Source organism: Hippoglossus hippoglossus, chromosome 1 (genome assembly GCF_009819705.1).
Source record: "Hippoglossus hippoglossus isolate fHipHip1 chromosome 1, fHipHip1.pri, whole genome shotgun sequence".
Lineage (NCBI taxonomy): Eukaryota > Metazoa > Chordata > Actinopteri > Pleuronectiformes > Pleuronectidae > Hippoglossus > Hippoglossus hippoglossus.
The window spans coordinates 6,277,553-6,349,641 of record NC_047151.1 but is presented as its reverse complement, the minus strand read 5'-3'; the positions used below and the strand labels follow the sequence as shown (position 1 = coordinate 6,349,641).

The 72,089-nt window shown below is 40.9% G+C and overlaps 2 long non-coding RNA genes across 2 annotated transcripts; both read right to left on the bottom strand.

Moving 5' to 3' along the window:
* Window positions 1–32,031: 32,031 nt before the first annotated feature.
* Window positions 32,032–57,868, bottom strand: LOC117767326. Its single transcript, XR_004614869.1, has 3 exons — window positions 57,748–57,868; window positions 38,826–38,831; window positions 32,032–32,042 (listed from the first exon to the last, which is right to left on the bottom strand). It is a non-coding gene; the product is annotated as an uncharacterized LOC117767326 (long non-coding RNA).
* On the bottom strand, window positions 41,544–48,114 carry LOC117767323. Its single transcript, XR_004614868.1, has 3 exons — window positions 48,102–48,114; window positions 43,394–43,400; window positions 41,544–41,656 (listed from the first exon to the last, which is right to left on the bottom strand). It is a non-coding gene; the product is annotated as an uncharacterized LOC117767323 (long non-coding RNA).
* Window positions 57,869–72,089: the final 14,221 nt, after the last annotated feature.

The window sequence follows — 72,089 nt, the reverse complement described above, 5'->3', positions numbered from 1 at the left end:
AGGAAAAAGGTCATAATACATATTTCTTTAAAGAAGCCCACTGTGTAAAGACCTGTTACACGGGTCTTTGTACAAAACAGGGTCGTGACATTTATCCGATGATATCAGTTGAAAGCAGGTACTTGTACTTGTCTACCAATAGTCAAAGAGCAGTTTCATAAGGTTCAGGGTTTTAATGTACTAAATACATCTACTTTACATTATGGCCATAATGTATTATGGAAAAATCTTTTCATAGAGCAATGAAAAGGGCAATATGAGGCATCTTACAAAACAGAAAGAGAGAAAAACTGGAAACTAGTGAATCTTTAGTGTGTAGTGAAGCTTGACTCCAATGACTAAGTAAGCCCAGCATAACATCTCCCCCACCTTTATCTGAGAGGGATGCTACACCACTAGGGGATCAATTAAACCTCTCTTTTCTCCATTTTACACCTCTTCAAATCAGGAGGTATAGGATTTATTTCCCCTCGCTCACTCTCTCCTAACCCAATTAAGACCATCTTCAAAAGAGTGCGTTAACACCTTTAGTGGGGGTAAAGATATAGCTTCTTCCCTGAACTCTGGAATGATCCTCCATGCAGCCCGATTTGGAAAGCTGATGGAGAAGACGGGAAATGTTTTGTGTATTTGGAGTCAGGAAGAATGTCAGTAATGTTAAAATCCCAAATTCACGCAGAGGTCCCATCCACAGGCTAACTTTGAAGGGAAATTTAGAATTTTTTAAGTCTTTTTTTCCCAACTTTGGAAGGTGAACAGTCTTGTAACACTGCTTATAATATACATGCCAAGTTATATATGTCTCGGTAGCTGCATAGTTCTGAGGAATGTCTATTATTTTTGTAGAGTGGCATTGGGAATAATTTTGCAACCCCATCAAAATGCACACACACTACTAAATATCATTCCCCTTAACATGCCTGATTTTCTTGTCATCAGGATCCATGAATTATTCTATGAGAAATTATTGAAATGTCAAAAAAACCTGCATATTGCAATGTTAAATAAACAAATAAAAAAATACTGGATCCACTGCCGGATTTGGATTCGCACCCAAATTTAACGCTTTCTTCCCTGGCTCATAATGTATTCTTCCACCAAGTTTTGTGGAAGTATGTCAAGCAGTATTGTGTTGTCTTGCAAACAAACAAAAGGACAGGGGTGAAAACACAACCTCCTTGGCGGATCACTGTGAAAATAAAAATGCGCCATGGCCTTTTGGTGAGTATGTTGTTTTTTTTACAAAATACAGATCAAAATAATGAATATTTTTATATAAAGTGACTTCTATGTAGCGAACTATATAGTGAGCTAAGCGGCAATAGGAAAAAATGCTTTCGGATTATTCATTGTTGCAGGATTATGACATCTTTGGCCTGTGGGAGAAAATCACAGAAAATTAAAAATATAAATTCATATAAACATAATAATAATATAAACATTTACAATGTTCAAATGTAGAAATCCACTTGTATGCCTATTTTTTGCTGTGATGCTCTGCTCTGGTCTTATATATTTTACGGCCACAAGTCAGATTTGTCCTGTGCCAATCAAAAAATACTACTCAAAATACTATCGGAAATATGAGGGACGTATGTTAAAATACTGTTTTAAAATCGGTCTGAAAATGCCGCCCAATTTAAACCTGACTGTCTTCAATATTTTTAGATATTTGCATTATATTATTATAGATATTTAAATTCTCTTTATTCAGATATTTTTTCCACTTTATTCAGTGGCGTCTTACAAGTCATTCAGAAGATTAAATGATTTCTAGTCATGGATGTTGACATGAACTGTAGTTGGTAACTCGAAAATAATAATTATCAGGGTAAGCTGAGATACTCATGGGATATTTTGTTTGTAAAATGCCAACAAATTAAAAATTGTTTATGCAGGATATGGAGAAGAAGGGGGGGGGGGGGGGGGGGGGGGGGGGAACACAGCAAAACTTCAGAGACTAATGAAAGAATGATGAGAAAATACATAGTGTGACTAGGAACAGACAGCAGTGTCATGGTTTTAACTTTCAGTCTCACACATATTTGTATTCAGTCCAGTTGTTTGTGCATCCATATGATAATTGGATCTCTCCCACCCGCCTGTCTTTCCCACCAGTATCACCTGACCTGCTCCTCCTGGTCACCTGTTCCCCACTCCCTCATTAGTTCCCTATCATATATATGAGGCCATTTCCACTTGCTCTCTGCAGGATTATGTTTTGTACCATGTGTCTTATCTTTCCAGAGCTTTGTTCCTTGCCTGGCTGTTTTGATTCTGATCGTTTTGGACATTGCTTGTGCTTTCTTGGATTTTGCCTCAGCCCAAACCTTTATGCTTTTTTCACCTGCTTGGACTTTTGTGTCCATGTTTTTATGCCACTGCGTCAGACACAACCACGGCTGGAGGCATTTTGCTTTTAGGCTGTCAATCTGTTCGTGCCTTTCTCAAACACAATGTAGACAATGTGTCAGAAATGCCTGCAGGGGATTTAATTTCATCTAAAACTTCCACTTGGACTCAATAAGAAATTGGTGGTCAAATGTCAAGGTCACTATGACTTCACGAAAAGTGTTTCGACCCAAGAATCCATACACTAATTTTGGAGAAATATTTACTGAAGCTACATTCAGTCAGTTTAATGTCCATAACTTTAGATTTGATTGTGAATCTCTGAAAGCATATTTGGCCTGACACAATAAAGCACACTAAGTGCCACATCTACTTCTCTCACAGTAGTTTACTTTGGAACCAATGGAGTAATGGGTATTGACGATCTGTACAAACACATGATGTAACTTTGCACCAAAATAATTTAAATGTTCATTAAAACACATTATCTCCAAAATGCAGCCTAGAAACGTACCCTATAAAGTGTAATTTCTATTTGGCTCCGTTTTTTTCTCTCCATCCATCCTTAACTCGACTCTTTTTCTCTCTCACCACTGCCTTTGTTGAGTGTCAGAAAAACCTCTGAGGTAAATTCTCAAAGGGCCATGTAAATTACTTGCACGGTCGATGTGTGCAATGGGCCATTCACACACAAGATTTATACCTTTGGTAGTCTTAATTATGTCTTCCTTTTATTTGCTCTGTAAAGCAAGGAGCACAGGAGCCTGTAACAAGCCTGCTTTCCCTGTAGTAAATCTGCAGGGTGGGGTAGATGGTTGCATTCGTCTTCTCCATCCTTTGCCTTTCTTTTAATCTTGCTCTTTTCTTCATCACTTTAGTTGTTTATATTTTAATCCTCTATTTTTATCATCACTGTGTGGTTTGCTGTCCCTTCGTGTTCCCATCACATTTCCTTATGCTCCATGATTTCACCACCATCCCTCGACGTGCACTTCCTTATTGACTAAATAATAAAACACGTTTAGTTGGAAATATATAAGTTGATTGGTTGTGTTTCATTGAGGCTAACGTGATTACCTGACCCTTGTTAGTTCCTGTCAGGACTGGTTTAGAGATCTTCTGAGTGGCTTTTTTGCCAGAACTGAGGCAAACGGCCTGCAGGTATGAAGGAGAGTGGACAGTTTGTTTCCTGACGCTGCTTTTGGGTGAATTATGGGGACTGAACCCTTATCACCGTGTCTTCATTCAGTCGCTCTGACATCATTGGAGAAGGCTGATAAAAGTAAGACTGTGCTATTTAATTACCTTTCATGACACCATAAATATTGCCACAGCCCCTCAACGTCTCTCTCCCCCATCGCCATCATCCATCCATCCTTTCTTCTCAGAGCAACGCACATAAAGCTAAACTTGTCTTTCTCAAACAGTGAAGGTCACACTCAGTCATGTATGACTTCGACATTCACATTTTTAACATTGAACTCACACACACACACAGACAAAAACATACTGTGCGAGGAATATACTAAACTTGTGTGTTTTGGTCACTTCCTGGTTCTCTTGCTCTGTGTGTCTGTTGGTTCTGCTTCTGAATCTGTGTATTTCTCCTGATGTCTCAACAAAACTCCAGCACATCTGAGCCTCATCACACAATCACACAAACCTCCTGAGTATTAGGAACCAACCATATAACAAGACTCTACCAGATCATCTCACGACCTGCTGTCAAATGCACTTCAGCCAAACCTTACAGACGCCTGAAGCTAATCTTTTTTGTCTTTACCTGCTCCTAGTTGGATCACCTACGTCCGTAAACAACAACCAGCCACGCTTTGGGAACAGAACCTCAAACAATTTCAGCCAGATTTCAGGAAATCCCGAACCCAAAGACTCTTAAGGCCACACTGCCTGCGTAAGCAACGCACATGTTACGTCTTGCTTTTTCATTTTGGAGCCCATGATATCAGATTAGAGCTTCTGTTCTAGAGAACAGCCAAATAGGCAGTGAAAATGATCTTTCATCAGATGTAGAAATCGCAACTTCAATGTGTTTTTGTCGATTGTGTCACAACATTTATATTTGCCACACCTCCTGTAACTGTTCCAAAGTAAAAGCACTCCAGCGTTTCTGTTGACTGAATCCATTCATTTGTTTTCAAGGTTTTTCTTGTTATCACAGGACTGGAATGTGCACAGCTTCATACAGTAGTCTACTGGAATTTATTTGTGTGTATAGTTGTAACTTGATACAAGGAATCAAAGTAGTCATACCAGAAACCTCACATTGCAGCTCCTGTGAACAGCAGACAAACGCGACACGCAGCAGATCCACAATGCAGCTGTCATGCACCACTCACGCAGACAGTGTACCGCTAGACCCCTGCACCTGAATAATCCAGCCACCATCACAAAAGACACTAATGTCATTCATATTATGCCTGTTCCATCTCCATAATGCTGTATTAGTTGCTGACACTGTCCATTCTCCTCCTAGCATACATTATAGCTTTTAAATATATGTCTTTATGTTTTTAACCAAATTTGCAGCAATAAACGCCACAGTTTATGCCTGGGCATGAATGATGATGGTTAACCTTTTACTCGAGCCATAAAATCTGTTTGAGCAAATTGTTTGCTAATGGTGTAAAGTCAGTAGTGATGTGTTAATTTGCTCTACAGCCACACTGAATTTGTATTTGTCTACTTGGTTGAAGAACCCCTTTCTCCCTCCTCTCCTCTAAAAAAAACAGACTCATTATGACAGAGTCACACTAACAATGGGTGCGAGAGAGATGTTGTCATCAGTGTGTGGATGAGTAATTACCATAAAACACAAAAACTGCAATTTTCAGGGAGTGGATTCAGAGAGCTCTTCACACGAGTGAGCAAATGAATAAAAATGAAGTTGTCTTCATGAGTGACCTCTGCCAGGATGAACAAGGTAGCGCTTGGAGGGGGGTTGGGGGACTGACAGAGAAATGGAACAAGATGGAATAAAAGCTAGGGCTGAAGCACAGTTCATAAAGGGTCACAACATAATTACTCACAGAAATGCCTGCTCAACGGGTGGGCACAGAAATGCATTTAGCGGCACTTACAATTTTAATTTAGCTATGCAAGGGCCCTTTTCCTTTTTTCCTCTCTCATATGCTATTGCTACACATTAACAACCTTTATTTTGATCAAAACACAAAGGGGCTGAAATTCCCATTAGGCCTTTTATATTTTAACAAGAGGTGTTTTTTTCTCAAAGAGAGGAGCATATCAAAAGAGAAAGCACTACTTTCGTTTTATCTTTATGTTAATCAAATCGGCTCCCGGTGTATCTTATTCACTGGTTATTCTTTGATTTAACATTGTCCTTCTATCAAATTCCCTTTTTTTGTTACAGCAGCTTGTGATTTCTGCTCCCTTACAGCTCAAATACAAAGAGGTGACACGTTTTGAATGGCTGCAGGCTTGTAAAACATGCTGAAGATCGGTAAGGCATTAGTAGAACGAGTATGTTACAAGAGAGAGAGTAATTTAAGAAGAGAGACTTTGGGAGAGGAGGTAAACCTGAAAGAAAGGAGAAAAAAACGAATGAGTGTGTGTGAGTCACTGAGGTTGGTTTCATTCCCATGGTGCTGATCAGCTGGTCTGAAGCTAAGAAAAAAAAGACTTAGTTGCTTTTTAGTTTTTACACTTACTTACTCCTCCCAAACAAACCAAGAGGAACAAACATGATATCCGATGGACAAAGGCTGTTATTTTGCCAAAGAGAAAAGTTTGGAAGAAATCCTCATAAACTTGTATTGTGAACATAAACCATGTGGCAAACAACTGTGTTGAATAATGTTGTTCCATTTATTCGTGGTCACTCCACTGCATCACGTGAGTGATGATTCACAAAGCCTTGGAGTTGTCATGGAGACAAAACAATAATTCACTCTCTCAAATTACATTTTTTGAGCTTTGGATTTAGCAGAACATCATTTCCAGCCATTAGTCTTGTTTTTTTGTGGACCCTTAAAGCTGGGGTTGGTAATCCTGGAAAAGCTAGCAATAGAAGACTACCATTTGAAAAAATGCAACCGATACATCCCACTCACTCCCATCGGCCCTCTCATCAAAACTATGCCCCCAAAACACATGAATGTGCACTGACTGACAACTGCTGACTCACTCACTCACCTGTAACTGTCGTCTCTGCTTCAGTGGTGTATGTCTCTCTGGCACGGTGCGTGCAGGCAGGCAGGTCGGTTAGTGACAGACAAGTACGCCAGCCAATCATTTCCTGCTGGGGCAACAGACACCAGCTTTTTTCCTTTTTTTCAGATGTCTTTTTCTATTGTGAAAAGGACGGGACATGAAGAGGATTTCAACAAATAAGATAAAACGTGTTTCAAAATGCCAACTCTAATTGTAACACCTAACCCATTTGAACATTATGGTTTGAGCTGAACGTTAAATTGAGATATATTGTTTGTCGTCTCCTTTTGTTTGACTGGATGCATTGTGCCAAAGGCAAAAATAGATAATGGTGTTAAACCAAGAACATGAATTAGTAATTGAGCATGCCTTTCTAAACAAACAAAAGCAAAGAAACAAAAAGAAAATGTGTGCATTATTTAGTATTCTCGTGAATTGATAATTCCTCTGAATAGAAGTGTCCCCTCTTGGGCTCGATAACATTTCTTTGAGGCAGTTATGTTTTAATTGTCAATAAATATCTATATGGTGTTGAACCCAATGCAGAAATCACTAACATCACTGGTATGAGCTCTATGAACTCCTTCAATCCGCTTTCAGACCCCACCACAGCATAGAGACAGCCCTCGTCAAAATCTCCAACGGCATCCTCATCGCTGCTGACTCCGGCCACATCAGAATCCTCCTCCTCCTAGACCTCTCTGCTGCTTCGACACTGTCTCCCATACCATCCTCCTCAACCGCCTATCCAAACACCTCTGCCTTACTGGCACAGCTCTCACCTGGCTCCAATCATACCTCTCCAACAGGAAACCGTTCGTCACCATCAAAGGTTCTAGCTCCACTCCAGCCCCAGTGAACCAAGGTGTGCCGCAAGGCTCAGTGCTGGGCCCCCTTCTTTTCACCATCTGCATGCTCCCGCTTGGTCGTATCCTCCGTCAACATGGCCTTAATTTACACTACTACGCCGACGACACCCAGCTCTATCTAAGCACTCATCCATCCTCTCAGCTCCCACCCCCCCGGTCACTAGTCAATTGCCTGCATGAAATAAAAATCTGGATGTCATCAAACCTTCTCAAACTTAACAGTAACAAGACTGAGCAGCCTGGGTGTCATACTTGACTCCACCCTCTCCTTCCAATCCCTCATCAAATCCGTCACCAAATCCGCCTTCTGTCACCTCAAAAACATCTCCAGACTCTTGCTTTCACTCCTCAACTCCGTGCCAGAAACCCTCACTCATGCCTTCATCACCTCCCGCCTGGATTACTGTAATGGAGTCCTGTCTGGTGTACCAGACAACGTCCTGAACAGACTTCAATATGTGCAGAACTCTGCTGCCAGGGTTCTCACCCCCACTAAGCCCTGGCAGCACATCACCCCGACCCTCATTCACCTCCACTGACTCCTGATCAAGTAAAAACTCCTCCTTCGTGCCTATAAATCTCTGCACGCCCTAACCCCACCATATTTAACTGACCTCCTTCACCCCTACACTCCGCTCAGAAGGCTGCAGTGCTCGAACTCAAGATTTCTCTCCATCCCCAACACCAAATTGCAAACCTTTGGAGACAAAGCCTTCTATGTCGCAGACCCCACCCTCTGGAACTCTCTCCCCGCCGAAATCCGCAATGCTACATCTCTGGACAGCTTCAAAAAACTACTCAAACACCACCTGTTCACTAAGGCCTTTGGCCTCAGTTAATGCTCCACCCTGCTATTAGTGCTGTTTATTTACATCCTGTTTTGTGTTAATTACTTATTACTTATTCCTTTTACTTCTCTTTTGTCCTCACGGACATATGAAAAGTGTCCTTGGGTCTCTTGAAAGGCGCTATTTAAATTCAAGCTATTATTATTATTATTATTATTATTATTAACACCTTTCATATGGTTTCATGATCATCACTGAAGAGTTACCCGCTAGTTTTCGTTGGCAAAAAAGGACAACAATCATAGATTGTGATTATTGACCATGGATCATGATGGTGGATGGTGAATCAGGAATGGTGGCACCTGATCTTGGATCGTAAGACTACTTGATATACAATATGCCTACTCAAATATTCTACCATGACTGGCAATAAATCCTCCATTTGAATTGTCATTGCTGGTCCCTTCATCTCTACAAGACAATTTCTTATTTATAAATACTTTAAACATTGACACACCTTCCCATCATGCTAAATCAGATTTTCCACAATCAGTTTCAATGGCAAACAGAAAATTACTAGAGGTTCAATGAATAAATGTGATGCATCTACCTGCACTTAAGACCTCAGCATCTTGTCCGGGAATTGAACTCCTCCGTTGCACCGGCCATCATCTTTCACAGAGGAGGGTAATGCAGATATGCTGCCTGCAGCAGTCATGGCTGACTAACCACAGTCATATGACATCAGTGTTGTGTGTAAATGATGTTAAGCACAGTTTGACGTCAGGATTGAGCTCTTTTGGAGATTAATGAAATGAGATCCCCTTTCTACGATTATGTAACTGGCTATAAGCATGAGGGTTATAGTGATTTAAATGGTGTTCGGTGATGACTTATATTATGTATGTCGATGCACACATTACTGGAGGACATAATATTTAATTCAGCCACCAGGGGTTTCCAGTAAAATGTTCCATGGGTTAAGACTGTAGACTGTGAATAAAAATGTATGTCCAGGTCTGGAAAGTAAAGCCAATGCAGGATTGCCTTAAAAATGTATTATCTCGATGGACCAGCAGAGGGTGACTTTACTAGTTCCAAAAAGAGGTCAGTTTCCTGAACGGAAATTATCCTACCTCTGACTTGGTTTATAGAATAGGATTCAGGACATCCCTGCCAGCAGATGTCAGCCAGCCTCTTGGACCAAAACAAATGTTTCATCAAACAGACCCCCCTCTCCCTTTCTGTCCTCAGCTAGTTGTTGCAAAACCTAATGAAAGTGACCTCTAAACACACAATGGGAAGCACGAGCTCTGTGATGGGCAGGGGACAGAGGTGTGTTTGCGTCTCGTCACAGGGGCAAACATTTGGGCGTCCACAGAGGTGTCATGTTTAGATCACTGCCCATCAGAGCTAAAGCCATTTGGCTTTGTAAACGCGGGGACGACCAAATGTATCACAGGAAGGGATTCACTTGCACTGACATGAACGTGTGCCCAGAATGACTACCAGAACAAAGAACAGATAAGCTCAGATCACGACACAGACAGAGGGAGTGCAGCTTCATTATCTGCTCAGGACACCATTTCTATGTCATTATATAGAAGACACTTATTGGCTGCTTTATTAATGTTAAAATCAAATATATATCACCTTTAGGCAGACACATCATATCTAGAAGGTGGATCACAGTTTGTGATTGTAAATCCTGCGGTTTTTTTTTTGAAATAAAGCTCTGATAAAGGTGATTAATGTCTCTCGTCATTGAAGAGTTGGAGCTGATGATAAAAAGAAGAAAGTTGAATTTTTTGGTCTTATCTAGTCTTTGCTGTTTCTAAAGAAGGAGGTTAAGAACATGGCTGACTTTACCTGTGGGCCCCTTTGCAATTATTACTTGACACAGACAGTTTAAATTAAAATATGATGAACACTTTGATGTTGTTTCCTGTGCCGGCTCATTTAAAACGTGTTCATATTTTATGGTGATATTCTGCTTGTCATCACCATTATTACTTTACAGTTCCCCCTAATTAAGTCGACAGCATCCAAACTGAGACAGAACACTGTGATTTAAATCTGATATCAGACCAGCCTTAATTCAGTTAAATTTTTATTTCAAAACATTAATTTATTGGAAACCCCCCGCCTCGATGGTTTTCAGGTTTTCATCAGGGCAATCTACTACCTGTATGTGCCAAAAAATGGAAGTTTTGGAGATTCAATCAGAGATTGACCTGTTTATTGTGCAGTGCCTACAGAATTACACCTGCAAACCACACACCTGCACACATTCGCATAAACACGTGCATGTATGCAAACATGTCTTGATACACTAACAGAGCATGCATGAACACAAAGCACAGAAGTATGCAAGTGAGTGTAAACACAAACACACACACACACACACAATCTTAACAAAACAGCTGTCACCCACACCTGTTTCTGTCGCCTTTACTGCATGTGTCGGCATCATCACTTCCAAAAACATGAGTGCGCCGTCACACACACACACACACACACACACAGAATTATGTCTCCATAATGTCAGAGGGCATTACATTACATTTTGGAATTCCATTGTATTCCTTCAGAATATAAATAGAGAAATAGTTCCATAATTACTAAGTACTAACACTTAACCTAACCTTAACCTTATTTAGGTGCCCACAACATGAGTAATACCTGGACCACACACACACACACACACACACACACGAACATAGGGTTCTAGTAGGACTGCAGTGTCTGCCTGAGGTCCAGTACAGGGGTAGCTCTGCTCTAGAGAACGACGTGCCCTGTCCACAGCCCATCAATTAAACCCTCCCGGCCACTCTTCCCCCCACCCCCTCTCTTCCCTCTTTCCCACTGCTCTGTCTCCCCCTTCCTGCTTTCATCACGTCGATGTCTGTGGTAATTCCACCACTGTATTACCGATTTGTCATGCAACACCTCACCTTTGTTAATCTCCCTCCTCTTTTCCTTTCTTCGCTCTCATTGAATTCTAAACTCCCATCGCTCCACCAACCTATCCTTACCCTCTGCATATCAAAGCGGTTCTCGATATTTAACCAGCTCTAGCCTAGAACTTTAGTTCCTTTTTCCGTCTCAGCCCACAGGCTTGCTCACCCCTTAGTTTTCTCTCTTTCTCTCCCTCCCTCTCTCCTCCAGTCTGTCTTTTTGCCTCCCTCTGTCTCTTCCTCTCACTCTCCTGATTGATGCGAGCGGACAGCCTCTATCAGTGTTTTATATATAATCCAAATGAGATATGCTTGTGCGTGCATTTCTGAAAGTCCTCGCCAGCCCCTGACACGATGTGCTGACAGAGGATTCACATGATGCGGAGAAACACACACACACACACACACACACACGGTTGTGCACACACTGTCTATGCACATGCAAACATTCTCGCAGTCTTTAAGACACGCACAAAAAACACACACGGAATCGTTGAAGGATTATTGCTAAAAGTTATGGCAGACAAGACAAAACACTGCATGGGGCTGTGTGAAGTAATATATGAATGCAAATGTGTGCATGTGCCATTGTGTCTTATGTTTGTATTTATGAGAGACTGAGACAGAATATGCATTTAAATGGCTGTGTTAAGTAACGCTGACCCATCCTTTTCTCTTCTTGTTGTTTCTCCCATGCCAAAGCAGCAAAGCAGGATGCATGTAAAGCTTTATGGAGACACATAACAAATGGAATGCTCCACTCTGATCGTCTCCAACAGGCCCAATGCAAGAATGAAATAAGGATTTCCATAACAAGAATGTTGATATAAGTAAACTCTTTACCAAGGGGGGTCACCTTTATTTTCCCACACACTATAATTGCCTATCTTTCATTGGATATTGCCATCATCCAGTATAAGTGAACTGTAATATCCACTCATGCTGCTCCTGCCCCTATAGTTCTCCAGCCCAGAGAAACATGTCACCCTCAGGGATGTAAAGGTTCTCTGTGTGACTGATATGGGAAGAAAAAAAGCCTCTTCCGTCTAAGTAATGGAACTGAAAAAAAGGAGGAGTGTTTCAAGGATCATGTTAATACACGGAAATATGATATAAGGCAATGCAAGTTTGTTTGTATAGATTCTTTCAAACACTGACTCACTTCAAAGTGCTTCATCTTATGAATTATATACTGCTCCTGACAAGTCGGTGGTAGCTCATCACACTGATGCAACAATCATAAAGTCTAACTAAAGCCTCTTTCAGACATGCACAGCTTTATATTAGTCCAAAGAAAATTTAACATGCTGGTCTCATGACTCAATAAACATCCTGAGCACTTTTACGTGGATGAGTTTTATACATGTCAAAAGTTTTGAGAGGGACCTGGCTGCGGACAAGAGGGCGGACCTCCGTCATCAACCAGTGCATGTGCTTACAGACATCTCCGCACTTGACAGGAATCTGCCGTTTTCATCCCAGTGAAGTGGCACAAGTACTTTAACCCAAGACTAAAACAAATATTTTCAAAATATACACATTTTATTCGTAGAAATGCATTTCAAAAGTCAACTGACAGATTGCACTTTACATTCGGTACCCTTTCATTTATACAGTAGATAGATAGATACTTTATTGATCTGCTGAGGGAAATTAAATTGTCATATCAGCCAGGCTATTGATCTCTCTTCACAGCTATCATCTCCATATGAATGGAGATTGTGATTACTTGATTTATACCTTAGGTCGCCAGGTCATATAAACCCCATTACACAAGTCTTTTTAGACACAGTAAACAGATGACAGCAGCATGGAGGTCAGTTACTTTAACAAAAATCTTTAACTTTTTACTAAATGAATACATCTTTCACTACTTATGCCGTCTGAACATGTGCTGCTTGAGCGGAGATAATGGCCACTAAGGCATCAGAGCATTGTACAAGCAAAAGGGGTGCAGATGAACACGTCCCAACCAGGTGTCACATTTCCATCACTGCTGATCAAAGCAACATCGATTTAATCTGGGAATGACAGCTAATTGGGCGATTCTACTGTGAAGAAGAATGCCAGATGTACAACGTTGTAAATGGGGGTTCTGTCCACTGTGAAAAAAGCTCTAATAACGTTTCCACATCACTGTCTATACGACACAAGTCTCAACTGAATGTTGTCAGTTGAATGTAAAAGCGACAGAACAAGACAAGAAATGCATTTCTAACACCAACAATTGACACCACTATAGCAAATGCATTATCTCTTATTCCCATAGTAAATAGAGTGAAGCCAATACACTTTGAAACACAGAGAAAGAGACAGTATTACGTTGTTGAGGAGATTCTTCTTAAATCAAATCAGAAATGAAAACTACTTCTCTTGCTGTGCAGATGGAGCAAACCCTTCTACTGTCACAGTAATGATCTGACCAACAGTTTCTGCCTATAAACAAATACCCAGCGAAATGCTTTGCATGCACCATGTGAGCAAATTACTAACTAAATGAGAAACCCAACTTAATGTCTTGTCATTTACTTAATGTGCTTGTGCACGGTAGGGCATGAGAAAACTGACAGCAAAACTTCCTTTCTAATAGCATTAAATGATGAAATTTATGTGGAGATGTATTAGAGAATTTACTGTGAGAAGTGGTGGCAAGCGTCCCTCGCACTCACTGTGGTCGTTAATTAAGGTTTCAACCACAAAGTTTTACAATCCATTAGTGGTGCAGCCTGTGAGAGGACAGGGAAAAAAGCCTTCCTTCTAATCGGAACAATTTGAACTCACGTTCTCCATCTCTTCCTCAACCCGCACACCAGGTATAAAATAGCATGCCAACATTATAGTTCATTCTATAAATGTCCTCTGATGGCTGAGGTCGTAAGGAACTTTAATATAAAAGACATCTAGGATTTTAGGATTGATTTTTAAATTATTTGAGGTACTTTTAAAGCCAGACCTTTTTATCTCTCTACGAGACAGGACGCAGCCTGAGGTCCTCTGGTGAAGGGTTGCTAGCCATTCCAAAATGTAGGCTGAAAACCAAAGGACTCTACACTTTGGAACAATCTGCCAGAAGAGATTAGACTAGCAGAATCAGTTACCTGTTTGATCTCTCTTCTTAAGACACATCTCTATAAAAAAGGTTTTAATGTATGATGTCTATGACTGTTATTATTTGTATTGCACTTTATAATATGTTTGAATGACAAAATCGCCTCAACAATACAATTCCCCCGCTTTCGTCTGTTTATTAAACAAGGACCACAAGTAGAAGACATTAATCTCAACATGAAAAGCGATGATTTATGCCAGTGGCCAGCCGCAGCCCCTGGGCAGGAACTCACAGAACAATCAGCAGACACTGCGAACATTTATCTACATGCAACACGATTACATGCTCTAACAGATAGATGAAGCCAGCAGAGCAAAAGATTCCACATCTGAAACTGGGTTAAAACCTGATTTTGCCATTATACACTCCTGCTCGGTGATTATCAGCATTGCCCACAAAAGTCTAACTTAACCAGTGGTCCGAGAGGATGGATACCTCAGCAGGGAAAAACCTGTTTTCCCCTCTGAATAATCCTTCTTTTGAGCTTTTCTGTGGATGTAGAAACGTCTACTCCACATTTAAGGGGCTGTTGCCTGATGCCGGACTACAGAGGCTATTGTAACAGTCTTCTTATAGCGTGTTAAAGTGTGGTGAAAGCGTTTAAAGCCAGGCCTAGAAAAATAACACTTTGAAAATATGCAACCGACACATCCCACCCCCTCTCATTGGCCTTCTCGTCAAAGCTACGCCCCCAGAACACATGCACGTTCACTGACAACTGCTAGAAGACGACTTTTCTGTGACTCGCTCGCTATCTCCTGGCTATCATCTCTGCTTCAGCGGTGTATGTCTCTCCGACTGAAGACTCTAGTTATATGTTGTGAGGGGAAGGGTGTGCGCAGGCAGGCAGGTCGGTTAGTGACGGACAAGTATGTCAGCCAATCAGTTCATTCTGTCCAAATTAAATGATTGGTTGAGTTTATTACAGTCCTGCAAGGGTCACAGACACCTGCTTTTTTCAGACTTAATTTATCAATGGCTATCAGGACATGGAGAAGATATCAACAAATAGGATAATACGTGTTTCAGAAAAAACTTACCAACCCTACCTTTAACCTTTTTTTCCATAAAAAAGGGCATATTACTTTTTTTTATTTCTCCCAGTGTTAATTAATTCAAGCAGATTCAGTGAGTTCAATATTCTTATCCAAGTCTTGATGCTTTTCAGTCATAGTTGTGTATGATCAATAATCCTTACAGTCACATAAAATGGTTCTCAAGAACTTTAATTAAAAATGAACTCATACTAAAATATCATGAAATTAAATGTTAATGCTTCCATATCTAACAGCACTGGCAGTAATTAAAGAGAAACAAACTCCAGGTTTAAGCTACTGTACAGCCGCCTACACTGAGAAGGATTTCTATGAGGAATCATTGCATGAGCACAATGCGATTGAAAGTGTGTTATTGGAATCAAGTGCTGTGACAGTGGTTCAGGACAAGTGCTTGCCAAGAAAAATAGACTTCAGCTCGAGGAGCTCTCTGTTGATAGGAGGAGAAATGATAAAAGAGATTTCATTGCTGAAAGTCATTCATTTGGTAATACTCGTTACCTTAACACGAGTGTCAGGGAGACTGATGCAGAGCTGGCGATACAAAAAGAAGAAGAAAACACTGGATAAAGTGGATTATATGCAGACATGCTGCTTACACTAATTAACGGCTTGGTATTACCCTGACATGCCGGACTCCTGTGTAGTGTGAGCATGGCGGTTACCTCGCCATATCACGCACGCATGTTTTTCCTGCGAGTCAGCCGCTCTCTACATTGAGTTTGCCTTTGATGATGGCCAAGCTGTGTGGCTGCCCTAACCTGTTAAAATGGACTCAAAAATGGAAACTATTCATGCGCCACACGAGGCAGGAAGTGTGTCCCGAGCCGAAGGGATTTTCACTGAGTAATCAAGCAGTCTGGTATGCTTGCCACCACAGCCACTTGGGCTCAACATCCAGCTTAAAACACATGCTGGACTTTGATACCACAAGCGCACTGCATACACACACCCACACACACAATTTCAGTTCATTACAACATATTTTTGAAGTAAATTCTGGGCTATGACAACATTTTACTCCGCAGAGTAATTAAGTCAGATATACTTCAAAGCACTGATCATTTATAGCAGATAGTTATACAATAACAGAGATCAGAGCGGCGAGGATCCTGCTGGGGGAACTACCCCCCTCTTAAAGGAATAGCTAAACATTTTGGGAAATCCACTTATTTACTTTCTGGTGGAGAGTTAAATTAAAACATTGATTACCCCCCCCCCCCCCCCCTATACTTGTCAATCAAGTTGAAGGCTACAGCCGACAGCAAGTTAGCTTTACTTTGCACAAAGCCTGGGGAGTGAAGGAAATGTAGATTAGATTAGTAGAGCACATACCTCAGCCAAGTCCCCTTAAATTCAAACAAGCTGCACCGAATTTCACACACTCGTAGGTATTGGTGTCCTAAATGTACCAGATGTTTTCCCCTTGAGATCCATGAATTATTTTTTGGGGAAAATGGTGATAATGTTGAAAAATGCCCTATCACACAATGGAAAAGAAAGTGGAAAACATACAAACGGACAGTGAAAACATAACCTCATTGGCAGAGGTAAAAATAATAAAGTTGAGATAAACTGAACATGAACATTGAACACATTGTTTGTTAATTTTTTTTAATAAACTTTAGAATAAATGTCCGTAGTAGTTGTGTGTCTAATAGCACAAATAAACTGTAAACACAGAGAGGTAAATACTCTAATCATTAGAGACTGGAAATATTACATTAGAGTCTAATGTATAATTTCCATTCAATATCTAACAGAACTTTCCTACAGAAAGGTGGACAATCAATTAAAATCAGTTTTAATGGAAACTATCCCTCTCTGTCCCCCCCCCACACACACACACACATCTCTTTTATCTGTTATCAGTGTTGACAACAGCTTGTGCTGAATTTGATTTAGAAAGTGGATTTTATGCAGCAACACAACTTCTAAACTTACTGTGAAAAAAAAAGTGAGTCCTTTGAACCTTCAAACAGCAGCAGCAGTTACATAATAACACAAGGGCAGTGTATGTTTTTCACACCAGACTGGAGGTATTTTCAAAGTGAGTGGTGAGGTGCATATGTATGTGCACATCTGTGTGATTCAAATGAGAGGCTGTGGATGCAGGAGATGGACAGCTGCACACACACACACACACACACAGAGACACAGGCAGAGCTCATAAATCAATGTGGCCTACTCTCGCGATCCAAGCGTCACAAAACTTTGCCACAGTTTACTCCCACGTCTGCGGCATGTCAGCTTTTTCAAAACGAAGCACAGTTTGTGTCGCAGTGTTTTCGCCGAGATGATTTTGGAGGAGTCAGATTAGACTCATCAATCACACGTACACCTGAGTCACACAGAGCTGGCTGAAAAGCCCACAAACCCAAAGGGCAGGACATGTGGCCATCGGAGGATCAGTACAGTTTTAACAATATACTAATCTTCAGTATAGCAATACTACGTGACAAAACATAAAACTAGCTACTCTGCGACAATGCATTGGCTTTTCATCGGTCAAGTTCATGGGATTGCTTGTGATCAGCTGCCACTTGAATACAAATGCCTGGTAAATGTGAAGTAATCAGATATTTTCCAGCTGCTAAGTCTAAAAAGAAACCATGTCCGTCACTTTCTATTTAAATGTTCTGCTGCTGCTCTGATGTGAAAAGAAATAAAAATCAATCTGTAATGACCCCTTCAAATTCAAAATTCACAGAGTGTAAGAAACAAAAGGCTGTGCCTTTCATTACAGCAGGTGGTGTACTTCTCAAAAGTCTGACTCATTATATGCCCTGCTGCTCCAAGTAAGTTTTCTTGACAAATGCAAAATAATCAACTGTAGTGGACGGATAAAGGTCAGCTGTTTCCTGACTTTGTAAAACTGCCTCACAGGAATGTCAGCTTGTCGTACCAGGGAGGCAATAACAAATTAACCGAGCAATGTGAATTCTTCAACAATCAATACAACTTGAGGTTTTTTGGGGGCTTTTTGCTTGAGGAACTTTTTTCAAACAGAGGTTATATTATATATACTCATGAAGTGATTTGGTCAACATCACTGAACAGTAATATAATAACCCAGGAAAGTTGATGCATCAGTCAAAAAAACTTGACTGCAGCGTCTTTCTTTCTTTTTTACTGCATAACTGTTGCAGCAACAGGGGGTCAATAGAATAATAATAATGATAATTAAATGTATTCATAGAGCACTTTTCAAAACAGGCTCTGAAGTGCCTCACAATAAGCAAGAAAATAAATCAACAAAATTAACAGTTAAATAATTATATTTACAGATTAGTTCCAGTTGTTCCAGAGCCTCTGTGTCCTGACTGCACAGGCTCTTTCCCCTTTAGTTTTCAATATGGTCTCTGGACCAGTAAGAAGACCTCTGCCTGAGGATCACAAAGATCTATATTAATATCAGGAGCCAGGCCATAAAGGGACTTAAATCAATCGTAAAACTGGAATGGCACTCAGTTGAGTGCATACCTCCACCAAGCTAAGGTCCTCTTAAATTCAATCAAGCTGCACCAAATTACACACACTCACAGAAATCAGTTCCCTTAATGTGCCTGATTTTTATTTAATCAAGATCCACGCATTATTCCTTGGTGGTTGAAAGATGCCCAATCTTGCAATGTTAAAGAGTGAATAAAAAATCCTACGCACCAAAATTGAAATGGGCTCTTCCCTCACACAGACCACATCCTTCAACCAAGTTTCAGGGAAATCTGTTTGGATGTTTTTGTGTAATCTTGCTTATAAACTAACTAATCCACAAATAAATGTACTGGAGTGAAAACAACCTCTTTGGCGGAGGTGTCAAATGTGAACAAGCGAAAACAAGTGCAAATATTGCACTTTTTACACCGAGTATTCTGTCAAAATCAAACTAACTTTAACTGTGATGGACATACAGATTGGCTGATAGAAACAGAGGAAACAGATGCAGGTACAATCTCTTCTACCACTGTCCAATGTGACGTAGTGCTCGGCTGTTCGCAGCCCGACAGGAGAGATGGTCCGTGGTACTGGTATCACCCATCAATGAACAGGACGCATGCTTTTTACTTTCTGACTGTGAAAATCGTATGTTTTCACATCACAGATGACGAATAAAGTGTTGCTGTCAAAGATAAAACATGAGACAAATGCAGGCTGATACAGAGGTCGAATATGGGTGGCTGTGTGTGAACTGAATTGAAACTAACAAGGCAGTGGAATCTATGCATCAGTTAAAAGTGCCGACTCTCAGTCAACTGTAAAAATCCTGACTCAGGGACAGCACGAGTTACTCAGAGCACCCTCCTCCCCACTCCACTCCAGCAGCCCCAATCCCCTCTCCATGGAATATCCTTGGAGGAACATTCACTAAAGGAAATGTTCTACTCATGAACTGGACCCAAGCGGGTCACGGGTCCATCATGCGATACCAGTGTAGATTTGCTGGTAAACGTGGAGCATGTTTCTTGTTTACAATCATGAGACTTGAACAGTAGTGACAGCAGGTGGGTGTATAAAATCAGTCACAGGGATTTCAACTGGTTCAGCATCTTTTTAATTAAAAATAAATGAATTGAAGGTTGCCACTGGATGTCTGTCAAATCGCATAATCCTCTGTAGACTGTTCTTTCATTTATTGCAAAAACCTCAAAGTTCAGAGGGGACTTTCTAAATTCTAAGGTCAGGGGTGTAGTGACGCAGCTTTGGTCAAACCCTGCCTATACTATATTTGTCATTCTGTCACTCAGGTAAACAAGCGAGCAAGCTGTTTGAACATTTAAGACCAACTTACCCCCAGACAGGAAGCCCTTGACTTGAGCACATATTGACCAGACAATCTCCAATAGTGTGACTGACCCAGAGCAAGTGTGAGAGGCCCCTAACCACATCATTAGAACCAGATTATCTGTAACAGAAGCTATTAGTAGCCATTAGCAGGAGGAAATGACCCTGGCCCTATCATTGTACTTTTACTTCTTCTTCACTAGAAGAAGAGACTGAGGAAAAAAGATTAAGATCAACTTGAATTACACCAACTAGGCCTAGAACACAGGGGATTTTAGATAAGTATTGACACACACACACACACAGATGCACAAAAAAAACACAAAACACAAAGATGTGCACAGCTCCCTAGGGGATAGGTTAGATGCAATAAATACAGCTTCTAAATAGATAGCACTGCAACATGTGTGGCTTTTTAGATCAGCGCTGATATGATTATGCAGGATCAAGACCATAGATACGGAGCAGATAGATTGTGCTGCTGCCGTAAATACACACCGGGCTAGGCTGCAGCTCCCTTGCACTCTGCTGACATCAGCGCTTTCCTCCACTTCCAGCTTATTAAGTAAGAGCTGTGTCCTCAGATCGCCCATGTCCTCAGATAGCCAGCAGCCAGAGATACATTCGCACACACAAACATACTCGTGGCAGAGAAAAACAGTTGAGTGTGGGCAAAAATCAACCCCTCGTGCAAGCGCCACGCAACACTTGACCCTATGATGTCATGCCTCAATACTGATCAATATTTCCACACAAAGTCTGCCCTAATGTCCTCCAAGAACAAGCGCCTTGCTGGCTAGACAAATAAATCAATATCATTGAGGGCCGAAAAAAGGATGTGTGAATGTTTGATTGTGCGTCTAATTACCCAGTACTTGAGAGTGGGCAAGTGAATGAGTCAAACCCATGATTCATCTAAAATGGGCCACACAGAGCAACACAAACATAACCCAAGGGTTGTGTTTCAAAAGCACCAGCTGAAAGTGGCAACAAATCTTAATCGCATTTATTCAGATCAGATGCCTCAAAAATCACAACATGTCTTTTCCACCAAATCAGATCTGGTTTTTGAGCCAGTTCTTAGGAATTTGTGACTTGAAAAATCTTCTAATACCTTTAATATTGTGTATGACATATTTATGTTACATGTTTACCTTGTGACATGTTTAGAGATAGAAGGTGCTATCCTTTCCCTGGCATTGGGATAAGATGAGCATTCGTACTTTCTTCATTGTCAAGAAGATAATAACAATCCTGACATGACTTATAGAGACCTAGACTTGTTATCTGCTCCCTCCCATATGGCATCATACTGAGATGTTTGTGTTATACTTAAAGCTTGTGGGTGTGGCTGCCTGCGTGTGAGCTGAACCGAGAATCTGTACATATCTGTGTTATGATAAACTTATTTTTTTAAGTAAGATCAACCAAGGCCCTGTGATATGACCTGTGTTCACCAAGAAGATCAGCCATTCTCATCAAACAATTCAATACAAGTTTTTTCCCTCATTAGGTTCCATGCAGAATTCTTCATGTACTTGGTGAACCTTGATGCTTCATGATGAATCAGCCCGTTTCCACTAGTTTTGAGTGAAAGCACTGAATAAATGAAAGGATTTGTCATCACACAGATTTACAACGGAGGTAAATGCTGGCCAAATGGCAGATCACATGCCCTTTCGTGCATCACCTATTAATAATAAGAGGATGTAAAAGACGAACATGGGCAAAAGTAATATTTTTCTTTCCAATTAATAGAATGTCACACATCGACTGAGGTAGTCATGGCTTGTATTTCAAAACGAAAAGAAAAAAACTTTTATTTTTTGATTCATGCTGGGAACCAACTTTTCTGATTGGCATCTATTTATTTTATTTTTTTGCTCAAAATTATCCAAATAGTTCAAAATAAGGGAAGAAAATGAGTCCATGTTGTTGGAAAAGAGGTAACTGTGAAGTGACTGACACCTGAGCAGAGCTGTTTATTACAGTGACTGTAATTTGAGGAAAACAGGGAACTGGATCAATTCCTTAATCTTGTAATATAGAAAAACAAATTACGCTTTCACAAACAGCACACATGCAGTAATGACAGAAATTTGTTATGTCAGCTTTTTAATATCAAAATAATTTAATATAATTTACAATGCAGCAACAATAGCCGACAAACAATCCTGAGCAAGCACAAGGCCACTCAGTTGATGACCCTAATTGTTCACCAGTGTGAGGGGGAAGGGCTACAGGGGATTGTTATTTGAACTTGTACTGAGCGCTTCATTACATATAGACAGTAATGATTAAGTGCCCCCAGTATCTCTGTATTGGCTTTGCCTGGAGTCAGAAGCCTCAGGGAAACAATGATATCAGTGATATACGAGAGAAGGTTGTCTTTTTTTTTTTTACTGGGATACTCCAGACATTATACACAGAAACAAAAACATCCATAACTCCAAGACAGACTACACTGCACTCACAGTTTGTCATGCTTCTGTGGATTTGAACACAATTACATATTACAGCACTGGGTCATCAATAAAGCTGGGAATGGACGTTGAACAAAAAAACACTCACAGGATTCTGAGCCACACCAGTGCACAAGACATCCAGCAATTTAAGATGAAAAATGTTTTCGGAATTTTAGCGCAACAAAGTAAGCAAAAAAGTAAATCCAATTTTGGTTTCACAATATGCTACACAATCTAATCTAAGCATTAAAAAAGAAATGCACTACAAGTAGACCAGGGTTAAACACTGAAACAAATTTTACAACAGCAAGATGTTGGTTTAGACTTTCTGTAACTGGCCCAAACCAATAATGACTAATGGCAAATAAGTCAGCTCTGGCTAACAGGACCTGCAGGTCCCTTACATGTCCCATGTTGAAAACAATGTGAAATGTTGCATTTGTGGTTGCGTGTTACTTCAGGTTCTGGAAGACCTGAAATTCAGTCCTGCCAAAACACTGCACAGAAGTTGAGGACATTATGAGGCAACTTATCAGGCTGCAGTAATTTTATTGTTCATATTAACAATCATTTGACAGTACACAAACTAATCTATCAGGATGCATTGCACATCTGCCAAAGCACTGGGAAGCCAGGTGCAACTTTTTGCTGCAGGCAGTTTTTTTTGTGAGCCCATTGCGTTGGTAACCCTGTTTCTGAGTCGCAGGACTATGGCTTTGGAACTGGTGTGGCAAAAATGTTAATAAGCAGAGCATCCAGCAGACATGGGGCAACACTACTGTTAATTTAAATGGTGTGATGGATGTAAAGAGTTTTCATTTTATCCCTGTGTTTTCATAGGTACACCTGCTTCCTCCCTTAGCCCAAAAATGTGTACATTGAGTTAGATCAACTATTAATTGACCATAGGTGTGAATTAGTGATGCATGTATTGCAGGTATATTATACATTTCTGTTGGAATGAATGAATAGAAAGATGGATGGATGGTTACAAGCCTCAGAAAAATAGGGAAAAAAAGAAGAATATAATAAAAGAAAATAGAAAATTATAATCCACATAGAACACTTTAAGTACAGCCTGTACAGCTCTCCTCTAAATGGGCAAATAGTGGAAATGTTTCTTTCACATTATCAGGCAATTAATCATAGTTATGATGAATTTGTTGTAAATTAATAGCTGTTACAGCTGCCTAGATTTGCACATAAAGAGATTTTTGAGAGAAACAGGTGAGAAGGACATTAGGTTGTCAAAGTGGAGACATGTTTGAAGACTTTCACTTTTCATCTAGCATCTTCCTCTCTGGCAAAGTGACACACCTTTCATTTCCTCTTGCACATACTGCCTCCTTCTTGGCAGCTGACAGGTAGCTGGACTGACCTGTTCAAGTTTGATTGCCATCAACCATTTAATGACGATTGACACATGATTGACAGATTAGTAACTAGTTTGAAGGATCATTTCAGCGGCTGACTTTTCTAGTCTAACACCAATCACATCGCAAGAATTGAAGGCTGGGGGCCTATCAAGTTGTACTGAATAAGCACATTATGATATTTACCAATAACTATATAGTGACTTTAAGGGGCAGTGTCATAGACATTCCTAGAATGTACATTTTTAATAAACATTTCTGGATGTTTAGATTATTTATATAGAAATAGTTTCAGTCAGTAGGGGATTTGTGGGGAGATAAGGGTGGATGCCATCCCCTTTAAACCAAAATGTCCTCCCCCTTGATAACCTGCTAATTCTGCCAACCCCTCTCAACCATCCCCCATCCCCTTAGAGAGAGCGAGAGAGAGAGTGCTGTGGTGTAGAGCCACAGCTTATTTCTGAAAGTTGAAACCACCTGCTCGAGAGATGGCTCGAGACTACGAGATTTACGTTGGTAGGACAGCGCTCCTTGCTTCTCTCGCTGTAACAGTTAGATTGACCATTATCAGCAACAGTAGAAATCCTACCAATGTCGGTGTGCCTTGAGACATCCATAAAGACTTTACGGTCCTCAGCAGGCAGGCCAGACTCAGCATAAACTTCGTAGATACTGCCTTAACCACAGTTGTAGGAGCCCTGTTCGATTGGGTATACTTTTTTGGGATGTCAGAGGTGACTAAAATTGCAGAACATTAACACTAGATATCTTATATGGACATGCATGTTGGTATTTCTATAGTTATGACACTCACACTAACCCTACCATAACTATAATGCATTCCTCCGCCCCTCACCCTAACCTTGACCATCACAACTAGATGTATCAAGCTAACCCTAACATAACCTAACCTAACCTAAACTATTAAACTAAATATTAACCTTCAAAAAGCTCTTTGAGGACCAGTCAAAATGTTCCTTCAATTCAAAATGTCCTCAAAATGATGGTTGTGAACCAAAGTCTGTCCTCACGGCGATAGAAGGACACGCAGCTAAACACACAAACACTGCACCCACAGATATACGAATATTCAAGGTGCAGCCCACCTCATTAGATAAAGACAAACATTCAATTAGTCAGTGTAATAGGGAACATAAAGCATGTCTGTCGAAATAATGCTTACATTCCTCCTCCCCAGTCAGCAGTACTAAACAACTGGCCGGGGATTTATAAGGCAACTGGTGAATGATAATGCCCCTTTCTGAGTCACCAAAGTGTGTTTGTCTTGTTGACGCATTTGAAATTAGTGTTCATTTCAAGAACAAATGGCTCTCTATGCTTAGAACTACATTGGGCTAAAGAATGAGATCATGTTTCAAAACAAACGTCAAAACAAGTCTGTGAAGAAAGTTGCTGCAGAGCAATGTGCAAATGATTTTCACAAAACTAAGCCGAGCGTAAAAACCAGTGTAGTTGATAGACACATGGGTGAAGCTGTGACCTCTCCGATCTCTTTGCAAATCACTGGGAACATTTTTTGTTCACAACCTTTATTTCATGAGGAAAACGAGAATAAAATGAACTTATATTAAAATAAAAGTAACCTTTAATAATTTTGTAATACTGAAAACTAAGAAATATCGTGTTGCACCTGACATTTACAAAAATGTTTGCTAATGTAAAATTATTAACACCAGTCGTCCAATATCTACATCATGTTTATTCAAAACATATCATTGCTTTGTCTGACTAATATTAGTTAGGAATAAGGGCAAGTGAGCGATTATCAGCAATAGCTGTATATCTTACAACATATACATTTAATATCTAAAAATTATAAAGAAATAAAAAAATTATACTTGATTTTCACTGATGAACAACACACAGAAGAAGGTTGAGTAAAAAGAGAGAAGAAATTTGGAATGTGTTGCATGTTACAGAGTAATTATGAAAATAAGGGGCTTGGATTATAGTGTAATGAAGACACTGATTATCTTTACTTTTGAGAAGATCTCAAGGTACACATTCATTTCCCCATAGCTGGTGGCGCATGGATCGGTAACCATGGAACAGAGTCTGAAGACCTTGATATTTGGATGATTAAAATGATGTTTGTTTGAGAGCATGTGGATGTCTTGAAGCAATCATCTTTTATGCATAGTTTGTTTGCACAGGACTTTAATCTAGCCTGAATTTCAGGTGTCTTATCTTCACTGATTTTCCTTGTAAATAAACTTGACCTCAGCATCAGAACCAGAATAAGTAATCCCCTTTCCACTCTCCGCTGACTCTGTTGTCTCTGTCATTCAAAGCCTGTTGAATGAACGGCAATTGTATAAAACTAGACAGCAAATATGCTAATATTTTCTCCCCGTAACCTTGCATTACTCTTGACAGAAACAAACACTCAGAATAATGCGCACACACACATGCAGATAGATAAACACGCAGATTTTCTCGACAGTGAATTGGCTCGTCGTCAGTGGTGTCTGTTTGCAAGTCCTCACAAGCAGACGGGGAGAAAAAAAAGAAATGAGAGTGCGGGAGGAAGAACAAGAGGAGTGGGGAAATGATGAAGGACCACAACAAATCAGGTCAGGGAAGGGCGGACAGAGAGAGGGAGAGATGTGATGCATAGATGGATCTGATGACGGATAAATAAAAGTGTTTGTTCTTCTCAAAGTCAAATGGTCAGAACTAAGGGAGTGCTGTTTGTTTTCTTTTTGTTTTCCATTGGCTATACACACATTTTGTTGTATAAGTACAAAGCTGGTAATCAACCAAACAGCCATGCAGGCTGAATAGCAAAATGTACTGCAGTATTGTTGGATATTGACAGTAATATTGCTGATAAAACTTCATGATTTTAAGAAAACCTGAACCCATTGACAACATTTTGATCATAGAGGTGTAACTGGTGTGTTATGGGGAAAAATCCTTTTTGATTCTCTAAGAGCTAGAGCAGGTGACTGATACCACTCTCATCTCTGGGAATTAAGTGCGGAGATAGCAGTTAGCTTAGCATAAGGACTCAATATCCACCTACTCGCTGCTTGCAATCATCTTAATTCCACCAACTGACATGTTGCATCATAACCACAGGCAAATGATAAATGCATTAAAGAACTCTCCTGTATCCAGTATTTACTATAGATAAGTGTGAGGTTTTCTATCTAATACCTCTTGGTCCTGTGTGTTGCAGGTTAGCAGTTGTGTGCTGTTCCTCTGGCTTGAGGGGAAGAGCTTCAAAGGTAAAAGAAGAGAGTCCACTATGAATGAAATCCCTCTCAATTTACTACCTAGTTCACTACATTTATCCTCTGTGATTTTAAGATAAAAGACGAACCTTGTGTTACATAACACCTGTCAGTGACGTGTGTGGAATCTAAATATCTTTCTTCACATAGCCAAATGCCCCCAACTCATTCTCACATCAGTGTTTATGTCAGTTAAATCAGCTAAAGGATGCTAAGAGCCATTGGAAAAAAACTTTGGGCAATTTATCAAGCTCTTGAATTATTCATTGGGGAAATTTGTCCTCCACATTTTCAAATGGTTTAATTTCCCTTTCACATTTTGTCCCCCCACATGTTTTACAGAGGTGAACCGTGAGTATTAAAGCCGGGCCTTCAACTCAGGGTCCACCGATCAAACGATAACTTTTCCCTCTTCTTCACCTCTTTCAACATGAAAAACTTCTTTCAACATTAATTTAGAAAAATCAGAACCCTGACAGCTGCTTTTGCCAGCTAGCTCGATGAATACCAAAGATTGGAGGCAACCAGTCGCAAGTAATGTTGAAGTTATAATATCATTTAGTAAAATTAAAACATCAGAACAACTTACATTCTGTTATTAAAATTCTCAGTATAGTTTCTGACCTTCTTTAAGTCCCACCTTGCCATCCTCTATCATATTGCTACCTGTGCCTGAGTGAGGTCAATGATCTGTAGCTTAAACCCAAAATGAAGAAAACAGGGAGTGAGGTAGCTCTGGCCTTGAGCCTTTGGGAGTGAATCAACTAAACTTTTCTCAGTATAGACAAGAACTAAAAGAAGATCTTATCTAATTTCATGCTTTAAGGGCAGGAACACTTTCATATTTCTGAAGCAAACTAAAAAAAAACTATCGTCTTGGAATTAGAAAAATGTTTACTAAATTAAATAGATTAAATATAACATTTATAATGCTGATATGTTTGGCCTTCTTTCAAGGCCTAGATGTATTTAAATTATTAACCGATTTATGTGGTTTTGTTGGCCCACGTTTGTCTGTTTGTGAATAAATGTACAACTATACAATCTTCACAATCAGGTGATATATTATAACAGCCAATATCAGGGATTATTTTCATGTTTTCATTCACTTACTAACATGATTAAAAAAGGAAATCACTTTTTTTTTTTTTACCTTGGAGTTAGTTCGGTCAACCCCATAGCTGATCAGCAGGCAGATAGTTTTTCATCACAGCACTTAAGTGTCTGATTTAACTAACATCCAATGAATTAAACAACCAAATATTCCTGAGACTATTTTGTGTCAGTTGATCTGTGCAGTTTTTATCACTCTGCCTGCAACCCACCATTTTAAGCTACATAATGTTTTTACGTGATTGTATATGTGAGAAAGAGAAGTTCAAAAGAAATAACTTTAACAAGGTTCACAGTGCTTTATGATCAATTTCGGTATAGCACTGGCCCATTCTTTTAAATCCTTTGATGTATTCTCAAATGGGTCAACACAGATAGAAAAAAAAAACTATTTTTATATTTTTCACATATTGCCAGATTTATGAAAAAGGGGAGAGAAACGGACACCAGCAGAGAGAGATGAAGGCACCAGGGGTGAGAAAAGACCGAACACTGGCAGAGAGAAACAGACGCACAGGAGAGAAAGCAAGAAATACAACAGAGCAGAGGGGGGAGGGAGGTGGCGTATTGGACGTCACCATGGGCACATTCCTGCACGCTTAAAAACATTTTCCTCAACTTTACTTTAAAGCAACACTATACTTTCTAAAACTAAATCACAGTTTCAAAATTTGCTTAAAAGGTACATGGACTTGGAATAGGAAGAATGGTGCCTCGTTTACTCCTTCCCTGAATAATTAGGGTTAGTGTTAGGGTTCTTGGACCATGTAACTGATAGTCACAGCTTACATTTTAAGAATCTGGTCCTGCAAGTTCAAGAGTAATGGTGTTGGGTCTTAATTATTGGTCCAAATGTCACATGTTCAAAAATGAATCTGCCCTCATGTGGTGTCAATCACATTTGCAAACCGACTCTGAAACTGTCATTCACCATTGAGGTTTTGGTGATATGTTTGATTTGCTGCGTTTTTCTAATCTGTCAAAGGCATTCCAGATTTGTTTGAGCTGTTCAGGATCAATTGCATCACAGAAATTAGTTCTCTTCTTTTTATTACGCAGTCTCAGTGCTGGTAGCATATCAAGCTTGACCACTGACATCCTGGAATGGACATGGAAGCAAATATTTTGCAGCTGCTTGATCAGAAAATGAAATTGTCCTTGTTCCTGATGGCTTCTCAGGATTGGATGGACCCAATGTTTTCTTTATCTTTTTTCATGATGTGAGAGGACCACAACATCCTCCTCACTGCTCTGCTCCATTTCATCTCCCACTGTGAAGTTTGGGAACAAACACCATATTAAAATGCATCAGACTCAATGAAAGGTAACCTTGCATGACAATTTTTATTGGATGACGGATTTAAAAAATACACAGGAAAAATATGAACTTGGTGTGCAAAACCTTAATGCCAAACTTTAAGTCAGTTAAAAAGACTTAAGACGTCCTTAAAAATCAAGGTTTATCTCCAATATACAGAGAGAAAATGTTTAATATATGAAGAATTCTAAACACAGTTTGGTTTATTTGTTAGAGCGGCAGCTCTCCGGGTTCTGGTATATCAGGAATATACAATGTTTTGTTTTGTTTCAGTTCAGTGAGTGGGACTATGCAGTTAAACCTCTAATCAACACATTGATAGGCTTTGTTCTTTTTCTTCATGAAAACCATGTAATTGCTCGGACATGGAGCTCAACATAAATAATGATCCTGTGTGGCTGCAGAGGGCGCTGCTGCTCAGTTAAGCTACATAGTGTTGCTTTAATAAAGTAACAAGTAATGTCAGTGTCACACACACAAACGAAGGATGCTGCACCTCTACGGAAGGATTCATTTTCTCAGTGGCCTGCTCTATTTATGCAAACAGTGTATACAACTTCCTCTTGTCAATTTTTTTTAATATATTTTCATTGTCATTTGAAATCCAAACAATATTTGCATGGAAATCAGGAAAGCATAGTTTATAAGCACAGCGTGCTCCCTTTACGGTCTCAGTTGACAGCTGAGACTTGTACTTGCACATTACATCTAAATGTAACAATGTCATGAATAATAAGATATCACATATTAGCCTGTTAAGGAAAATGTAATGTTGTCAATAAACCATATAATTCGGGAAACATTAAAGTCCATTCTGTAATTTTGGCAAAGACTGAGCTACAAATACATACTGCCACTGTTCCATTGTGATGTGCGGGATTTGTTTGTGGAGTTGACTGGAATAAAAGGCCTATGAGTGCAACTGTAGCAGACTCAAAGACTCAAAGCTTGAGTCCTTGTAAAGAAAGTGCAATGACTGTTACCCCTGAATGAACTGAATAACCTTCATGGCAAAAACATCAATGTAAGTCAACACTCAAAGACAGAGCACAGACGTCACCGTGTCCCAGAAACCTTAAACACACGTCATTGTATATTTTGTGCCTAAAACTTTACTTTCTCAAGTTGTTCTTGTGCTGTAAAGTGTAGAAAATGAGACAGACAAAAAAGGAAATACTTGGGCAGCACTGTGGTGCAGTTGTTGGGTTCAAATGGTGGGTTTGGCCGAGGCCTTTGTGTGGAGTTCGGATGTTCTCCCTCTGCCGCGCTCTCTGACTGTCCAAAGACGGACAGATTGAGGTTAAGTTGACTGTAGGTGTGAATGTGAATGGTTGTTTGTACCCTGCCTCTTGCCCAATGTCAGCTGGGATTGGCTCCAGCCCCCCTGTGATCCTTAGAGGATAAGTGGTGCAGATAACTGATGGATCTCATCCTGTCTTTTAAAACACTGAAAATAATTCTTAAAACTGGCTCCATTTTATTATTTTATGTTGGATTGTTTGTTACAGGGCCACAAAAGTCATTTCAGGTAGAATAAGGACGAAATATAAGTTTTAGATGAACAGCAGAGTCCCATTTAGATTGTTTAGTGTTTATTCTTGTTCTAACTGATCGTATTTTTATATTGGGATGAGATTAATCTAATATTTTACCACTACTTTCATTGTAAGGCTATAGGGGTGGAGCAGTGCTGCAGGAAGTTAACATTGACTATGTTTGCATGAACACCAATACAACTACTGTTGTCCATTATTATGTTCAGGGTGTTTAAATGAGTTGTTGAGAGAATATTCAAGTGATATTGAGATAACTGATTGTTACTCATGCCAACATTATGTCCTAGTTCTTGTTTACACTCGAACTCAGGGCATGCGTAGTCACAAAACGCTGTGAAATCTCCAGTAGGATGTTATGATGTGATTAGGATGTATCCATGTCTACATTAAGGTCGGAATACCCAACATGTCTTGATTTTATTATTGCTTATTCTGAGTATGACCTTATTTGGATTAAGGTAATCATAAAATGCTGTGTACATGGCAGTGCCTTATTTAGAGTATTGTCTTTAATGGGTTTATATCAGTATATTGGTATTACTGACACATGCAAAGCGTCCTTGCGTCTCTTGAAAGGAGCTATATCAATTGAAGTTATTATTATTATTATGTAAACGTGACTAGTGTCTCCTCCCAAGTGTTGGGTCAAACCATCCAGTGCTCAGATGCTTTACATTCCTCCCACAGTCCAAACACATGCAGGATTGATGAACTCTATTCAGCTCCTAGCTGTGCATGTGTTTGTCTTTGCTTTCTGTCCGTAATACCAGTGCATGCTGGGATAGAGTCTGGACTGCTACTACAACATGAGAGGATATAATTAAGGAATGGATGGATTGATTGGATGGTTTACCAGCCTAATGCTGCATTCACAAACCATAATGCGTTCCCCTAATTGAGGAACCATGTTGAAAGGACCACGGAGCAAACAGTAAACACTTTAGGTACAGCAGTAGAATATAATTGTATCAAATCCAAAAGCTCTGCTAGCAATTCTATTTTGATCAAGTTTTCATTTGCAGTTTTTGTTGACTCTGTCAGAAATGTTATCCACCTCATTTACATTTGGGGGATTTTAGAAAACCCTTTCAGAATAATTCACTCCACCTCCACCCACTACGACCTCAGCAGTAAACAAAGTTAAATTATCACCTTTCTGACAGTGTCAACAAACAATATGAAAATGTATAATCACTGAAAAATAGAATTCACGGCAGAGCAGTTGTATTGGATTGTATTTATTTTACTGGTGTATTTACACCAGTAAAGTTTTAGTCTTTTGGTCAGGGAGTATATGAAGAGTACCGACTGAATCCAGTCTTGTCCTATATTTAGAACCTTTTGCAGGTCATTTTGCTTGACCACAGACCATAAATGAAGACAGACTATCACCTCAAAAAAAGAAGAAACCAAAGTACAAGGATGTGCCAGTGAACGGAGTGAGTCTTAAAAAGAAGCTGCCTCTCTGGAACATTATCCAGCATCACTGCCAGATGGGCAACAAGTCAAAATCTATCTGTAACTGCCCTTCAGAAAGACTCATGAAGCATTTTCTGAGTTGACTCTCAGTCGGCAGGTCAACATAGTTTGTCAGTGCTTAATCTCTTTAAACAGATTCGGCATGTGGCTATGCAGAATCTCTAGGTGAGGGACACGATTTTGGGGCATAAGCCTTCTGGTTCCTGTTTCTAGTTTGACCAATTATGTTTGAGCAGGCTTTAGTTGCCTGCAGGTAAACAGTCCCTGTTGAGCAAAAGAGGTGGAACGCTTGGACCGAAATGCATGGGGCTATCTGCTGTTTGATTTATCTGCATTCATATGCTGATAGCTGATAGATAACATTTGGACCTGAAAACACCCACAAAAAGTATCACTGTAGAGTTTTGTGTGAATAAATGTTGGAATTGTGTGATGAAGGAAAGAAATCGGCCCAGATTTCGTCTGTCTACCCCGGATGCCCCAAAATTTTGGCCTTTGCCCTTAGAGGCTAATTTGTAGTCACACGATAGTTGATGGACTCTGAGATTGATCTGTTGTGTCTCCAATCTGACATTCGACTGGTTAAGCGCTGATCAGGTCTTGGCACTAAGTTATCTAGGTTAAGGTTAGGGACACATTGTGGTTTGGGTTCTGTAAAGGTTAGAAGACCTTTCTGAACCAGAAAGTCAAAACAATGAGCTGAAAAAAGCTTTGACGCAATAAAGCTCTGTGTTCCAGAGAAGATCTGCAGAGTCCAGTGTTTATCTGCAAGCTCATTACTAAGAGTGACCCCTTTCACATAACTTACTATTGACTGAGGAACAATTGTGGTCATAATAAAAATAAACCACCGTTGACTGACAATAGGAAGTGGTCTCCTGTGTTAAGTTTGTTGTTTTCTTGACCGATCCATCTACCATGATCGCCATCTTCTGTGGCAGGATAATAAGAGTTAAACGTCATCAACGTTAATTATTTGTATTCCTTTGTATGGTAATACTGATATAACAACAATTTTGATAAGTTTCATATGGCACAGACATGTTATAGAGTCAACACACTCACTTTTTATTTTATTTTCGTGAATCACCCTATCCTAGTGTCAGTATGTCTTTAAGTAAGTCCGTTTATTTTGGTGTAGTGCGGCAGGTAGAGCATATCCCCTCACTATAAAAACATTGTCCGTACTCCTTGTCCTTCCATCTAACAGTGGTTCATCTGATAAGCTACTGTTCCTGTGGAGCCCTGACCTCAAATACCCTTGTATATCCTTGACGTGGTAAAGATCTCACCAGCCATTTCCACCGATAAACCCTATTATCAAATGGTCCAGTCAGATAAGATACAGATCTCTGACGAATGCTGTTGTTGGTAATTACAGCAGAATTGATTGCTGAAGCACTGGGATGGGTCAGGGCAGGATGGCGGTCCCCGAATTTTCGTCCTTCATCTGTTCCATATACCCTGTTTACAGTATGACAAATCTGCTTATTTACCTTCTGCATTTCCATCAATGTCTGTATTATACAGTATTGAAGTGTATAATTGTCACCAGTAGACTGCGCAGACTGCTGCATTCCCAACCACCACGTTACAGATCATGTAAAGACTGTAAATAAAGATGGACAACGTGACAGCTACCAAAAAAGTGAGGCTGAAGCGTCTTGATTGCAGCCTGGTGAAGGTCATAAACTCGGCCTCCTCCAAGATAGCAGATGGGACACGCACCAAACTAAAAAGTCAAAATACACATCAAATACATTTCTATCAAAGATGGTTTCCGTCATTTTAGGTAGATGTGTTAAGTGTTGTTTTTTTCTGGTAAGGTTGGTTTTGATTAGTTGGTTATGAGTTGCTAAAATTAAACTGGGTCATGATTGACATTTGATACTGACTTGCAATTGGTTGAGTGCAAGTATGCACGGGACGTTGATACCATGGCTCTGGCTCCAAATGCACAAGATGGCAGTGTTCATATCCTGGATATTTTGGCTTCATTTCTGGATGTGGGAGGAATTGGAGATGAGTTGTCCCTGATTTTATACAGTGGTATAAACTAGCAAACATAAATCAACATAAGTTAAGATCATTTATAATTTAACATATTCCAGTTTATATCTGCAAAAGCTTTAAGACACTTGTGGTACGTTATTGTAACCCTAACCCTTATTTTGTGTTACATTATTTTCTCTCCTCTGTTATCACCACCTTCTACATTTGAATCAGAACCAGCTTAATTTGCCATGTATGTGTACACATGCTAGGAATTTGACTTTAGTCAAAGTACTTACACAAACACAAAACAGACTACAAACAGTCAAAACAGACTACAAAACAAGCTAACGAAATAAGCGCACTTTGTACGTCATTACGGTTGTTTTATGATAAATTCATTCATTATTTTTATTTCTTTGCATGATGCCCTTATACTTGTATCCTGGATTTATAATTATCCCAGTTCTTCCTCTTTTTAAAGCATTTTTAGCATGAAGCAAAGTCCTTTTCCACTTTGACCTAGTTACACATTTCCCCTAGTTTTTATCCATTTACCTTCAAAGGAAAGCATCTGTTTAACCCATTTATCATCGACCAGCTCACCACCGCTACAGATAAATCCCCTCTTACTTTTTTAACTGTGCCGCTTATTGCTTTCCCGAGCTGTAGTCACAGCAGATAAATCACAAAGACAAATCTACATGTCGGCAGAGGTCACTGCTCCAGATATGCATGAATTTTAAACCTGTCTCATTGTATTAATAATTAGTGCACAGCTCCGCTGGTGTGTTCTTTGATGTGGTTTCTGCAGTTGTAGGTGAGAGAAGGCAGAATTCCTTTGAGTTAGACACTGCAGCAGCCCTGAGATGAAATCATAAAATCCTGTCCAAGTAAATTAGATGCAATGCCTGACTTGTGTTTGTTTAAAGTCTCTAAAACAATGTCCAAGAAGCAATAAAGAAGTATAATAAGAAATGTGGAATAACATTACAAAGATGGGCGCAATGTTGAGCCGAGAGAAAAATCCAAAGGAAAGCATGTGTGGTCTTCCTAAACAACCCCAAGCCTCATTTAGTTAATTTAATGAAAGAAACAAGATCACACTGAAAACTTTAGATGAGAATTTTTGTCATTGAAAAAGAGGAAATACAAATTGTTCAAACCAAGTATGGAGGGAGCAGGTGCACCAAGTAGGGGATTTACAATGTGTTACTTCATCTCTCTGTGACTCTTCACCACAAGGCCATTCATTTCCACTAAACACATGAATCTCTGAAGGGGTCAGACATTGAAAGACATGTTTGGAGTCAAATTTGAATGTCAGGGCTCACGGACACTTGGATGACACCACGGCAGCAGTATGGAGGCATTTTCAGTTTTTTTCTGTTGTTTTTTTTAAGTTTGAAGAAGCGGTCCCCCATTTACTTCAATTGGCATTAACTTCACCCACCCCTCCATCGGCATGGTGGTAAGTAGATAATGAGTGAATTTGTATTTTTCTGTGAACTATCCCTTTAAGTATGTTGGGGTTTCTTTCTGAAGAAATCTGAAATTTAAATGATTGTACATTATTTTTCAACATCTAGTTAATAATCCTAGTCAGCCACAAGTTGGGTCATTGTGAAAGCCTATGACACCACCTTTGACCACTTCACCTCTGCACAAATAAATGTCATTACAGACAGCGAACGAACCAGAACAATGAAATGATCACATGAAGACAATATGGCCAAAAGTTCTCAACGGCTTTGCTGCTCATTAAAAGAGTCACAGCTCGACCACCAAAACAGGAGGACAAGGACGCTATATCTCCTTTGATGTGTGTGACTGTGTGTGTAGCATGTGTGTTTCATCAGTGGTGAAATGTCAGTGTTCATATATTACCCGTCTGGTCCAGATTTGATTTGTAGATAGTTACAGGAAATAGGTTGGTGCTTCTGCTGAACTTTGCGGTTGAAGTCGGATGCAGGTTTGCAAAAAGAAGAGGCAATTTAATCAGAGTGGTGTAAAGCAGCATCACCCGGTGCTGTTTCACTGCTGTGTTTTTACGTTGTTTTGGAGCAATTACAAAACTAAATAAATCTAACACTACATATTTTTTAACAGTATGGCAATTTGGCAACTTTAAATTTTAATGACGTTAATTGATTTTGTGAGAGACGATTAGAAAGTTTTGTAATAAGTTGCTCAGAAAAGAAAAACGTTTATAATTGAAATGGAAAAATTGGTATCTCCTTCAGCTACAAAATATGTCATAATAAAGCTTTAAAAAATATATTGTTTTCACAATTGAATGAATTTATAATAGCAACAACAGTTTTTGTTTTAATGTCATTTGTATCAAACCAACAGCGACAGGACTTGATATCGTCAATCGAATACCTTTACATGGAAAAATTGATATTTTTTTAACTATATGATTTTCTCTGTCTCACACTTGAAATATGTACAGTAAATATTGCACTTTTTTTAATGTTATACCTGGATGAACAACAGTAATGTATCAGAACTATGGCTTCTTGTTCTTAGAGCAGTAAAATTAAATGTATTATCACTGTTGGGCAATAAAAGGAGAGATTCAAGGAACAGAGCACCCCAAAGCTTAATCACTGGTAAGTAGCCCTGGGATTATCCGCTCGGAGCTCACTTAAATATAATCCACATCAGCGGCTGATAATGTTTCAACATGCAGCAGGGTGAAGTTTGGTCTATATTCAGATCATCCCTCCAGATTTCATAAAGGTGTTAGATAATTAAAAACAACCTTCTACTGTAACCAGTAATGTCTAATAGTACAGGAGTGGCCCTGTGAAGTGCCTCTCTGTGTGCTAAGTGAACGTACACCCAATGCTCCGGTTTCCTCTCGCCAGGAGACGCATCTTTAAAGGAATACTCATTTCCAATGACCTTGGGAAATGCACTGACTATAAAACTCCACTCGAAATAACATGTGTCTTCATTAAATGAAACTTCAGTGGACACACCACTGAGAAGCGCTGTGTGTTGTGCTGCATATTATTAATGGGATGCAGCATGTGCTGTATCTTTCCATGAATTTGCTTGGTTGGTTTTTATTTTTGCAGCCTGAATATAATGCATGGACTTTATTCTCATCATCGTCTTGTTTATATGTCATGTTCTGCATGTGCGAATCGTAATGTGCATGGGTACGTGGCTCTTCAAAGCAGCTTCACTCTACGGTCTACCTCATTTCCATTTCCTTGAGAATCTGCTGCTGAAAGACTCCAGGCTGCGCGCGCCCTGTGAACTGACCCTGTGTTTACAACATTGTTTACATAGCTCGGCAACCCAAACTTGTCAGAAACAACAAACACAAACAACCACCACCGCAGCCAGACTCGGTGGCAATTAACACTGTGTGCCCAGAGAGCATACTACCATAGCACGATAAAGAAGAAATGACATCATAAACATTCAAATTTAATTGAGCGTGTGTGTGTGAGGATGTATGTCTGCAGTTGTGTCCACATCTGAATATTTCTACTCTTTGGTTTGTGTGCGTGTGAGCGTGCGCGCGTGCAGAGTTGTGTTTTAACAACCGCAGCACAGATTGCCCTCCGTCGCACTAGCTCCGCTGAATTCCCTGGAGGGGCCTAATCAGACAAACAAGGCTTATCTCACTCCGGGTTTGTATGCTTTGATTCTTCGCTGAGCACCACAAACACAAATGTAATCACACACACACACACATATTTTAAACACATACTTGACAGACATAGATGTACCTACATGCATGCAAACCCAGAGGCGTGACTGCACATACGCTGTGAGGTCTTTTCTTAACAACCCCTGTGACATGGAAGCTTTGATTTTAGATCACACCTTGTGAGTCCATTTGCAGCTGAGAGTTTTGGGGGATACTGTATGTCATTTACAAGGCGACCATATGGCAACAAATCAACAAATACAAGTGAACAAGACCGCCCACTCTGATAAGCAGTTCTCCAGGGTCAAGTACGAGGCAGGTCAGTTGCACCAAAGGATGCACCGCCTCGCGCCATACCATCGAACCAGTCTGATGTCACGACTCCACAAACATGAGGATGCAGGTGAGCTTTCAGTCTTTAAGGAAAAATATAATGTAATATAAGTTAATCGAGCTACAGGGAAAGAGTTTTTACTATTGGACATGTTTTTAAAGCAACACAACTCTCACATGTCAATACTGGGAAATGTATATGGGAAATGGTCTGTATTTACATGGACATTTACTGGTCTTGAAGACCTCTCAAAGCGCTTCTAGTTCAGTTTTTCCATTCACCCATTCACATTTATACAGTGCATTTATGTGCAGCACTTTCTCTTTTATCACTCGTACACTGTGAGCACGGCCGTCAGGGTGCAATTTGGGTTTCAGTACCTTGTTCAAGGGCACGGAATGGGGGAGTCTGTGATCGAATCGCCAACCTTCTGATTATTGGACGACCCACTTTACCTCCTAAACCACAGCTGCCCCGCACCTAAACTACGAGCATATATTTCCCAACAAAATCGTTAACATGCAGAAATGCAGAACGAGGAAGAAAAACAGCAGATTACCATCCTGGGAAATTCGCTTTCATGTCTTATTGTACTTAATGTGGGGGGGGGGGGGGGCGGGGGTTTCCTCAGCTGCACTCTGTCAATCAGGCCTTTATGGTAAAGTGGCAGCATGAACATCACTTTGAGTAAAAGGCATATGCGACATTTAACTGACTCTAAGAGCATGAGGCAAAAGATTCCAAGGTCTGACGAGACAAAAAATGGTAAAGGGACTGCATTTTTATCACGCTCTTCTTGTAATAATGACCACTCAGATCGCTTTCCGCTGTGAGTCACATTCACCCATTCACACACAAATCCATACAGCGCTTCTATAAATAGAGCATTCCTAGATCACTCATACGGAACCATCAGGGGCAATCTGGGCTTTGGTGTCATGCCCAAGGACACTTAGACATGTGGAACTGGCAGAGCTAGGGATAACACTACCTACCCCCCTTTCCACGAACAACCCACTTACATCCTGAGGCACAGCCGCCCACAAAAAAAGAACCCTTTGGGCAGAACTGCTGACAGAGCTCCTCACCTGGCTAGCACCATCCGTACAGTGAGTCATGGTGATGGCAGCAACATGCTGTGGGGGAGTTTCTCAGCGGGAGACTGGTCAGAATTGAGGAAAAGGCCAAACATCTGTGGAGAGACCTGGAGATGTCAGTTCACAGACACTTCCCATCCAATCTGAAGGAGTTTGAGAGGATCTGCCAGCGAGAATGAGATGAACTGCCCAATCCAGGCGTGCAAAGCCTGTAGAGACTTACCCGAGACTTAAGATTGTAAATGCTGCTAAAAGAGCTTCTGCAAAATACTGTATTATGGATCTAATCTCTGTTGTAAATAGGAGTTAAGATAAATTCACTAAAATGTCTACAAATGTGTTATTACTTTGTCATTGTGTGTTATTGATAGATACAAAGTTTCAACCAGGGCCTTATTTAACATTTAGTGTTCAGATACGAGAGGGGTATCAATCTTGTCATCTAAGGCCCTGTTCAGACATGGCATTAACATCTATCCTGAGAGATCGGATCACAAGTAGGTAACTAAGTTTGTCTGTTCATAATGCAATAAAATGCATCAAGAATGTGTCTCCTGTGACCACTTATTGAATTTCACTTCACTTCTGTATATGTAGCTACACATGTTTACGTAATTTATGTCTACGTAACAGACTGCACTAAGGCTGAAGGTGTACATCTGTAAAGTTTCAATATAAAGATTCACCCTTTCAAAACTCAATTTTCAATGTTTCAGGACTTTTTTGTCTCCAACCTACGTGCACCAGTTTTCAGATAATAATTGATATGGTTTAGAACCTGTAAAACAAGCACTGGACAAACAGTGACACATTTGAAACAATGAAATTATGAAGGAGGACCACTGCAAAAATTGCTGCAATTTTTAAGAAGGAAAAGCTCAAACATCTGCAAAGATCTGCTGTGAAGAAACATTTTTTGCCGATATAAAAATACCAGTCAATGTGTGCGTGGTCAGTGTTGATATTGTGACCACAAACAAATCCAGGTACGAGCACTAAGAAGCATAACAAACACTTTTGATTCATTGTGAAACTGTAGCAGGTCGAAGGACATCAGCTAAGTAGGCGTTCCTTCAGGACGTAATTAAGTTCACACCACTTCCTTGAACACCTCTGAACATTGTCTGCGTGATCAGATCACAGGATGCATGGAAAATGCATTTACTGCACTTAGCGCTGACCACTTGTGATCGGATCACTCAAGTCGAACGTTAATACACGGCCTGTACTGTGTCGACCTCTCAGACCATTGCTTTAATAAGTCCTCATGTGTAAATTGTAATGTTTGCAAATGGACTGTTGCCTCTTACCCCATTCGGAATGTGGATTGTTTTAACCCCCTGAGCGGTGCTGAGAACAGAGGAGACAAAAGTGGAATCTGTGACAATGGCTTCTCATCATGTTAAGCTATGGGTCATTAATGGCAAAGACTGAACACGCTCAAAACTCTGGAGATGACAGTGGACTTCAGGAGGAGCCCCCCAACATGCCCCCCCCCCCCCCCCCCCCCCCCCCCCCCCCCTCACCATACTCAACAGCATTGTGTCTGCTGTGCAGTTCTTCAGGTTTCTGGGATCCACATACTCCCAGGAGCACCTCAAGTGGACGTCCAACATAGACACACTCATCAAAAAGGCCGGGCAGAGGATATACTTCCTGCGCTACTCTGCAATCATCTAGTCCGTGCTCTGCACTTCCATCACTGTCTGGTTTGGATCGGCCATCAAACAGAACAGGAACAGACTGCACCGGACTGCCGGGACTGCAGAGATTTGGAGCCAACCTGCCCTCCATCCAGGACTTATCCACGTCCAGAGTCAGGTCACTGGCAGGAAACATCACTGCAGACCCATCTCACCCTGGACACAACCTGTGCCAACTTCTCCCCTCTGGTAGGCGCTACAGAGCACTGCACTGTACGACAACCAGACACAAAAGCAGCTTCTTCCCACAGGCCATCCCTCTGATGAACACTTCACCTGTCTACAGTGTCAGGAACAATCCCAGGTCAATATACCTGTACATTAGTCATCCACCACAAATCCCATTTATTTATTATACTGTTACTCAATTCAGGTTTACGCGTACATATTTCTGACACTATAGATCTAAGCGGACTGTATATACTGTACATTATACAAATGCACTACTGTCATGAGATTTGTCTACCTGGCGTATACATACTGTACATTACATACCCCATACTTATTTTGCTAGTTTCTTGTCGTCTGTTGTTAATTGTATTTCTATCTGTGTAAGTACACTGAGCGCAATTACACTGGAGTCAAATTCCTACTACGTTTACACATGAATGGCAAATACAGCTGATTCTAAAAAAAATCTGATCCTGAAAAGTAAGTTTTTGTTCAGTGGGACAAAACCAAAAGAATCCAGGTCAGACTCTCCTCTCACTTGCTGCCCTGACTGCTCTACTTCACCCTGCCTCCCTCTCACTCCAGCACATTCTCCTTCCTAAACTCTTTTGTCTTTGCCTCTCCTCGCCCTCCTCCCCTTATCTTGATTTTGTCTGTCCGCCCCTCTACCGGTCGTCTCACTCTGTTCCATACTCTTCCCTCCCCCCTCCCCATACACTGTTTTCAACCATCCCTCATGCCCCCCCCCGTCCTTGTTTGTCTCTTACCTCCCCCTGTATCTCCCCCTCGCTCTCACCACGTCTCTTTGCTCCTGCCCCACCGCTCCTGCTTCAGACAGAAAGCCAATTGGAGCTGTCTAAACAAATGAGAGGTGTCTGAGATCATTTAAACAGCCATAAATAACATCAGGAGAGGAGGCGGACGATGAGTGGACCCCGATGCTAAATGCACATACACACACACACACACACTTAAGTGGACCCCGTTGCTAATTTGTCTGATAGCGTGTTAGTGGAAGATAAGAGTGGAGGCATGAATGTGGCCTGGCTGAGATGCATTAGCTCTCCTTGTGCTGTTTTCATCACTCAGCACAGCGTATTGTTTGCTAATTTGCCTTTTGCAGCTATTGTTTGGAATGTAAGTGGAGTTATCACAGTAGGTATTTGTGTGTGGGTGAGTTTGTGTGTGTGTGTGTGTGTGTGTGCGCGCGCACCTGAAACAGTCAGAGTTAAAAGTCTTTAGAGATTATTCCAGGTAATGGGGCTCTAAAAGACTGAATGGTGCCCTTTGTGTTGATTTAATGCTGTGCTGCTCGCTGTTGCTGCTCTTTTGTCTTAAAACCAACAAATATGAAGCCTGCACATCACAAGCTGGACAAGCGAGGGAGGAGGCTGGAGCTGGATCCTAATTCATTAAGCTTGTCCGTGTCTTGAAGAGAAGAAGACGAATGGTGATTTTGTTCCGTCAGTCCCTGGCAAGCCTCTGCCCTCCTGGTTTCTGACAGCTCTCTGCCAAGTAGGACATTAAATAATAATCATCCTGCTTCTTCTCCCTCGGCCTTTCTCTCCCTCTCGCTTACACTCACTTTCTCTCCCCCATGTCTATCTCTCTGTGTGTGTGAGTGTGTGTCTGACTTACACTGTGTCTTTCTCTGTTATAAATATTTAGCTGGGAATGAAACACTAACAGGTTTGTGTGGAGTGAAACATATGCCCGCGCACACACTCATACAGTGTCTCTCCGCCTGTACCCTCTTAAATACTACAGAGCTGGCACTTGTTATAAGCCTCTGCACATCAGGCCAAATCCATTTTCGGAGTGCCAATTTCATTCTTGGGATGTTAAGCATTTACACCGCAAGGTCAAAACATTCCAATGAAAGCCCATCTCGCAAAATTGGATGAAAATAAATGTTATTCCTTCTCTTGAAATATCCCTCCTGTTCCACTGGTTCCCACACAGTCGGATGGTATATGCTAATATATTAAGTAAATATTCATAAAGCGATGACACCACCGGTGCATGAAGTAGACATTTTCACATAATTTTAGGTTTAGCTGCCATGTTACCCAAGGAAATTGCATGTGTACAGATATGTGTGAGTGTCATGTTGACATATTCCCGTATGCGTATGCTGCTATACAAGTGTTATATTCTAGAAGGCAATGTTTCACTTTGCACATAGTAATATGTCACACTGCTAGAAGGTGCAGTGGGTGTGGGGATGTGGGTGTTTTGTTGCTTTAAGCCCTCTGATTATGCTTATGATGTGTGTGACAGGTCGCCTATGGAGGTGCTGGGGACTACAAAGGGACCCTGGAGACATGCATACTGTTACATGAATATTGTTGGGAGAGAATCGTGTTAGTTTGAAGTGAACGGCAGGAATATTCTCCATGTGAAAAAAGGCAGGGTTGTTATATGTGTGGTCTCACTGTGCCTACTTTGGTTTCCCCCCACAGTCCATGGACAAGCAGGTTAGACAGATCTACATTGTCTGTAGTTGTGAATGTGAGTATGAGTGGCCGTCTTTCTATGTATGTCAGCACTGTGACGCTAACTCAGACATGGAGTCTGGAGAATGTCTGCACAATTGGATTTGGAGTTTCTCCAGAGTTTGCCTTTCACATGTGAAGGACGCAGTAGGAGATTCTCCTCTTAGTTGGTTCACAACAACTATTGGAGATATTGGATTGTAGCAAACGAGCTACGAGGACAAAAGAACGGATAAAACATGTTTGATCTGAGATTTGATTGATTGTTTGGTGAAGTAAAGGAGTGATTGCTTTAGTGTATTTGTGTTTGATTGCCAAAGGTGGTTGTGCTTGGGTGAAAGTGGACTGGCCCTTCTTACATTTTCAAAAACCTTCAGAGCAAATTAGAGTTCACGGGCACCTGTCAAACAGGCCCATCTGTGCATCTGAGTACATACTGTAAACGTACAAATGACAGGTTGTTACTTTTTAAAGAAGCACTGGATGAACCTTTAAATACCTTGTGACTGGTAAAGCACTTTTATACAGAGGGGCAGCTAAATAAGTTGAGTATCTGAGTATCGGTCTTGCACAAACTTGTTCTCGTCCCTCAACTCCTTAATGATGACACAGCTGGTAATAAGATTGCGGACAAATAGACACTCTGCTCGGGATTAATTTAGCACAACATGAAGATTTAACTCTGGTGCTGCTGATCTTTTTCGTTGCTATTGCTTAATGATTAGGATTCTGATAAAACATCAAAACTCGCAGAGAGATGAAAGGTGGCAGAAACCCTGTGAGGAAGAATAATAGATGGATGAGTCGGCAAGGATTGAAAGAAAGAAGGCCAGTGAGTCAAGCGATGGGTAGACAAAGAGAAGTGGATCCGATAACTCTTTGAGGCCTCAGGTCTTCAGCTACCTCTCTTGTTTGGCCCACTTCTTTACGGCCTCCCCATGGTCAACCAACTGCTCTCTGTTGTTGGAACAGCGGTGCAATGTGGAGAGAGGGAAGATGAGGAGCAGTGCATGAGTTGCAATCATTTCTTCAGAGCCCTGAGGTTTTTAGCTCTCCATTCATTTTCACTTTAATGGCGCCTTCCTCTTCCTTCTGTCTGCCCCCTTTCCCTCTTCATCTCTGTCTCATTCAGTTCCTTTTTTCTCCATCCATTTCTCATCTCCCATTCTTGGGTTCTCGCGTCCTTCAGCCATGCTTAGCCATTCTGCTTTCAGTTTCTTCGCTTCCCCTTTCATTTCTGCATAGTCCTAGTCTGTTGCTTCCCCTCGTTCTCTTCAGTCTCACCCCCTTTCTTCTCTCCAGCCTGTCCTCTTAATTCTCTCTCCCCACTCATCATGGGGACAGTAAATCCCCTGGTGGTTGGGGCACACAGCCACAGAGCTCTTTGATCATTCGCGGGGAAACCGACATCCCGACTGCCGTTCTGGACAGAACTCTGTCTGCTGTCTGCTCGCTGGATGCTGAGGGAGGAGGGCTCAGTGCTCACACACAATTTTGCTGCACCAAGATGCACACATATATTTGGGCAACCGCTGTCCTGTGTGTAATTCAATTTCCTGAGAACCAAAAGATTGAGTTCATAAACCAAATATCTTAAAATGCCCTTCATTAGAACCTCACCCTCGCTCCTCTGTCTTTTCTCCCCTGCCATTCACTCTGAATGCTTTATGGAGGCCTTTATCCAAAATATGCTGTTTAATCTGGCGAAATAAGAAATTATCATCAAACAAGAAATATGGACTTATGAATACTGATTTAGCATGTGCAGTTCCCTTGCAATGGCTTGAAATGTAATGAAATGATTCCGTCGTTTATAATGCATGAGTGCACGGCTTGTAATCAAACGAAATTGTGTTGTTCACTTTCTGGGGAAAATGAAATAATGATGATGTTCTTCAAAATGAATGCTTTGTGGAATTTAAATTCAGTAAGAGTGAGTTAGGGGAACTAATCTCATTGCATGTAATACGTGATTTAGCTGCGACGTAGTGGGAAAATATATAAACTCTGCGTGTAATATAGGCGATTAAACAGCATACTGGAAAAGAAACATAACAGGCAGTGGAGGGGTCTGGTTTTATTGATTGATTACTCATGTATACTGTATAGGAAACAGTCCCACAACAGGCATGCAGCATGCTTTCATGTGCACGCCAAATGACAGGCGCACAGAGAGGCCCGTAAAGAGGCAGACAGTGCTGGTAAAAAGCTTGATGGATTTTTTTTTTTGACGGCCCAGCAGCCCAACGATTCAGCAGCGGTTTGTGCTGGTCTGGCTGATGGTCAGTACAACACTGGTATAACCTACTGGGAAGGAATCATCTCATCCACACATATATTCACACATGCATCCTATGGGAAGCCACCATGTATCACAACACACACAAATAGCACACACGGTGAATTATATGAATCTAAGCGCATGGAGAAGATGAAAAGGTTATTTGCTAAACAAAATATCTGAAGTAAAAGTTCTGTCACACGACTATATTATTTTGAATACTGGCATATTTTTTTCACCCAATAGGTGAAATGTTTCAAACAAATCAACTCTGATGTTTTGGCATTTTTTCGCCTGCGTGTTTTTCTTCTTGTCAAAAGTCTCCACAGGCAGCATTTTTGTTTGTAAGACATTCAAAGGGCGATTGGAAAAAAAATCGGAAAACCAACAGAAGCCTCTCAAATATCATTTCATTTTCTCTCCCTGATGTGAACAGCAACTCTTAAATATTAATACTACATACTTCATGTTCTGCTTACGCTAATGAGATAGAAGGAATATACAAAGGACAGAGAAATGTCTCATCTCTGTGGAGTATAAACGATCCTTTAATAACTGCTGTCAAAGGATTTGTCTAAAGAGACCAAATACCAGTTAAATAAAGCACATTCCATCTGATGTCATTATCACATTTATTCATAAATCTGTGATATTTATTGCGGGATATGAAAATCAATTTGTATTTAACACTTTGTCTCAGTTGTCAGATGTGGGGAAACTATACAAATTTTTAATAAAGGCTCCAATCCCCTTAAATCCCTCTGTTTTTATTTGACATTTTGTTCAATACGCTCATTATGGCAGAATTATACATGTGACAAGGACCCTCAAGACCCCACCACCACACACACATCCAAACAGGAGCACTGTAAGGAATGCATCTGGAAAAAACACACACACTCGCACACACCACCCGTCGTTCATTTAAGCCTGTGGAATTGATGTGCCCCTAAGCCTGCCTTTTCTATGCATTATGCCCCAAGGAGAGAGCATCTGAATGGCGGTGGCTGCCAGTCACTAGAGTATAAGCTTGGGATCAGACTGCAGAGGTAAACACACACACACACACACACTCACACAGCAAATTTAATGGCACAAATGCACAATATCGGAGAGGAAACATACATTTTTCAGGGCAACACATTCTGTTTAACACACATAAGCATTCCCTCACTCTCTCATTCTTTTTCCCTTACATACACACACACACACCCCGACACACACACACACACACAGGAATATAAACACTCACCTCTAAGCTAAGGGATGAAACCTGCACAGTGTGTCTCTGCCTCATGCTGGCTTAGCCACAGAGCTGAAGAACAGTGAGAGGATAGAAAGTGGAGATGAAGACATATGACAGAAAAGCTCTGTAAACAAGACACACACACACACACACGCATATTTACAAGCACACACAAGCACAGGCCAACAAACACACAAACAGGAGGCCCTGCTCCTGCCTGTCTCTCCCTCCCGCTCAGCCACAGTTAGGTGTGGCGCTTCGTGTCAGACTGGCTGTCACGTGCCATGTTTATGTCTCCCTCCTGTCCCGTGTTCAGCACTGCAGGGGCTGCTTGATGTCAGTTTAGTGTGAAGCAGAGAAGGCTGGCTGAAGGGCTGACTAGGCCTCTCTGTGGGAAGCTTTGACTCGTATCGTAAGATGCTGCTAAACCTTTCAGGCCTTACAGTACCTCTGTTGCACCACTTGCTGTGCTGGAAGACGCAGCAAACTGCTGACTTTAGGGTGATAATCACTGTGTGTGTGGTGGGGCGTGGCAGATCTCTCTATTTGTTGTGGCGGGTCTTTGGCGCTTGTGTTTTTACATACTGAACACATGCAACACGTTGGGAATACACCTGCACAGCAAAGTATGTAGTTTACACTCAATTTAATATGTAACACTGCTGTCTGCTGCAACAAGCACATTAACGGAAAACACGACTGCAAAAGCCACAACGCAAAACAACAACAGTCACAACACAAATTTAAAAGCCACAATACAAATCTAAAAGCCACAACACAACAAAAAAAGCCACAACAGAATGACATTGACGAGCACAGTTTCTTACTGCGGTCAAGTAGGCCGTGGTTTGTGAAAACCCAGTCAAACCAGCAGCTGCTTCAAACTTGATGCCTGTCTACTGAGGTGTTATTGTACAGTTGCTTGGAGCAAAACACATGTCTTTAAGGGCCTTGTCCAGTTGCTGTCACAAAGCTTAAGGGGTTGGTAAGATATTTCTGAAACAGTTTTTATTTTACTAGTTGAGATCCTTTTCACATCCGGATACCCATCAATAAATAAAGTTGCCTGAGACAAAAAAGCTGCAATACACACAATCATTTATTTCATTACCTCACCATACCCACATTCTCACTGCGAGTCCTCACAAACTGAAGAGACTCACACCACTGAAGCAGAGACGATAGCCAGAGGTTAGCGAGCAAGTCACAGAAAAGTCGCCTTCTAGCATTTTTCCGTGTTGTCAGTGTGCCTTCATGTGTTTTGGGGGCGTACCTTTGACGAGAGGGCTGATGGGAGTGGTTGGGACGTATCGCATGAATGGAATTTGTTGTCTTTACCAACCATTGCTTTAAAGTACACTAACGTCTAACTTGTGATTGCTTCCTATAGCTGTAGTTTCCTGCCTGACCCATACCATGAAAAACAGCCCTAGACAATACTTCCACTGAAGTACGGGGGTATCTTTAGAGCTTAAGACTTCTGTCTGTCTCACAGGTGAGTCTTACCAGCTTCCTTCCAGTGCCAGCTCACTAGTTGTTCAAGACTTAGTGGATGAAGTGGGAAAGCAGATTTTACATTGGGCCAGCTGCCATACGGTCGGGCGGGCAAATCCTTTTTTGGCAGAGCACATATATGCAATTGTTCAGTGTGTGACGCTGCAGAGATGTGTGGTCAAGCATAAAGAACCCAGTTAGAATGTGAAGGCTGTGTGAAATGCAACAAAGATTTAGGAATCAAGGAGTCTCCCTCTCTCTATCACAGACACATGCACACACACATGCACGTACGTGCACACACACACGCACATACACGTGCACACACATACAGAACAGTGGGGCTCTTCACTGACCATTACTCTTGGCATTGAGAGCTGAACAGAAAGTGCTTAGTAGAAAACAACGGGATATTTCCACTCCAACTCAAACAGCATCCATCAGCCATACTGTGTGTGTGTGTGTGTGTGTACATGTGTGAGTGTGTGTGTATGAAAGGAAGAAATAAAACAAGGAGAAATTCCTCCTGTCACTTCAGCCGTATGTGCTCTCCCAGCATCCCTTTGACCTTCATGTTCAGTTTCAGCACACTTACATCATGAGTGTGAGTGTGTGGTTGTGTGTGTGTGTGTTTGTGTGTACGAGGGGTAGAAAGAGATTGAGCAATGATAAGAACTGAATATGAGAAACACATGCGTCTCTTGTATATCTGTCTAAACGTGCATTAAGCCATCAGCAGTTTTTATTGATCTCTCAGGCCTTTTGAGCTGGAAGGCGTTTTCCTTCACCTCTTCACGGACCGTTCTTCCCTTCATTATTTACTCCTCAGGTATTTTTCTCTGTGCACAGGATTTATGTGTTTCAGCGTGTGTTCAAATAAAACAGACTTTGTCAAACTGGGTTTTGCAAAGTCGGTTCTCACTTCTTCTGGCAGATTAAAGGTTAGAGTTTGGTGCTGTGTTATGGTTAGAATTAAGTCTTAATTTACAGGATGAAGTCGGTACAATTGGAGAGGATTTTGGTACTGAGCCATTGTACTTTTACACTAAGAAGAGCCAGGGGAGGTGTGGATGATACTCATGTCTCCTGGTCACTCCTCTGTGGAGATTTTCAAGGCATGACTGACTGGGAGAACACCCTGGGATAAACCCATGATATGCAGGAGGGATTAAATCCCTCAGTGGGCCTCAGTGTACTTGAGGATACTAAGGAGTGAAGTTGGGGGGAAATTGTAAGGGAGCTATAAATCAAGGGGACTTTACTTTGCATCTACTGTACTGATAAAAAATGATAAAAGGGATTTATATACAAAATATTTAAGATGGAGGATGTGTATTCATTACCCTGAAATGAAGTCAAAATATCCGAGATGTCATCTTGCACCAATGACGCCATTTGGAGCCATAGTCCTTGCAATAGCGATCGGGGGATGGAGCCAGTGTAAAAACCACGTCATAGTTCACCCTGTAATAACATATACAAGGACACTTTATATAAATATTTAAGGATGAACCTTCTTGTACATAAAAACATTAGTCATGGTGTTACTATAGGTGCAAAAACTATAAATATATATTGCATGCCGGCTTTTTCGGGGTATGTTAAGCAATCAATACAACCTGAAGACCCAAGTATTTTTGAAGTATTCAAAATAAAAGCTCTGTTATTCAGCTTTATAGAAAGCATTGCAGCAGCAAACTAACGTTTTGCTTTTACTTCACATAGAAATTGTTAAAGAGGAAGTGATTCTATGAATGTTGCTGCCATGATAGAGATCAACCTCTGCAACACAACCGTGAACGTCTGTGTCAGTCTGTTGTGGGGAAATAAAAATAATCAGATGCACAAAATGATCTGGTGGATCAGATTAGTTACTGATGGGCAAGTTGAGCACTGCTGTAGATCATGCGAGTATTAACTCATTTATTGAGTTATTAAAAACAGTGAAGAAATCATTCAAACTCTCTGTGTGTGTGTGTGTTGCGAGAGGAGAGTAGTTGTACAACAACAGACAGACCAGCCTCTACTGTAGGAGCTTATTTCATATTCAAATACAACCGCATCACTGCCCCAAGAAGGAGCTGAGTTTGAAAACAGAGCCCAGGAGGAACACACGTAAGACGTAAAGATGAGAACGCTAAAAGGAAAGTGAAACAGGATGCATCTGAATTACATCCCTTGTCTAAGAAAGTGCAGTTACAAACTGTAGATAAAGTACTTTTTTATAAGGAACAGTAACTTAAAGGATTGTGATGGAATTCCACACTTACTTGAATTCTAAAAAGAAATCAATAAAATATACCCCAAGCTGTAATATATCCAATACTTTCTTATAGGATGTTGGCAGATTTCAGCCATGATCATATTTTAAGGTTCAGACAGTTTTGTGCTTCTGATGATGGTTCAGAGTTACAGAACAAGGGTCTGTAGAAGTTTAAATGTAGAAGCCATAATAATGAAATATTAGAGCACACTCCTAAAAAGGTAACTAAAGTGCAACAGAGGAATTTATGGAGGGGCCCGGCAAAGAGATTTATCCTCTCGCAGAGTTTAGACCTCTATAGCTGAAGATGTGAGGTGAAAGTACCGCGGCCTATATTAAAGCTGACCTTCACATTGGCAGGTTTGTTCTATCACTGCCCAAAAATTTCATCATCAGAGATCCTCTGCTTAGTGGAGTAAAATGTGGTTGAGTCAGTTTTGCCCAAGGCTTCCTCATCTTTTGTCAAAAGAATCGAGATAGCTATATTTCATGTCAGAGCTATTGATCTGTCTAAGAGGGAATCACTCCACACTCTCATACAGAATGGAGCTGATATAAATGAGAATTCACTTGCGACACTAAATATACTGATAATGTTACTGTATTTGGGGAGAAAATGAAAACATCCCTAACTCTGATCATTGACTAGTCACGTAAGTTATTTGTGAAGCCAAAATAGCAAGAAAAGACAGATTACATTGCAATCTCTTTGTTTCTTTTTTAGTTTACAATGTAAGCTAAATATGTAACACAACATGACTAATACGTTTGTAGACGTATTTTTTCCACAGCTTGTATTTTGTAATTTCAAATAAGAAGTGAAATATCGTTTTTTCTTTAAAGAAAATAATACAGAGGGCTCATGATGATAAATAATGAATCCTCACCAGAGTGTAACTTGAGTTTAACTCTGACTAATTGGCACTAAAGTATGTTTAATGTAGCCTATTTCTGTATTCATAAGGATTTTAGATTATTTTATTTAAGTTAGGCTTTCTAATTTTCGACACTTTTAGCCAATTCAGATCTCTGTCAGTTTGATTTGTAATTTATTGCATTGCCTTTTCACTTTTCTGTTCACCTCTTACTTTGCTTGTAAGATGCACTAAACAGTGTGGGATCAGCCGTCTGGCTTCTCTTTATTGAACTGTGATGCTACAGTATTCATTTGAATTCATCATCAGGTCGAATCTGAATTAATGACATTCCCATTAGCCTCAAAGGTAGTATCAGTTAAGTTCGGAGAAGCAAACACAATAAACAGAGATGGTGAAGATGGTAAATTATATACGCAGTCGCATCTAAGCATTGAGGTATGCACTATATACCCATAAGAATGCTCCAAGATTTCTGTATATTGACGTGAGAATGGCGTCATTTTGTGCCACATTTGTGTCATATTTTCTATTCAAAATATAAAGTATGTGTACAAAGAACAACATAGTTTTGTGATCAAACTTCCCCTTAGTGATTTTGTTTCACACATACATGTACCAGGTAGCGTACAACTGAACTAAAATGTTTTGCAGACGATGCTATTTCCCCCATTGACTCACAGTGCGTGTTGCAAAGTGCAGAACAAGGGGGCTTCCCATAGGATGCACGTGATGAAAGCTACTCAATGAGTTAACGACTGTGGAAGTGCTAATGTGACAGGTGTGTATGAGGCTGAAAGAGAATCCTCACATAGGACTCTACAGTGTGGCTACTGGGAACAGAAATCCCAGTGGGCTGCCACAGTGGTGCATGACAGGCAAAAACAACAAGTGACTGATTAATCAATAGTGACACAAGATGCCCCCCTGACCTGAATAATTACCTTTTGGTTGTTTGTGATTATAATTGTTAGAACATTTGGTCACATTGTTGAAACATTCTTTGTGTTTCCATTGTGACACTGTCCTGTTGAGTTGTATAATTATTTGCAATAGTGTCAAGCGACTCCTCGGAAATTACCTGTTCAGCAACAACTGCTGTCATGTACGTGTGCATATTAATCCATAGGCCTACTAAGCAGTGGCTGCATGAGAGGTCTGTGTGTCTCCAGTGCTGTAACGGTAGCTCTTGGGGGGGGTGGATGTTCTGCTGATTAAGTGAATATGTTTCACCATGAGAGGGTCAGTGATAATCAGGCTGATAGATCGGTGGTGGGTGTACACATGCATGTTTTGTATACGTGTGTGTGTTGGCTGCATCACACCGATTGGCGATTTGTTTGGATGCAGGGCAGACTGTTTCTGCTGGATTGTTTGGGGCTTTAACAGTTATAGAGCTTTAACTTACATGTTCTATTCATAACATAATATATAATACATGTTCTCTTCATGACATAATACACAATACATGTTCTCTTCATGACATAATACATAATACATGTTCTATTCATGACATAATACAATACTACTCATGACATGTACTAGAAATCCTACAGACTCACACACATCACAACACAAAGGACAGAACATCGCAGCAACTTGTTGGAGAGCCACTCCAACACACACGACACAGCTGGTATTAGAAAGACCTGGTGTCTTTCACATGCACACTTACCTTTTGACAAATTGTGAAAATGGAGCAGTCTTGATATGTATGAAAAAAGTGACAAGATATAAGATATATCACTCAAATCTGAAAGAACCAAAAAAAAAATTGCAGTATCAGAAACTCTCAATGCTCAACAAAATGTGTTGCATCATTCGATAAATAACACTAATGCCCATGAGCAGATTTTTTTTTCCTTTTTATATACAAAAGAAATTTAACTCGATACAAAAGTTTATAAAAAATACCCAGAAAAGAAATATCTAACAAAGTGATCTAACAGGGGGGAGTGGGGATTAGAGGTCTGCCACTGGAGACTATTCCAGGTGGAACAAGTGGACAACCCTATTGGAGGATTTTCAACAAAAGCAATCACCAGGTTTCTTTCATGTCTTCTGGGAGCTGTGGAGGAAGTGTGTCCGGAAGGTGTGTGGACACTGGTAATACAAGGACAGCCGGGGTGCTGTGCCTACTGCGCATTACTTTACCAGGACATTGTTGTGAATTATCGCTTGAATACACCTTGAATACAGTGAGGCTATAATGAGGAGCTGCAACAGGAGCAGCAGGACGGGAGGATGCTTTATGAAGGGTTGAGATTAAATAGAGAGAGAGGGAGAGAGAGAGAGAGCAAATACTCCTGTCTGTCGCTCTGTCTCTCGGCAGGTCCCCCCTTGTTAAGAGATTAAATGCCACACTCTCTGTTTAATAGGATTGCTTGTCAAGGGGCAATGTGTGTGTTTGTGTGTGTGTACATGCAAATGTGCGTGTGGTTGTGTTGTGGGTGGGGCTAGAGTGGGAGTTTTAACAAGATTGCCGGCACAATATTAATTATATATCCTGCTGGCACCACATTGCACTGTCTACTGGACATAGTGTCTGTTTCTGCAGCGCCCACTGATATTATACATTTCAGAGAATGAGGAGAAAATTCAAAGCTAATATTAAAGTGTAAAGGACAGCCAGCTGCCAATAAAGCCCTTGATCCCTAAAATCAAGTTCTTGTTGCTGAACATGATAAGATGAAGATGGTGTAGCAACTGACCTGATAACATCTCTATTGTACACTGATAAAAATGTCCTGCCTGATCTACTTAAAAAAATGAAGGCAACTTTTTGCATCAAAATATTATTTAGTTCAAGCAAGATCGGTCTTTGTATGAACTACTTAATTTTTTGTACACAAGATCTAAAGTTTCCAAGTAAAGTCAGTTTAATTTTCCAAGTAAAATCACCTAAACTTTGCAGGTACAGTCAACTTAAATTTACTTTCATAATTAAGCTGACTTTACTCAACAAATTACGTTACTTTACTAGCAAAATTAAGCTGACTTAACTTGACAAATTAAGTTTTTCAACTAGCAAAAATAAGCTGACTTTATTACAAAAATTGAGTTGACTTTACTTGAAAACTCAAGTTATTCAACTAGAAAGATTAAGCTGACTTTACTGGCAAAATGCTTTATACATACAAAAAATTAAGTACTTCATACAATGACCAGTCTTGCTTGATGTACATAGTAATCTGATGCAAAAAGTTGCCTTAATTCTTCTAAGTAGATCAAACACTATTTTTCAGTGAAATAGCATGGCAATTAAGTTGTTACTTTTTTAAACCATTTTTTAAAAAAGCTGACATTTTGGTCATTAAGTAATCAAAACTAACAGCGTTCAATATCTGCCTTTCAGATTTTTAGCTATTGTGTATAAGACAATATTGTGATTCATGGTGGTGTTAAAGGAAAATTCACAAAGTCATCCAAATTGACAGGGTTTATTGGCTCTATCATGTACTCAAAATCATGACAATCCCTGAACAATTACCACATCAGGTATCAAAAGTTATTTAAAACACTTAAAAGTCCTTAAAAGTTGAAAAACATTTTGGAATGCAACTTAACCCACTCCTAAACACTTGGGGCTTAAAACAGGCTCGCACAATACACGTATGAAATTATGGTATTAAATTCTTAGGGTAGCTTAGTTTCAAGGCATACATACAGGTGCATCTCAATAAATTAGAATATCATGGAAAAGTTTGTTTATTTCGATAATTAGATTCAAAAAGTGAAACTCATATTATATAGATTCATTACACACAGAGTGAAATATTTCAAACGTATATTTCTTTTAATTTTGATGATTATGGCTTACAGCTAATGAAAACCCCAAATTCAGTATCTCAGAAAATTTGAATATTGTGAAAAAGTTCAATATTGTAGACTCACGATGTCCCACTCTAATCAGCTAATTAACTCAAAACACCTGCAAAGGTTTCCTGAGCCTTTAAATGGTCTCTAAGTCTGGTTCAGTAGGATACACAATCATGGGGAAGGCTGCTGACTTGACAGTTGTCCAGAAGACAGTCACTGACACCCTCCACAAGGAGGGTAAGCCACAAAAGGTCATTGCTAAAGACGCTGGCTGTTCACGGAGTGATGTATCCAAGCATATTCATAGAAAGTTGAGTGGAAGGCAAAAGTGTGGTAGAAAAAGGTGCACAAGCAACAGGGATAACCGCAGCCTTGAGAGGATTGTGAAGCAACGGCCATTCAAGAATTTGGGGGAGATTCACAAGGAGTGGACTGAGGCTGGAGTCAGTGCATCAAGAGCCACCACGCACAGACGTATCCAGCACATGGGCTACAACTGTCGCATTTCTCGTGTCAAGCCACTCCTGAACCAGAGACAACGTGGACTGCAGGCATGGACTGTTGCTCAGTGGTCCAAAGACCTCCTTTCAGTTGAAAGTAAATTTTGCATTTCATTTGGAAATCAAGGTCCCAGAGTCTGGAAGAAGAGTGGAGAGGCACAGAATCCAAGTAGCTTGAAGTCCAGTGTGAAGTTTCCACAATCAGTGATGATTTGGGGAGCCATGTCATCTGCTGGTGGTCCACTGTGTTTTATCAAGTCCAAAGTCAACGCAGCCGTCTACCAGGACATTTTAGAGCACTTCATGCTTCCTTCCGCTGACAAGGTTTATGGAGATGCTGATTTCATTTTCCAGCAGGACTTGGCACCTGCCCACACTGCCAAAAGTACCAATACCTGGTTTAATGACCATGGTATCACTGTGCTTGATTGGCCAGCAAACCCGCCTGACCTGAACCCCATAGAGAATCTATGGGGTATTGTCAAGAGGAAGATGAGAGACACCAGACCCAACAAGGCAGACGAGCTGAAGGCCACTATCAAAGCAGCCTGGGCTTCCATAACACCCCAGCAGGGCCACAGGCTGATCGCCTCCATGCCACGCCACATTGATGCAGTAATTCATGCAAAAGGAGCCCCGACCAAGTATTGAGTGCATATATATATATATGAACATGCTTTTCAGTAGGCTGACATTTCTGTATTAAAAATCCTTTGTTTTATTGGTCTTATGTAATATTCTAATTTTCTGAGATACCGAATTTTGGGTTTTCATTAGCTGTAAGCTATAATCATCAAAATTAAAAGAAATGAAATATTTCACTCTGTGTGTAATGTAATGTTCTTTTTACCCTGTTAAAAGGTTTTTTTAGTAGTTTTTCCTTACTCTTGTTGATGGTTAAGGGCAGAGGATGTCACACCATGTTAAAGCCCTATGAGACAAATTGTGATTTGTGAATATGGGCTATACAAATAAAATTTGATTGATTGATTGATAATGAATCTATATAATATGAGTTTCACTTTTTGAATTGAATTATCGAAATAAATGAAGTTTTCAATGATATTTAATTTATTGAGATGCACCTGTAAGGCACATCAGGAAGGCACAAGCATGTGCAACACCAGAAATACAGAAAAGCACCTCTTCTCCTTCGATGGCTATTCCCGTTTGATTGTTGAGACCTTCATCCTTGGCTTTGCTGTCCACAAAGATGTTCAGTACAAACGTACTCAGGGCCTCTTGGACAGCTGCAGCATCGTCATTGTCGCAAATCTGTAAAATATACCAGAAGAACTAAAACAGGGTATCTGCAGGTATCAGTAAAAAAAATGACTTTAATGCTTTAAGACCTTTTTAATAGCACTTTAATTTTGAAGGGATAGTTCACAGAAAATGTAAAAGTCACTCATTATCTCCTGACCACTATGCCGGTTAGGCTAAAAACATGGTGTAAATGACGCCGTTTCGAGTCGAATATGAATGTCGGGGCTGGCGGACACTTGGATGACACCACACGGGCAGTATGGAGGCATGTTGTGTTTTTTCTATTGTTTTATTATGTCACAGAGGTCACAATTGACTTCAATGTATTGGATTCACTGCAACACAGTTTACCCCTGAGACTCCTGAAGTGTATTGTGGACTCAAACACGGACTGGATTGTCAAGACGGTTACTGATGAAGTTAGTCATACATTTAGTAAGGATACTATGCACACAGTGGGTTGTAAATGTAAACAGTGATTTCTTTTCCAGAGGTAAATCAGATAGAGGTTTAGCTTTTATTCCCCACAGCTTCATCATGTGAACATACTGCTAATTTCTTCAAAAAACAATATATGACAACAGAGGCTTTTTCACCTGAAATCATAGAAACTTATTGTCTGCCCCATGAGCTAACTGGAGGAATTTAACTTTTGCCCCACTTTTCCATTACAATTAACTATGTTTTTGTACATACCTTAATCCAGTGTACTTTAAAAGATGGAAGGAATTATCTAGTGAGGAAACAGTGTCATAGTTAGTAGCTGACTAACGCAAGAAAGCAAACCACAACAGATAACTATTCTTTTAAATAACATTTGCCCAACTTACTTTACTATAATTAACTTATTTACTTCAAGGTTCGTGCCTTTTCTAAAGTCAAATACAAGAACTTTTCAAGGATTTCCAAGGTGCAGTTTCAAATTTCTCCAGCACCTTACAGCTGTAGTAAATTACATATTAAGACACATTTACTCAAAATGATTATTTCTCTTCTTCATTGCAGTAAATCCAATATTATTGAGGTATAAACAACCAAAATTATGTTTCATGACAAAGATCTACGTAAGGGAGACAAATTGAATGAAAACATAACAAAGTTTCATGTTTTAAAATGTGTCACCTGTCTGTAAGTGGACTTGGCACCTAGAGCTTCAATGATTAATCAGTTAATAGATTAGTTTTACACAATTATAATAATTGCCAAGTATTTTGATTATTATTTATTTTAAGAAAAAAAATCTCAATTGTGAATGTTTTATGATTTCTGTACTCCACTATGAAAGTAAAGACATTTTAGGACATCACCTAGGGCATTGGGAAACACTCAACAACATTTCCGACAATTTTAAGGATTGATTAATCAGGAAAAAGGTTGAGAAATTAATCAATAATGAAAATAATAGTTGCTGCCCAATTGGTATCCTATACAGCCTTGCTGAGTCAATAATAGTCATTTTATTTCATTAAAAAGTATTTGACTATTTAAATGAACACAATCGTAATTTCAAGCATTTTCAAGGATTTCCAGCAGCTGTGAGACCCTGTTTGTGAGACGATGGTGGGTGGGTCTAAATAATTTGCTGTAGAAGGGATCAAGAACACAGACACCAGTCCTCTTCATTGACCTGTCCTACAGAGAGAGGAGGGGCTGCTCTTTCACGCAGCAGCTGAGTTTACAGCAGTTTGACTTATTTTAAGATTATGTCCAACCAAGAAAAACGATAGCTTTCATTTTAGCTTGTTAATAAAAATCGTTTTGCTCCGTGGTTGTGAAACTTCAACTCACTTGTTCTCCACCGCAGCTTCTCTTCGTGTCACGGTCTAGAGAGACAGACAGAGAGAGAGAGCAAGCGAGGGAGAGGGAGGGAGCACGAGGGAGGGAGAGGGCGAGAGAGAGAGAGAGCGAGAGACGCACATGTCACATGTGCGCAACAGGCAAAAAAGAAACTATCCATTTCGGACCTGTTTATGGCCATTTTCAACGTAACACCTACGTTATAACATGGTGTTGACAAGAGCAGCTCGCCTGCAGAGCCGCGGCTCAACCGAAGCCGGTGTGAATAACTGACAACCGCGCCACGAAGCCGTTTGCGGAGCAAACGCAGGCAGTGCGGCCCTGGGGTAAAGGAAACCCCGCGGCACCATGAAAACCCTGTTAGTGTCGCGAATACTTTTCTTTAAATATACTTCATGTAAAGCCACTTACCAATATTATGTTCACAAAAACCCTCCTACATTATTTTTATTTCTGCAACAATGTGAAAACTGAGAACACTGTAGTATATAACCTTACCTTGAAGTTGTCTTCCAACCGTCGATGAGAAAATGGCTTCACGATGCACAAAGTCCAATGAAACTGTTAAACAAGTCAGTGCTGATTAAAATGAAACAAGATTATGTTCTCTTGCCTTTTCAACAGATGCAGATTAAGTCGACAACTATATATTTTTTTGTAGAACTAAAAACATACATATTTATTGCTAATATCATAGATATAATTGTGTTACGTTTACATGCTCTCAGAATCACTTTTATCAGTGTAGCAAAGTGGGAAAAATAGAACACTTATTGCTGAGCTAAGATCATTTCTAGGCTTTGTACCATTACAATCTGTTAATAAGACAAACAAATGTACATTATAAAATTACTTTTAATTGTATTATATATAACCTTTACAAAAGTATGAATTGAAACAATAATCTAAGAGAAACACTGTGGCAAAGGACGTTGGCTCCGGGGTCTCCCAACAACAGCCAGAGACGAACATTTCACGTTTCAGCACGTTAATTGAAGAACAGCAAACATTAACACAACAAAACATAAGTTGTCTAGCAGTTTCTGCCTGTCGTGACAGCTCAGCTCTGGCGTGTGTCTTCTCCTGCATCTCTGTGTCTCTCTACATGTGTCAAGGGAGACTTAATTGGCCAACTAACCTCAGCTGTGCCAATTAACTCTCCCTGGTTACCCTGGAGGTGCTCTAGCGAACTACCTCCACAAATCTTTTATTGTTTTGACACAGTCTAAAAGACAACTTGTGTTGGGGAAGGATTAGGGGAGATGTCATATGAGTTGTCAGAGTAACGTTACCTCCTGGTAAAGACCTGGAGTAATTGTTTCCATTCCATCTTTGGTTTTGTCTGAGTCTTTCTGGGACACCAATGTCCACAAACTTTCAGACCTAGATTGTATTATCTCTCCCTTTCTTCTTCTCCTCCAGAGCCTGCTTGGTGTTCTTTAGAGACTCCAGGAGGTGGGACCTCTTCTCAAGCCGATGGAGTATCTCCTTGTTCTGGTCTTCCTGCACCGTCATCATCTCTTCCTTGAGGCAGCCGATTGCTTGGACCTGTTCACGGAGGATATTTGACAGTTCCTCCTCCCACTGACATTTAGATTTTTCTTGGTCATGATTAACCTGGGTCAGTGAAATTTTGATTTTGGAGGTCTCCTCCACCTGTCTGCTGAGGCATGCCTCAGCCTTCTTCCTCCTGTTGGATTGAGCAATGAGCTCTTTCTCCATTTTTTTTATTTCTAGGCCAGTATTCCATTCCAGCTTGATATGCTTGGACAGCTCACCAATACCGACGGCTCTCTCATGGTTTGCCTGGGTTACTTGACAACCCAAATGCTGTAGCTGATTCCTAAGCTCAATCTTCCGTTTCAGCAGTACAGATAAGTTTGTCTCCTTCTCACCGATCAGTTTAATGAGTTCTGGCTTGGTGAGTTGAGGGTTGGCTGGGGTTGGCACTAATGTGTTTTTAGATCTCTTTTGAAAGTTTGCATTTTTTTTCTTGGTTTTCGCTGGAGACAGTTTTTTCATTTTCCAAGAAGCCACTGAAGACAGAAAAGGCAGAGATACGTTGTTGTGTGGTTTGCCTTGGTTGTAGGCTTGATCCTGGTAATTATAGCCTGGTCCCAGGTTGTTGGCTTGATCCAGGGGATGATAGACTGGTCCCTGGTTGTCGGCTTGATTCGGGTGATAATAGACCGGTCCTTGGTTGTCGGCTTGAACCTGGTGATAATAGACTGGTCCCTGGTTGTCGGCTTGATTCGGGTGATAATAGACCGGTCCTTGGTTGTCAGCTTGATCCTGGTGATAATAGACTGGTCCCTGGTGACCACCGCCTTGATCCAGGTGATAATAGACTGGTCCCAGGTTGTCGGCTTGATTCTGGTGATAATAGACTGGTCCCTGGTTGACACATTGATCCAGGTGATAATAGACTGGTCCCAGGTTGGCGCGTTGATCCATGTTATGATGGACTGGTCCCTGGTTGTCGCTTTGATCCAGGTGATAATAGACTGGTCCCTGGTTGTCGCCTTGATACAGGTGATAATAGACTGGTCCCTGGTTTAGGGATGTCTCAGTGCTATGATGTATTTTTGATGGCTTTTTGTCTTCTTGTTTGCCTTTGTGTACAGACATTATAGTTGTAATTCTATATGTTCACTGTACAAATATACGTTGAATATTTCTTTCTTCTTCTTTCTTCGGTCTATTTGAGGGTAGCAACCAGCATCAAAGTTCACGTTTACTTCCTTTCCCAAGCCTTTACAAGCAAATATTTAAGAGATCACAGCAGCAACAAAGATCAAAGCATAAAAAGAGGACAAAACAGATCAAAGAGCTCCAAAGGACAGGAAATGATCCATCCTATGTTTATAAAGATTAAAGAACCTCAACATAAAGATTGAGATCCAGTAGATGGCGGTAATACACCTTGACATTGGTTGCCATCCGCCAATAAACAAAACAAAGGAAGAAGAAGAACAGAATTTTATTAGAATTATAAAGAAGTGCTAGCAAGTGGTTAGGAAAATAGTAAGAAAAGCAAAAAAACTAAGTTGTCAATCTTTTTGTAATAAAATAGGGAGATTAACAGCTGTGGGAGATGTTTGGAGCATGAATAGGAGCATGAGGAGAATCAGAAGGGAATGACGGTATCCAGTACTGAAGATGGGGAGGATGCAGCAGTGTCTGATGAAGAGTAGGCAGAGATGATAGCGAAAGCACTTCTTCAAATCCATAGTTCTGATAATTTCAGTGAGGATGCTAAGAGAAGACGGGCAAGGACAAGATCAGATCATTTGTACTAACAGTACAAATAGATGCTCCACTCACTTTGGTAGAAAGAAAAGCAGCGATGTTGCTTCTTGGAAAGAGGCGGTGATTGTTCCTATCAGGAAACCAGGGAGGGATCCATCAAATCCAGGGAGTGTTTTGTGTGGAGCAGTATAAAAGTAGCCAGAGACATGTCATTAAAGCTGCTTTCAGACATGCACTTTACTCCGCAGATCCTCTGTATGTGCATGTGTGAACGCAAGTGAGACGCTTCGCAATTTCTATGGACTTTATCCGCCTGATCTCCTAGTTTATAGTCCATAATAATCCAGGAGAAGTCAATGTGAGAACATGACTTCCTGGAACCTGGAGTTCATGTCTGAAAACGGCTTAAGTCAGAAAAAGTTACATCCCTACTGTACCGTTGTCAGTAACACCACCCTGGCTGTTCTCCTCAGTGTCTACGGATCTCTACTTTCTGGAAAAAGTGCTACATAAAGATTGTGGCAATATAGCAGTTTTGGTGGAAGATATATTGCAAACATTATACGAAACATTTGTTCCATTATGTACAGATGTTTCAGTATACCAGACGTTTCAGTGAACAGGAGAACCTCAGATCATTTGTCAGTTTACACGGTGGAGATGGTAGCCACTGCAGTAGCATTACAGTGGGTAGAAGAGTTACAAATCAGGAAGGTTGTTTTGTGTATAGATTTGTCTTCAGTAATAATGTCGTTAAAGTAATTTTCATCCAACAGTAGGCAAGATTTAGTTAATGAGATATTTGAAACTCTGTATAGATTTTCAAATATGAATATTGTGACTACTTTTATGTGGATACCGGCACACAGAGGAATAAAGGGCAATTTCACTTAGTAAATCAGAAGCAAAAACAATAATCATAGGAAAAATTATTAAAGAATGGCAGCATAGCTGGGATGTTGCCAACGCAGGGAGACACCTTTATGCAGTACAGTAGGAAGTGAGCACAAATAATTGAATATGTCCTAGATCAATGGTTCCCAAATGGTGTGCCGTGAGGTATATTCAGGTGTACCATAGGAATTTGAGAGAAATTTACAATATTATACAATACTACTATACTAGTACATGGCTCCAGAGTGTGATCATTTAAATTTGTGAAGTGTGACTAAAAATGTTCCTTTGTTGCACCGGTGCGCCAAACATTTATCTGGTTACTTAATCTGATCGAGTTGTGACACTTTCTCCTCTCATCTCCTCTGTGGAGACAAAGCCAGGCAAACCAGTGCAACCAATGTCTGGAGTCTGAATTTAAAAGTTATGAATAACTTTTAAATTTATTATATCAGTTATTTTTATGCATTCATTTCTCAATACAGAGGTAAATTCTTTACCCTAAAAAATCATTTAAAAAAGCCTTCGGGCCACGGTCACACCGTGTGATGACAAGTTCGTCAAAGTAAAAATGTGAATGGCCAAAATGGCAGGCTTCCTGTTGCTTTTTTCAAAGTGCACCTCTAGACTTTTTTGTTTGTCTGGTCATGATACACCTGTGTATCGATTTTTGTGAAGATCGGTCAATGTGAACGCGTTTCGGGGGGCGCTGTTGAGCCATTTTGCCACGCCCATTTAAAATTACTCCAGAATACGTAAATTTCCACCACTTTCTAATTTTCTGCAAACTTTGGTAACGATTTGAGCATGTTAAAGCCCTCAAAAAGCCAATTCATTTACTTACAATTTCAATAGGGCCTCCCACTGTCTCCTACTGTTCAGTGCTCTGTGATGATTCTGTGTTTGGTTGTTTTTGGTGTTCTCTCTCTCCCCCTCCCCTTTCTGTTCTTCCCCTGCAGGTCGTGTGTGTGGCGGGGGGTGTGGCTGGCTTCCCCGCTGCAGCTGACAAGGCACACCTGCTCTCATTCATCTCATCACCTCTCAATAAAAGCCTGGTCTTGACTCCACTACGCTGCCAGATAATTCCGTCTTGTTCGGTAGCGCATCCGCATGTATTCCCTCGGTTCTCTAGTCCTTTTGTTTGTTAATTACTAATCCGTGTTTTTCCCTCCGTGTAACGCAGACCTCCCGTGTGCCTTGCTGCTCGTCTGCGTTTTGTTTTCCCGTGCCGTGTCCTTCCCGTTCCTGGTGTTCTGTGTTCGTGTCTTCTCATGGATATTCCAGCCAGCCAGCACCCTGCCACCACAGCCTGCTTTCTCTGCCTACTTGTTCAATAAACTTTGCCTTAGTTCCGATCTGGTCTTCAGTCTCTGCTTTGGGGTCCAACTAAAAACAAACCCTAACAGAATTATCTGGCCTAAATGGACCCCGCAGATGCTGATAAAATCAGACAGGCTCTATCCACCCAAGGAGCTTGTGTGCGGCAGCACGAGAAAGCTTTACAAGAGGTTATGGAAGTTCTCCGCAACCTGTCCTCCAACGTGGCACAGATCGCAGTCGAGAGCGGGTGGGGTGAGAGAGCGCTACAAGGGTTTTTTCTCCGTGGTCTTAGGGAAGAGCTAAAGTTGCCACACCACTTACCAAGCTAACATCAGTGAAAATCCCTTTCGGGTGGTCGCCGGTAGCCGAGGCTGCTTTCTCTAAGTTGAAGTATTTGATTTCCTCTGCTCCTGTTTTGATTCACCCTGACACTTCAGCTCAGTTCGTGGTGGAGGTTGATACCTCTGACTCCGGTGTTGGGGCGGTCCTCTCCCAGCGAACCACCTCCGACCAGAAGCAGCATCCCTGTGCTTTCTTCTCCCGCCAGCTCTCCCCAGCGGAGAAGAATTATGATGTGGGGAACCGGGAGCTGCTAGCGGTCGTTCTGGCCCTTCAGGAATGGAGGCACTGGCTGGAGGGCTCCACTCACCCATTTATAGTCTGGTCTGATCATAAGAACCTATTTTACCTTCGCTCTGCTCGCAGGCTTAACTCGCACCAGGCTCGTGGGCTTTGTTCCTGGGTCGTTTCAACTTTACACTCACCTACCGACCAGGCTCAAGGAACGTCAAGCCAGATGCCTTGTCACGTCAGTTTGCCCCTCCTGTGGAGGATTCGTCAGGGAGTACCATCCTGCCATCCTCCTGTGTGGTGGGAGCAGCTGGGTGGGAGATTGAGGGAGTGGTCCAGGGGGCCCAGAAGGATCATCCAGTCCCTCAAGGGTGTCCACCCAACCGGCTGTTTGTCCCTTTGTCTGCCAGGTCTCCAGTTCTCCAGTGGGGACACGCTTCCAGGATTTCCTGCCATCCTGGGTTCCACCGGACTCTGGCTCTCCTGCAGCAACGCTTCTGGTGGCCCTCCATGTCTGCAGATACCAAGCAGTTCGTGTCCGCCTGTTCTGTCTGCGCCCGCAGTAAGGCTTCTCATTGGGCACCTGCCGGTCTGCTCTGTCCCCTGCCCATCCCTCACCGGCCTTGGTCACACATCGCTGTGGATTTCGTCACTGGCCTGCCTCCTTCGGAAGGTAACACAGTGATTCTGACCATAGTCGACCGCTTTTCTAAGGCGGTGCATTTCATCCCCCTGTCAAAACTGCCTTCCGCCATCGAGACTGCTAATCTACTTGTCCAGCATGTGTTCCGACTAGGACCTTGGGTCGGCCCTTCGCTGTGTTACATCTCGTCACACGGCTTCCTGGTCCACCCACCTCCCCTGGGTAGAATATGCCCACAACTCCCTGGTCTGCTCCACCACAGGTATGTCCCCGTTCATGGCCTCTAATGGTTTTCAACCTCCACTCTTCCCAGCCCAGGAGACAGACGTGGCAGTCTCCGTTCAAGGGCATCTCCGGCGTGCTCGTCGAGTCTGGCACGAAGCCCGGGCAGCTCTCACCCGCACCGCTGCTCGCAACCAGAGAGTGGCGGACCGCCATCGCACCCCGGCCCCGGATTACCAGCCCGGCCAAAAGGTTTGGCTATCCTCCCGTGACTTACCACTCCAGACTGAATCCCGGAAGCTGACACCCAGGTACGTTGGCCCATATGAAATTGATCGCATCATTAATCCCTGTGTGGTGAAGCTTAAGCTTCCCCCCTCGTTAAATGTCCACCCTGCTTTCCATGTGTCACTCCTCAAGCCAGTGTCCACTAGCCCTCTAAGCCCTCCAGCCGAGCCCCCTCCACCCACCCGGATCATTGACAATCACCCTGCTTATACTGTTAGACAAATATTGGATGTCCGTCGGCGAGGCCGGGGCTTCCAGTACTTGGTGGATTGGGAGGGGTATGGGCCGGAGGAGCGACAGTGGATTTCTCGCTCCCTCATCTTGGACCCCGTAATCCTCCGAGACTTTTATGCTCAGTACTTGTTCAATAAACTCTGCCTTAGTTCCGATCTGGTTTTCAGTCTCTGCTTTGGGGTCCAACTAAAAACAAACCCTAACAGCTCGTGCCCTAATAAAGTGAAAGAAGAGAAGTTGGGATAAGATGAGGAGGCAGAGCTGGAGCCGAGTGCATATGTGCAAGACATCTCACATTCACACATGAATAGAGAATGTTTTTTGCAAAATTACACAAAGTTAGCCCTGGCTATTATTAATGTATCCATCCATTCATTATATATACCGCTTGTTCTTGGATGGTTGGCTGGAGCTTATCCCAGCTGACATTGGACAAGAGGCGGGGTACGCCCTGTTCACCAATATACTGCAGACCCAACACACAGAGACAAATGACAACAATACACTGCCATGTTGTGGACTAATTAATGCATGTGCAAAAATATCTACTTAAAACCTAACAGGCACAGATCAATGTTATCGTCATTGGAAACAAGCTTCTGGGCGCCCCATACAGTTCTAGTCTAGACTGACTATGTAGAGCCAAAGCAACTCCTATTAAACCATTAGCCCCTCCCTTCTGGCTTAATATTTTTATAACATATATTAACACATTCTCTGCCCCCCATAAGGGGTCTTCCTCACAAAAAAAAACGAAATCTTCACATGACCGAAACGTATGCGAGAGCCATGTATATAAAAGAAAAAAAAAGTTCTTCCCCGGTTTTGCCAAATGCCACTTCGAGGGGGGACGATAAGATATGAGGGTGGTGACAAATAAATGTGTAAGTTTTGTTTGTGTTAATGGATGTATTAGAGTAGAGCTAGCAAGTGTGCACCCTTGGTTGCGCTACTGAAAGGGAGAGCTGAGGATGAATTATGACAATGTTTATTGCTCTCTTAGTGAGAACGGGAAGGAGTTGGGTAAGGTTTGGTTGGTGTATGCAGTGGCGTCGTAGTGGGGGGAGCAAGAGAGAGAGAGTGAGCAAGAGAGATAGAGAGAGAGAAAGATCCTATTTAAGTTTTTTACATTCACTTTTAATATAACTACAACCTTTGTGAGGTTGCTGGTGTGATCAGGGTTAGGGAGATTTCATATTGTGCAGAATTAAGCATATCAGATCATTAATACTTATAATAAATTTGGTATGTACTGTTCATTAGTGACTACCCTAACTAACACAACAGATTCATTTGTACAGTTGACTCAGTTATTTGTAGAAAAGAAAATTAAAACATGCATGAGGGACATCATGAATCAAGAGAGGAAGGGGGCTATGGCCCTGGGTGTATGTGTGTGTCTATGTGTGTGTGCGCATGTGTGCGCTACCTGCAGTCAGGGACCAAGCCGCTCTGTCACAACTACCTTGTGTAACTTTGTCCCTCTTCAGACCTGGTGTTACCATCCATCTTAGGTGATCCGATCCAACAAGGACAGCTCGGACAGCTTTCCCCATGCGTCTCTAGTGACCACTTGTAATTAGATCTCACATAACCGCTCTATATGCCAGTAAACAGGTACATCATTTCTATTCTAAAAACACCAAGTGACGTATTTAGCAGCGGGTCAGTTGTCCAGTATGTGGCTCTATTCTATATGTTTGTGTGTGTTTTCATGTGAGGGGGGGAGAGAGAGACAGAAAGAGAGCAGAGCCAGGGGGGGATTACTGAATCAATATTCACAGCTCTACAGACAATTTGAATAAAAGTAGCAGATCCACATATGGCAGTCAGTGTTAATAACATAGCTGTGGCCACGAATAAATAAATGGATGGGAAACACTGAGAAGTGTTCAAAATGATTGTTATGAAACTCAGAGGATATCAGCTCAGAGTAGACAGGCCTTCATATGTGGCCAAGACACATTTGCGTTCACACGGCGAAAAGTATAGTGTGGCCACATGTATCACACACCAGGCTTGGGCTGCATTTTTATGTCCATCCCCGTCCGAGCATGAGAGACGAGCATTCTGTTTTCTTTGTCCTATCCTGAGCCTGATGCAGTTAAAATAAGCTGCACCAAGTTTGTGTTACCATGACCCTGATGCACCTGATAATTGCTTTTCTTTCCCAACTTACAGACATGTGCAGTGTCACAAATCACATAGGCTACCCCTGCCAATGTGACCAAACCTGACCTAAGCCCAAATAATTCAAAATTTGTTGTATGGGTCTTGTATCCACACTTTATCAAAGACCATTTCAGAATGTGGTCAGATCTCAAATACATCCTTAATGCATCTTGGCTGCATTCACACTTGCCACACCTGTCCACTCCAAGACAGATGTTAATACCAGGTCTGGACAGGGCCTTGGTCTCTCTGTTGTCAGCTAGCATACAATTCATTGCAGCTCGTTGCCTATAAACAGTTGCCTGCTGTGACTTAGGGCACTTTACTTTAAAAGTGATCGCAACCAATTAAAAAAAAAATCACAAAGCAATTAAAAGCTGTAGAGCTACAGCGGAGTATGTTAACTTCACTTTGACCTAACCTCTTTACCTTACATGTGATTATTCTATTCAAAGTGTTGTGTTATGAGAGATACTGACGAATGCACATTGTGCAGTCGATGCGATCGCTTTATTATGTGAAAACACCTTTTCCAAGTGTAGTAGCTGACTATAACAAAGCCTTCAGCTCGACACCTTGAGAGTTGCCTATTCTAGTAGATTTTCTGCTGTGCAGCAAAGGGAGTGATGGGGTTGCTGTTTGTAATGAAAAGAGAAATAATAATTACAGAAACAATGTTATCAATATTCTGCATGTGCTTTGTGGTCCAGTGAGATCTGCTCAAACCAAACACTATTTAAAGTCAACAAAGATGCAAAAGACATCAGCTGCATATTTGAGCCCTGGGTCCAGGCTGCCACGATTATACCAATTAATTACACCAATCAATCAATCAACGAGTAACCTGAACAAAAATAGTAAGGGGCTTTTTTTTTTATTAATCAACATTACAATGAATTTGAGTAGAGTTGCCAACTGTTTTGATAATTGTAGGTAAAAATACAAACATTTTCATTTGCAGCTTTAGCAATGAATAATTTCAATAATTTTATTACAATTTTATCTTTGAGGTGTGGACTGTTGGCTGAGCTGAACAAGCAGTGTGTGCTTTTGTTAACCACGATAGGCATTTAGAAATTTAGAAAAATATTACATTTTGACAAAATAATTTGCAGATAATTGCATAATGAAAATAATGATTTGCAGTCCTGTACAGAAAATTCAAAAGAACCTCCACCTCTATATAAATGGTTAAAATGTGTATATTGTATAATGTAGTATTATAGGCAGAACATGTTATAAAAAAGACAAATTGAATCTCATAGTTTCTACCAAACTTGTGAACAGTCCATATGCCTTGACCCCTGTGTCACAAATTATAATAAAGAATATATATTTTGCAACCTTCATTCACTTGATGTTGAATTTGGCTCGCCCACAAAAAAAAAAGATTCTGTATTTCACGACTTCATGATAAAAAGAATTGATAATATCCGTGTTCAGACTTAGTGAACACGGGTTCAGTTCCTCCCAGCGTGTACGGCTGTGGTTGAAAAGTTCTTCTGCTGAGGTGGAATATGTTGATCTCATCTCTGTCGACAGCTATCATTTTTTGATCGCTGGGAGATTTTGGTATGATTATTGGCAGTAGGCGGTACTGGCGGTAACAGGGAGAGAGAGAGTCGTGAAGTGGAAGCATCTTAAGCTGTGGCCGACTTGACCCGTCTCCGACATTTGTGAAAACGCCATCCATCAATCATAAAGTGTTTGAGAGGGAGTGTGTCGGCTGATGTGTTGTGAGGTTAAAAACAGAGATGAGTGACTTCTCTTTAGGTGGGTTTATCCACTCTTCCCTACTCATAGCTGGATTTTTCTTTATTCAAATTAGAACGATTTATTAAAATGCAAATGCATGCTGAAAAGTATAAGTGCAAAACAAGTGTTTTCACTCTGAAAAAGACATCATATAGTTTTGTAGGTAGATTATATCAGTCTGCAACTCCTTATCATTTGAGTCCGAGTCCTCGAAAAATGATAATAAACATATTTTTTGTACCCTCAGGCCTCTCCTTGCATAACATATTGTTCACTTTACTTACTGTAGCCAGTGGCTATTCTCTAAAAACAGCCAGAGCAGTGTCGGACAAAAATTGCCATTTGCCTGAAATAACATTGTTTACTGAGCATTGAATGATGATCAAAGCATAACCTCACCTTGTCCCCGCCCATTCTCACTGTTGCCTGGCACCTGATCTCTGTCTTACCGTCTCCTTAGCGTACAGCGCTCGCTGCTTGCAGACTCTCAAAATCCAGTCTCTCTAACTCAATTTCTGTGGGTCCCTCTATTCTGTATGAACGGTTCCATGTGATGCACTAGCTCATCAAAACGGGACACAGACATATTGTGGACTTTTACCTTTTAGCAGCTAAACACAGATCAGCTGTTGCTCGATGTGAGACGCTGTAACATTTAGAATCAGTCACAGGTGAGTTTAGCCTCTTTTTAGGGGTGCTCGAGCACAAATTACTCTCAGTATAATTATGTCGCCAGATGTTATCGTGGAAGAAAATGACAGCAATTGCAGAGCTGGCGAAACAACTTGAGCAGGAATTACTTAGTAAATGTAATTCTGTAACATTCTCTGTATTTTCAGGTCTACATGGATTTCAACGGGAATTGTGGGCAAGAACCTCAAGCAGGAGTTTTGCAGAATGGAGCTGGCTCATCAAAATGCTGCACTGAAGGTTGTGATCCATCAGGGAGGCTGCGTGGAAGAAGGACAACCAGACCATGCAGGATCAGATTGACTTGGCCAGACTGGGGCATGCCTACGACCATGGAAGAGCAATACAGACAGAGTTGGAGAACGAGCTCAACAAATTTAAGCTA